The sequence below is a fragment of the Hyperoodon ampullatus genome, assembly GCF_949752795.1.
Source record: "Hyperoodon ampullatus genome assembly, chromosome: 14".
Taxonomy (NCBI): Eukaryota; Metazoa; Chordata; class Mammalia; order Artiodactyla; family Ziphiidae; genus Hyperoodon; species Hyperoodon ampullatus.
Window position 1 is genome coordinate 59924936 of NC_136927.1, and position 72089 is coordinate 59997024.

The 72089-nt window shown below is 41.7% G+C and overlaps 1 protein-coding gene across 1 annotated transcript; it reads right to left on the minus strand.

Annotated features, from left to right (window-relative positions):
• Positions 1 to 6104: 6104 nt before the first annotated feature.
• TGM6 (transglutaminase 6) lies at positions 6105 to 54155 on the minus strand (the record flags this gene model as incomplete). The annotated part of the gene is given in 14 exon segments (XM_079719074.1): positions 6105 to 6607; positions 26192 to 26440; positions 26519 to 26622; positions 30064 to 30217; positions 30759 to 30930; positions 32414 to 32500; positions 32504 to 32545; positions 33814 to 33837; positions 33841 to 33885; positions 33887 to 33956; positions 34746 to 34980; positions 35073 to 35176; positions 53581 to 53764; positions 54053 to 54155. Coding segments are annotated over 14 exon segments (2076 nt in total).
• Positions 54156 to 72089: the final 17934 nt, after the last annotated feature.

The window sequence follows — 72089 nt, forward strand, 5'->3', positions numbered from 1 at the left end:
ACAGTGCAAGAGGGTTCCCTTTCCTCCACACCCTTTCCAGCATTTGTTGTTTGTAGATTTTCTGATAATGCCCATTCTAACTGGTGTGAGGTGATACTTCATTGTAGTCTTGATTTGCATTTCTCTAATTATTAGTGATGTTGAGCAGCTTTTCATGTGCTCTTTGACCATCTGTATGTCTTCTTTGGAGAAATGTCTATTTAGGTCTTCTGCCCATTTTTGGATTGGGTTATTTGTTTTTCTAATATTGAGATGCATGAGCTGTTTATATATTTTGGAGATTAATCCTTTGTCCATTGATTCGTTTGCAAATATTTTCTCCCATTCTAAGGGTTGTCTTTTCGTCTCGTTTATGGTTTCCTTTGCTGTGCAAAAGTTTTGAACGTTCATTAGGTCCCATTTGTTTATTTTTGTTTTTATTTCCATTACCGTAGGAGGTGGATCAAAGAAGATCTTGCTGTGATTTATGTCAAAGAGTGTTCTTCCTATGTTTTCCTCTAAGAGTTTTATAGTGTCCGGTCTTACATTTAGGTCTCTAATCCATTTTGAGTTTATTTTTGTGTATGGTGTTAGGGAGTGTTCTAATTTCATTCTTTTACATGTAGCTTTCCAGTTTTCCCAGCACCACTTATTGAAGAGACTCTCTTTTCTCCATTGTATATCCTTGCCTCCTTTGCCATAGATTAGTTGACCATAGGTGTGTGGGTTTACCTCTGGGCTTTCTATCTTGTTCCATTGGTCTATGTTTCTGTTTTTGTGCCAGTACCATATTGTCTTGATTACTGTAGCTTTGTAGTATAGTCTGAAGTGAGGGAGTCTGATTCCTCCAGCTTCGTTTTTTTCCCTTAAGACTGCTTTGGCTATTTGGGGTCTTTTGTGTCTCCATACAAATTTTAAGATTTTTTGTTCTAGTTCTCTAAAACATGCCATTGGTAATTTGATAGGGCTTGCATTGACTCTGTAGATTGCTTTCGGTAGTATAGTCATTTTTCACAATATTGATTCTTCCAATCCAAGAACATGGTATGTCTCTCCATCTGTTGGCATCATCTTTAATTTCTTTCATCAGTGTCTTATAGTTTTCTGCATACAGGTTTTTGTCTCCTTAGGTAGGTTTATTCCTAGGTATTTTAGTCTTTTTGTTGCAATGATAAATGGGAGTGTTTCCTTAATTTCTCTTTCAGATATTTCATCATTAGTGTATAGGAATGCAAGAGATTTCTGTGCATTAATTTTGTATCCTGCAACTTTACCAAATTCATTGATTACCTCTAGTAGTTTTCTGGTGGGATCTTTAGGATTGTCTATGTATAGTATCATGTCATGTGCAAAGAGTGACAGTTTTACTTCTTCTTTTCCAATTTGTATTTCTTTTTCTTCTCTGATTGTCGTGGCCAGGACTTCCAAAATTATGTGGAATAATAGTGGTGAGAGTCGACATCCTTGTCTTGTTCCTGATCTTAGAGGAAATGCTTTCAGGTTTTCACCATTGATTAGATGTTTGCTGTGGGTTTGTCATATATGGGCTTTATTATGTTGAGGTAGGTTCCCTCTATGCCCACTTTCTGGAGAGTTTTTATCATAAGTCAGTGTTGAATTTTGTCAAAAGCTTTTTCTGCATCTATTGAGATGATCATATGGTTTTTATTCTTCAGTTTGTTAATATGGTGTATCACATTGATTCATTTGCATATATTGAAGAATCCTTGCATTCCTGGGATAAACCCCGCTTGATCATGGTGTATGATCCTTTTAATGTGTTGTTGGATGCTAGTATTTTGTTGAGGATTTTTGCATCTATATTCATCAGTGATATTAGTCTATAATTTTCTTTTTTTGTCGTATCTTTATCTGGTTTTGGTATCAGGGTGATGGTGGCCTCATAGAATGAGTTTGGGAGTGTTCCTCCTTCTGCAATTTTTTGGAAGAGTTTGGGAAGGGTGGGTGTTAGCTCTCTTCTAAATGTTTGATAGAATTCACCTGTGAAGCCATCTGGTCCTGGACTTTTGCTTGTTGGAAGATTTTTACTCAAAGTTTCAATTTCATTACTTGTGATTGGTCTGTTCATATTTCTATTTCTTCCTGGTTCAGTCTTGGAAGATTAAACCTTTCTAAGAATTTGTCCATTTCTTCCAGGTTGTCCATTTTATTGGTATAGAGCTGCTTGTAGTAGTCTCTTAGGATGTGTTGTATTTCTGAGGTGTGTTGTAACTTCTCCTTTTTCATTTGTAATTTTATTGATTTCAGTCCTCTCCCTCTTTTTCTTGATGAGTCTGGCTAATGGTTTATCAATTTTGTTTATCTTCTCAAAGAACCAGCTTTTAGTTTCATTGATCTTTGCTTTTGTTTCCTTTGTTTCTATTTCATTATTTCTGCTTTGATCTTTATGGTTTCTTTCCTTCTGCTCACTTTGGGTTTTGTTTGTTTTTCTTTCTCTAGTTCCTTTAGGTGTAAGGTTAGATTGTTTGTTTAAGGTTTTTCTTGTTTCTTGAGGTAGGCTTGTATAGCTATAAACTTCCCTCTTAGAACTGCTTTTGCTGCATCCCATAGGTTTTGGATCGTCATGTTTTAATTTGTCTCTAGGTATTTTTTGATTTCCTCTTTGATTTCTCAGTGACTTCTTGGTTCTTTAGTAACATATTGTTTAGCCTCCATGTGTTTGTGTTTTTTACTTTTTTCCCCTGTAGCTCATTTCTAATCTCATAGCGTTGTGGTCAGAAATGATGCTTGATACGATTTCAGTTTTCTTAAATTTACTGAGGCTTGATTTGTGACCCAAGATGTGATCTATCCTGGAGAATGTTCTGTGCACACTTGAGAAGTAAGTGTAATCTGCTGTTTTTGGATGGAATGTCCTTTAAATATCAATTAAATCTATCTGCTCTATTGTATCATTTAAAGCTTGTGTTTCCTTGTTTTCTGTTTGGATGATCTGTCCATTGGTGTAAGTGAGGTGTTAAAAGTCCCCCACTATTATTGTATAACTGTTGATTTCCTCTTTTATAGCTGTTAGCAGTTGCCTTATGTATTGAGGTGCTCCTATGTTCTGTGCATATATATTTATAGTTGTTATATATTCTTCTTGGATTGATCCATTGATCATTATGTAGTGTCCTTCCTTGCCTCTTGTCACATTCTTCATTTTAAAGTCTATTTTATCTGGTATGAGTATAGCTACTCCAGCTTTCTTTTGATTCCATTTGCATGGAATATCTTTTTCCATTCCCTCACTTTCAGTCTGTATATGTCCCTAGGTCTGAAGTGGGTCTCTTGTAGACAGCATATATATGGGTCTCGTTTTTGTAACCTTTCAGCGAGCCTGTGTCTTTTGGTTGGAGCATTTAATCCATTCACATTTAAGGTAATTATTGATATATATGTTTCTGTGACCATTTTCTTAATTGTTATGGGTTTGTTTTTGTAGGTCCTTTTCTTCTCTTGTGTTTCCCACTTAGAGATGTTCCTTTAGCATTTGTTGTAGAGCTGGTTTGGTGGTGCTGAACTCTCTTAGCTTTTGCTTGTCTGTAAAGCTTTTGATTTCTCTGTTGAATCTGAATGACATCCTTGCCGGGGAGAGTAATCTTCATTGTAGGTTCTTCCCTTTCATCACTTTAAATATATCATGCCACTCCCTTCTGGCTTGTAGAGTTTCTGCTGAGGAATCAGCTGTTCATCTCATGGGAGTTCCCTTGTATGTTACTTGTCATTTTTCCCTTGTTGCTTTCAATAATTTTTCTTTGTCTTTAACTTTTGCAGTTTGATTACTATGTGTCTTGGCGTGTTTCTCCTGGGTTTTTCCTGCCTGGGACTCTCTGTGCTTCCTGGACTTTGGTGGCTATTTCCTTTACCATTAGGGAAGTGTTTGACTATAATCTTTTCAAATATTTTCTTGGGTCCTTTCTCTCTCTTCTCCTTCTGGGACCCCTATAATGCAAATGTTGTTGCATTTAATGTTGTCCCAGAGGTCTCTTAGGCTGTCTTCATTTCTTTTCATTCTTTTTTCTTTATTCTGTTCCATGGCAGTGTACTCCACCATTCTGTCTTCCAGGTCACTTATCCGTTCTTCTGCCTCAGTTATTCTGCTATTGTTTCCTTGTAGTGTATTTTTCATTTCAGTTATTGTATCATTCATCTCTGTTTGTTTGTTCTTTAATTCTTCTATGTATTTGTTCTTTAATTCTTCTAGGTCTTTGTTAAACTTTTCTTACATCTTCTCGATCTCTGCCTCCATTCTTTTTCTGAGGTCCTGGATCATCTTCACTATCATTATTCTGAATTCTTTTTCTGGAAGGTTGGCTATCTCCATTTCATTCAGTTGTTTTTCTGGGGTTTTATCTTGTTCCTTCATCTGGTACATAGCCCTCTGTCTTTTCATCTTGTCTATCTTTCTGTGAATGTGGTTTTTGTTCCACAGTCTGAGGGATTGTAGTTCTTCCTGCTTCTGCTGTCTGCCTTCTGGTGGATGAGGCTATCTAAGAGGCTTGGGCAATTTTCCTGATGGGAGGGACTGGTGGTGGATAGAGCTGGGTATTGCTCTGGTAGGCAGAACTCAGTAAAACTTTCATCCTCTTGTCTGCTGATGGGTGGGGCTGGGTTCCTTCCCTTTTGGTTGTTTGGCCGGAGGCAACCCAACACAGGAGCCTACCCGGGCTCTTTGGTGGGGCTAATGGCGGACTCTGGGAGGGCTCACACCAAGGAGTACTTCCCAGATGTTCTTCTGCCAGTGTCCTTGTCCTCACAGTAAGCCACAGCCATCCTCTGCCTCTGCAGGAGACCCTCCAACACTAGCAGGTAGGTCTGGTTCAGTCTCCTATGGGGTCACTGCTCCTTCCCCTGCGTCCTGATGTGACCATTACTTTGTGTGTGCCCTCCAAGAGTGGAGTCTCTGTTTCCCCTAGTCCTGTCAAAGTCCTGCAATCAAATCTCGCTAGCCTTCAAAGTCTGATTCTCTAGGGTTTCCTCCTCCTGTTGCTAGACCCCCAGGTTGGGAAGCCTGATGTGGGGCTCAGAACCTTCACTTCAGTGGGTGGACTTCCCTGGTATAAGTGTTCTCCAGCTTGTGAGTCACCCACCCAGCAGTTACGGGATTTGATTTTATTGTGATTGCTCCCCTCCTACTGTCTCACTGTGGCTTCTCCTTTGTCTTTGGATGTGGGGTATGTTTTTTGGTGAGTGTCGGTGTCTTCCTGTCCATGACTGTTCAGCAGTTAGTTATGATTCACAAGAAGGAGTGAGCGCACGTCCATCTACTCTGCCATCTTGCTCCTGCTTTCCCCTACATAGCTGTATTACTTTTAATATGAAAAAAGCCAGGAGAAAGTGTATGTTAATTAGCATTTCCTTGTGAAGTGTTATTTTGTGAAAAATAAGTGACAGAAAAGCAAAAAATATGTGACACCTCCTTCACATATTTTTACATCCTGTCAAAACACACAAGGTTTCACTTAGCTGAAACTGGGTCAGAGGAACAGTGTCTTTGTTTAATTGAATCCTTCAGAATGTATGTGCTGGTGGGGCAGGGGAGAGAGAGAGAGAGGGACAGAGGAAGAATATGGGAGGAAAGGGGAGGGGAGAGGATTGAGGGTGGTTGTGGGTTGTAGCTGATGCCTGCAGAATGCTTGGGACAGGGCCTGGCACATGTAGGCACTTAATAAACATCTCTTACTCGTCCATTCCTCTCATACCAAACACCTGGAGCCAGATGAGCTCTGAAATTTGTTGGATTTTAGAAAGGTAACACAGGAGGTGCTTCCCTGGTGGCGCAGTGGTTGAGAGTCCGCCTGCCAATGTAGGGGACACGGGTTCGTACCCCGGTCCGGGAAGATCCCACATGCCGCAGAGCGGCTGGGCCTGTGAGCCATGGCCACTGAGCCTGCGCATCCGGAGCCTGTGCTCTGCAACGGGAGAGGCCACAACAGTGAGAGGCCCACGTACCACAAAAAAAAAAAAAAAAAAGAAAGGTAACACAAAGCATATTCCACATACTATGAAATGCTCCCAGCAGGTATTTATTCAGTGTGTAAATATTCATACTAAGTGGGATCACCTGACCATTATATGTTTGCCACTAGATGATTGTGTACTTTTATTACTATCTTCATTATTCAGCCCCTCTGAACCTCAGTTTTCTCATCTGCAAATGCCCAGAAATATCCCTTTCTTTCCTGGGAATGAATGTAGGATGCTGGGAAGTCTGCCCCCAACCCCAACCCTCCTGGAAAAGGAGCTGGGCCAACCAGGTCCCACCCAGCTGTGATGTTCTTATCTTCTTCTGGCCCCAGCTTCACTGCATGGGATTCGTGCAGGATCTCTGCCACTGGCTTGTGGGTGTAAAGTATGGTGGCACCACTCATGTTGACTTGGACCCACTGGACCTGGGATGTGAGGTTAGCCAAGCAAAGGACCAGCCTCAGGTCATGGCCCAGCACGAGCAGCTCCAGCACCTTGAACTTTCCAGTGATGCTGGGCTTAGTGGCAGGCTCCAAGAGGTCATCATGCCAGAGACCATGGCTGCCCACACTGTGGACCTGGGCCCTCCTTCCAGAGGCTTCCACTCTTAACAGCTTCTTCATGGTCTTGCTGTACACCTGTCTCTCCTTCTGGGATCCTGCAGGGCATCGGACATCATGAGGCAGGCATTCTCTCCTCTGCCACCTGTCCCAGGGCCAGCTCTTCTCATTTTCCGTTTTCTCTAGGTAAAACCACCCCTCATCCCCACTTTAATTTACCATGGCTGTCGGAGGTCTCAAATTGGAAACTCAAGAGCCATATGCAGACCTCATCCATATGCATTGTGTTTGATTCTGGACTATTTAAATAAAATTTTAATCAGTTGCCAACAACTTCAGGTTAGTAAATTTCACATAACATTATAGATTTGTAGCCCCTCTGACAGCTGTATCTGAAGTCTCATATGATAATGATAGCTGACACTTTTGTAGACTTGCTATATGCCAGGCACTGTAGTTCTAGGTGATACACACACATATGTATATATACACACACACACACACACACACACATATATATATTTTGCCTAGGAGGAAGGTACTATATTATCATCCCCATTTTACAGATAAGGAACCCAAGGCATAGAGAAGTAAAGCAACTTGTAAGGGAGCTGGAATTTGAACCCAGGCAGTCTGTCTCCAACTTCCATGTTCTTAATCATGCTCCCTTCCCACTCTCTCTACCTGGCAGTTATGGTCTAGAGCTGAGTAAGGGGTGCTCTCTCTGGAAGGGAGTGTACTTGCTGGTTCTCCATGATCTCCACCTGTAATTCTCCCACAGGCCTGCTGCACTCATGGCATGCCATCTGCAAGCTCCTGAAGACATGTGAGTTTAGGAACCCTGATCACCCACTTACCCTGTTGCTAGCACAGACCTCTCTCTCTCTTTTTTGATCTCCAGATCAATACACAACCTGACAGCCCCCACCTCACCCCCAGGATGTTCCACAGGTGCCTCCAGCCCAACCAGGCATGCCATCTTCTGCCTGGCAGCATTCCCCATTTCAGCAAACAGCTCCACCATTCACCCACCGTTCATCCAATGTACAAACTGGAAACTGGATGTGTCCTTGACTCTTCCCTCATCTTTACCACTCACAGCTGATCAGACAGCAAGTTCTGCCAAGCATTCTCATTGATCTCTGGAATCTGCCCCCTTCTCCCATCATTCTTTCCCCCTCAGACCACTGTACAAAACGTCTCACCATCAGATCAGTTTGCCATCAGGTGACTGTGGACTTTTTTTTTTTTTACTATTATCATTACCCAGTCCCTCCAAGTCTCAGCTTCCCACCTATGAAGTGAGGACAAGAGGTGCAAAGGCTAGGCCCCAAGCACAGTGCTCAAGAATGCCCCTCTCTTCCTGAGGACGTGGGCTGCATGCCCACTCTAGTCCTTTTTCCACACTGATCCTTCCAAGATCCAACTCTGATAGTTCTGATTCCCTCCTTGAACCCTGTGCTGTGCTCCTTCTCAAACGTTCTCCCAAGTACCTCTCTACTGTGTGACCTGGGCTTGAAGGGACACATGTGGACCTAAAGGTTCTTTAACATGTCATGTTTTATTATTAAAATGTATGTGAATTTTCATTCTATTCCATAATGTACTCATAATATTTTTTTTTTTTTTTTTTTTTTTTTTTTTTTTTTTTTTTTTTTGTTGCTGTACGTGGGCCTCTCACTGTTGTGGCGTCTCCCGTTGCGGAGCACAGGCTCCGGACGCGCAGGCTCAGCGGCCATGGCTTACGGGCCCAGCCGCTCCGCGGCATGTGGGATCTTCCCAGACCGGGGCACGAACGCACGTCCCCTGCATCGGCAGGCGGACTCTCAACCACTGCGCCACCAGGGAAGCCCCATAATATATTTTTACTAAGAAAATGTTTCATTTCCCTGCCAAAACTTCTAAAGTCAGTTTCTCAGGGAGGGCTTCTCTGGCCACCTGATTTTTAAAAACAGCTTTATTCAGATATACGTTAATTCCATAACAAGCAATCCACCGGTTTAAAGGTTACAAGCCAATGTCTTTTAGTACATTCACAGAGTCGTGCACTCATCACCACAATCTAATTTCAGAACAATTTCTGTCACCCCAAAGAAACTCTGTAACCATTAGCAGTCACTTCCTGTTCCTCCCTGCCCCACCCCTAGCCCTAGGCAACTGTTAGTTTAATTTCTAATTTGCCTATTCTGGGCATTTCATATAAAGAGAATCATACAATGTGTGGTCCTTTGCGACTGGCTTTTTTTTAATTTACATAATATTTTTAGGGTTCATCCATGTTGTAGCATACATCGGTACTTGATTCCTCTTTATTGCTGAATAATACTCCATTATATGGACAGACCACATTTTATTTATCCACTGACGGATGTTAGGGTTGCTTCCACTCTAGCTATTTTGAATAATGCTGCTATGAAGGTTCATGTACAAGTTTTTGGGTGGATGTTTGTTTTCATTTCTTTGGGGTGTATACCTAGAAGTGCATCTGCTAGGTTGTTATGTTAACTCTGTGTTTAACATTGTGAGAAAGTGTCAAACTGTTTTCCAAAGTGCTTGTACCATTTTACATTCCCACCAGCAATGTACAAGTGTTCCAATTGCTCCACAATCTCACCAACTCTTATGGTCTGTCTTTTTGATTATAGCAGTTCTAGTGGATATGAAGTTGTATGTTGTTGTGGTTTTGATTTGCATTTCCCTGATGATTAATGATGCTAAGCACCTTTTCATGTTTATTGGTCATTTGTATATTGTCCTTGGAGAAAGGTCTTTCAAATCCTTTGCCCATTTAAAAATTGGGTTATTTATCTATTTATTATTGAGCTATAAGAATTATTTATATATTATGGATACAAGTCCCTTATTAGATACATGATTTGCAAATATTTTCTGTTCTGTAGGCTTTTCTTCTTTCTTGATGGTATCATTTGTAGTACAAGATTTTAATTTTGATGAAGTCCGATTTATCAATTTTTTCTTCTGTCATTTATGCTCTTGATGTCATATCCAAAAAGCTTCTGTTTAACTCAAGCTCATGAAGATTAACTCCTGTTTTCTTCTAAAACTTGTAATTTTAGCTCTTCGATATAGGTCAATGAGCCATTTGAGTTAATTTTTGTGTACTGTGTGATATAGGAGGCCCATTTTATTCTGTGCATGTGGATAACTAGTGGTCCCAGCACCATCTGTTGAAAAGACTATTCTCATTCTTTCCCCACTGAATTGTCTTGGCACCCTTGTCAAAATCAATTAAACATAATTTTAAGAGTTTTTTTCTGGACTCCTGATTCTATTTCATTGATCTATATGTCTATTCTTATGCCAGTATCACACTATCTGGGTTATTGTATATTTATAGTAAGTTTTGAATTTGGGAAGTTTGAGCCCTCCAACTTTGTTCTTCTTTTGCAAGATTGTTTTGGCTATTCTGGGTCCCTCGAATTTCCAAGTGAATTTTAGGAACAGCTTTTCAATTTTGGAAAAAACTTAGCTGGAACTTTGATAGGGGTTTCATGGATTCTGTAGGTCAATTTTGGGGCATTGCCACCTTAAAAAAATAAAGTCTTTCAATCCATGAAAATGGGATGTCTGTCCATTTATTGAAGTCTTTAATTTCTTTCAACAATGTTTTGTAGTTTTCAGTGTACTAGTCTTGCTCTTCTTTTGTTAAATTTATTGTTAAGTATTTTATTATTTTTGATGCTATTGTAAATGAATTTGTTTTCTTAATTTCATTTTCAGATTATACATTGCTAGTGTCCTGAAATACAATTAATTTTTAAAAATTGATCTTGTGTTCTACAATTTTTCTGAACTCATTTATTGGCTCTAATAACTTTTAGTGGATTCCTTAGGATTTTATATATACAAGATCATATCATGTGCAAATAGAGATAGTTTTACCTCTTCCTTGCAAATCTGGAAATTCTTGTTTCTTTACTTTCCCTCGCCCCTCTCCCCTTCCTTCCTTTTCTTTCTTTTACTTTATTTTTTCTTCTTTCTGTTTTTTAAAACATTATGGTAGAGTAGACCCAGGCTTCCGGGTAAGATGGCGGAAGAGTAAGACGTGGAGATCACCTTCCTCCGCACGGATACACCAGAAATACAGCTACACGTGGAACAACTCCTACAGAACACCTACTGAACGCTGGCAGAAGACCCCAGACCTCCCAAAAGGCAAGAAACTCCCCACATACCTGGGTAGGGCAAAGCGGAGAGATTCCCGCACAGAGGATCGGTGCCGAGCGGCACTCACCAGCCCGAGAGGCTTGTCTGCTCGCCCGCCGGGGCAGGCAGCGCTGGAAGCTGAGGCTCGGGCTTCAGTCAGAGCGCAGGGAGAGGACTGGGGCTGGCGGCGAGAACTCAGCCTGAAGGGGGCTAATGTGCCACAGCTAGCCGGAAGGGAGTCCGGGAAAACTCTGGAGCTGCCGAAGAGGCAAGAGACTTTTTCTTCCCTCTTGGTTTCCTGGTGCGCGAGGAGAGGGGATTAAGAGCGCTGCTTAAAGGGGCTCCACAGACGGGCGCGAGTCACGACTGAAAGCGCGGAGCCCAGTGACGGGCGTGGGACGCTGGGGCTGCTGCTGCCGCCGCCAAGAAGCCTGTGTGCGAGCGCAGGTCACTGTCCGCACCGCCCTTCCGGGAGCCTGTGCAGCCCGCCACTGCCGGGGTCCCGGGATCCAGGGGCGGCTTCCCTGGGAGAACGCACGGCGCGCCTCGGGCTGGTGCAACGTCACGCCGACCTCTGCCGCTGCAGGCTCGCCCCGCACTCTGTGCCCCTCCCTCCCGCCCGGCCTGAGTGAGCCAGAGTCCCCGAAGAGGCTGCTCCTTTAACCCTGTCCTGTCTGAGCGAAGAACAGACGCCCTCCGGCGACCTACACGCAGAGGCGGGGCCAAATCCAAAGCTGAGACCCAGGAGCTGTGAGAACAAAGAAGAGAAAGGGAAACCTCTCCCAGCAGCCTCAGAAGCAGCGGATTAAACCTCCACAATCAACTTGATGTACCCTGCATCTGTGGAATACATGAATAGACAACAAATCATCCCAAATTGAGGAGCCAGGAGTCAGTGCTGTGCCTCTGAGGTGGGAGAGCCAACCTCAGGACACTGGTCCACAAGAGACCTCCCAGCTCCACATAATATCAAATGGCGAAAATCTTCCAGAGATCTCCATCTCAACACCAGCACCCAGCTTCACTCAACGACCAGCAAGCTACAGTGCTGGACATCCTATGCCAAACAACTAGCAAGACAGGAACACAACGCCACCCATTAGCAGAGAGGTGGCCTAAAATCATAAAAAGTCCGCAGACACCCCAAAACACACCACCAGACGTGGACCTGCCCACCAGAAAGACAAGATCCAGCCTCATCCACCAGAACGCAGGCACTAGTCCCCTCCACCAGGAAGCCTACACAACCCACTAAACCAACCTTAGCCACTGGGGACAGACACCAAAAACAACGGGAACTACAAACCTGCAGCCTGCAAAAAGGAGACCCCAAACACAGTAACATAAGCAAAATGAGAAGACAGAAAAACACACAGCAGGAGAAGGAGCAAGATAAAAACCCACCAGACCTAACAAATGAAGAGGTAATAGGCAGTTTACCTGAAAAAGAATTCAGAATAATGATGGTAAAGATGATCCAAGATTCTATTTCCCAGATCCCAAATCTTGGAAATAGAATAGACAAAATGCAAGAAACAGTTAACAAGGACCTAGAAGAACTAAAGATGAATCAAGCATCGATTAAAAACACAATAAATGAAATAAAAAATACTCTAGATGGGATCAATAGCAGAATAACTGAGGCAGAAGAACGGATAAGTGAGGTGGAAGATAAAATAATGGAAATAACTGCTGCAGAGCAAAATAAAGAAAAAAGAATGAAAAGAACAGAGGACAGTCTCAGAGACCTCTGGGACAACATTAAACGCACCAACATTCGAATTATAGGGGTTCCAGAAGAAGAAGAGAAAAAGAAAGGGACTGAGAAAATATTTGAAGAGATTATAGTTGAAAACTTCCCTAATATGGGAAAGGAAATAGTTAATCAAGTCCAGGAGGCACAGAGAGTCCCGTACAGAATAAATCCAAGGAGAAATACGCCAAGACACATATTAATCAAACTGTCAAAAATTAAACACAAAGAAATCATATTAAAAGCAGCAAGGGAAAAACAACAAATAACACACAAGGGAATCCCCATCAGGTTAACAGCTGATCTCTCAGCAGAAACTCTACAAGCCAGAAGGGAGTGGCAGGACATACTTAAAGTGAGGAAGGACAGAAACCTGCAACCAAGATTACTCTACCCAGCAAGGATCTCATTCAGATTTGATGGAGAAATTAAAACGTTTACAGACAAGCAAAAGCTGAGAGAGTTCAGCACCACCAAACCAGCTTTACAACAAATGCTAAAGGAACTTCTCTAGGCAAGAAACACAACAGAAGGAAAAGAGCTACAATAACGAACCCAAAACAATTAAGAAAATGGGAATAGGAACATACATATCGATAATTACCTTAAATGTAAATGGACTAAATGCTCCCACCAAAAGACACAGATTGGCTGAATGGATACAAAAACAAGACCCATATATATGCTGTCTACAAGAGACCCACTTCAGACCTAGAGACACATACAGACTGAAAGTAAGGGGATGGAAAAAGATATTCCATGCAAATGGAAACCAAAAGAAAGCTGGAGTAGCAATTCTCATATCAGACAAAATAGACTTTAAAATAAAGACTACTAGAAGAGACAAAGAAGGACACTACATAATGATCAAGGGGTCGATCCAAGAAGAAGATATAACAATTGTAAATATTTATGCACCAAACATAGGAACACCTCAATACATAAGGCAAATACTAACAGCCATAAAAGGAGAAATCGACAGTAACACAATCATAGTAGGGGACTTTAACACCCCACTTTCACCAATGGACAGATCATCCAAAATGAAAATAAATAAGGAAACACAAACTTTAAATGATACATTAAACAAGATGGACTTAATTGATATTTATAGGACATTCCATCCAAAAACAACAGAATACACATTTTCTCAAGTGCTCATGGAACATTCTCCAGGATAGATCATATCTTGGGTCACAAATCAAGCCTTGGTAAATTTAAGAAAATTGAAATTGTATCAAGTATCTTTTCCGACCACAGTGCTATGAGACTAGATATCAATTACAGGAAAAGAGCTGTAAAAAATACAAACACATGGAGGCTAAACAATACACTACTTAATAACGAAGTGATCACTGAAGAAATCAAAGAGGAAATTAAAAAATACCTAGAAACAAATGACAATGGAGACACGACGACCCAAAACCTATGGGATGCAGCAAAAGCAGTTCTAAGAGGGAAGTTTATAGCAATACAATCCCACCTTAAGAAACAGGAAACATCTCGAATAAACAACCTAACCTTGCACCTAAAGCAATTAGAGAAAGAAGAACAAAAACATCCCAAAGTTAGCAGAAGGAAAGAAATCATAAAAATCAGATCAGAAATAAATGAAAAAGAAATGAAGGAAACGATAGCAAAGATCAATAAAACTAAAAGCTGGTTCTTTGAGAAGATAAACAAAATTGATAAACCATTAGCCAGACTCATCAAGAAAAGAAGGGAGAAGACTCAAATCAATAGAATTAGAAATAAAAAAGGAGAAGTAACAACTGACACTGCAGAAATACAAAAGATCATGAGAGATTACTATAAGCAACTCTATGCCAATAAAATGGACAACCTGGAAGAAATGGACAAATTCTTAGAAATGCACAACCTGCCAAGACTGAATCAGGAAGAAATAGAAAATATGAACAGACCAATCACAAGCACTGAAATTGAAACTGTGATAAAAATTCTTCCAACAAACAAAAGCCCAGGACCAGATGGCTTCACAGGCGAATTCTATCAAGCATTTAGAGAAGAGCTAACACCTATCCTTCTCAAACTCTTCCAAAATATAGCAGAGGGAGGAACACTCCCAAACTCATTCTACGAGGCCACCATCACCTTGATACCAAAACCAGGCAAGGATGTCACAAAGAAAGAAAACTACAGGCCAATATCACTGATGAACATAGATGCAAAAATCCTCAACAAAATACTAGCAAACAGAATCCAACAGCACATTAAAAGGATCATACACCATGATCAAGTGGGGTTTATTCCAGGAATGCAAGGATTCTTCAATATACGCAAATCAATCAATGTGATACACCACATTAACAAATTGAAGGAGAAAAACCATATGATCATCTCAATAGATGCAGAGAAAGGTTTCGACAAAATTCAGCACCCATTTATGATAAAAACCCTGCAGAAAGTAGGCATAGAGGGAACTTTCCTCAACATAATAAAGGCCATATATGACAAACCCACAGCCAGCATCGTCCTCAATGGTGAAAAACTGAAACCATTTCCACTAAGATCAGGAACAAGACAAGGTTGCCCACTCTCACCACTCTTATTCAACATAGTTTTGGAAGTTTTAGCCACAGCAATCAGAGAAGAAAAGGAAATAAAAGGAATCCAAATCGGAAAAGAAGAAGTAAAGCTGTCACTGTTTGCAGATGACATGATGCTATACATAGAGAATCCTAAAGATGCTACCAGAAAACTACTAGAGCTAATCAATGAATTTGGTAAAGTTTCAGGATACAAAATTAATGCACAGAAATCTGTGGCATTCCTATATACTAATGATGAAAAATCTGAAAGTGAAATCAAGGAAACACTCCCATTTACCATTGCAACAAAAAGAATAAACTATCTAGGAATAAACCTACCTAAGGAGACAAAAGACCTGTATGCAGAAAATTATAAGACACTGATGAAAGAAATTAAAGATGATACAAATAGATGGAGAGATGTACCATGTTCTTGGATTGGAAGAATCAACATTGTGAAAATGACTCTAGTACCCAAAGCAATCTACAGATTCAATGCAATCCCTATCAAACTACCACTGGCATTTTTCACAGAACTAGAGCAAAAAATTTCAAAATTTGTATGGAAACACAAAAGACCCCGAATAGCAAAAGCAATCTTGAGAACGAAAAATGGAGCTGGAGGAATCAGGCTCCCTGGCTTCAGACTATACTACAAAGCTACAGTAATCAAGACAGTGTGGTACTGGCACAAAAACAGAAAGATAGATCAATGGAACAGGATAGAAAGCCCAGAGATAAACCCACGGACATATGGTCACCTTATCTTTGATAAAGGAGGCAGGAATGTACAGTGGAGAAAGGACAGTCTCTTCAATAAGTGGTGCTGTGAAAACTGGATAGGGACATGTAAAAGTATGAGATTAGATCACTCCCTAACACCATACACAAAAATAAGCTCAAAATGGATTAAAGACTTAAATGTAAGGCCAGACACTATCAAACTCTTAGAGGAAAACGTAGGCAGAACACTCTATGACATAAATCACAGCAAGATCCTTTTTGACCCACCTCCTAGAGAAATGGAAATAAAGACAAAAATAAACACATGGGACCTAATGAAACTTCAAAGCTTTTGCACAGCAAAGGAAACCATAAACAAGACCAAAAGACAACCCTCAGAATGGGAGAAAATATTTGCAAATGAAGCAACTGACAAAGGATTAATCTCCAAAATTTATAAGCAGCTCATGCAGCTCAATAACAAAAAAACAAACAGCCCAATCCAAAAATGGGCAGAAGACCTAAATAGACATTTCTCCACATAAGATATACAGACTGCCAACAAACACATGAAAGGATGCTCAACATCTTTACTCATTAGAGAAATGCAAATCAAAACTACAATGAGATATCATCTCACACCAGTCAGAATGGCCATCATCAAGAAATCTAGAAACAATAAATGCTGGAGAGGGTGTGGAAAAAAGGGAACACTCTTGCACTGCTGGTGGGAATGTGAATTGGTACAGCCACTATGGAGAACGGTATGGAGGTTCCTTAAAAAACTACAAATAGAACTACCATATGACCCAGCAATCCCACTACTGGGCATATACCCTGAGAAAACCATAATTCAAAAAGAGACATGTACCAAAATGTTCATAGCAGCCCTATTTACAATAGCCCAGAGATGGAAACAACCTAAGTGTCCATCATCAGATGAATGGGTAAAGAAGATGTGGCACATATATACAATGGAATATTACTCAGCCATAAAATGAAATGAAATTGAGCTATTTGTAATGAGGTGGATGGACCTAGAGTCTGTCATACAGAGTGAAGTAAGTCAGAAAGAGAAAGACAAATACTGTATGCTGACACATATGTATGGAATTTAAGAAAAAAAAATGTCATGAAGAACATAGGGGTAAGACAGGAATAAAGACACAGACCTACTAGAGAATGGACTTGAGGATATGGGGAGGGGGAAGGGTAAGCTGTGACAAAGTGAAAGAGCGGCATGGACATATATACACTACCAAATGTAAGGTAGATAGCTAGTGGGAAGCAGCCGCATAGCACAGGGAGATCAGCTCGGTGCTTTGTGACCGCCTGGAGGGGTGGGATAGGGAGGGTGGGAGGGAGACGCAAAAGGGAGGGGATATGGGAACATATGTATATGTATAACTGATTAAATTTGTTATAAAGCAAAATAAATAAATAAATAAATAAATAAATAAATAAAAACATTATGGTAAAATATACATAATATAAAATTTACTATCTTAACCATTTTTAAGTGTGCACTTCAGTGGCATTAGGTACATTCCTATTTTTGTGCTATCTTCACCATCATCCATTTCCAGAACTCTTTTCATGTTGCAACACTGAAACTGCATGTTCATTAAACAATAACTTCCCATCCTTCCTCTCCTAGCCACTGGCATCCACCATTCTACTTCTTGTCTTTAAGAATTTCACTACTCTAGATACCTCATACAAGTGGAATTGTATGGCATTTGTTCATGTGGGACTGGCTTTCATTAGCATCATGCCTTCAAAGCTTCATCCATTTGTAGCATGTGTCAGAATTTCCTTCCTTTTTAAGGTTGAATAATATTCCATTGTATGTATATACCGTATTTTGTTTATCCATTCATCTCTTGATGGACACTTGGGTTGCTTCCGTGTTTTTTTAGCTATTGTGAATAATGCTGTTATGAACATGGGTGTAATATCTCTTCAAGTCCCTGTTTTCAGGTCTTTTGGGTATATATTCAGAAGTGGAATTGCTAGATTATCTGATAATTATATTTTTAATATTATGAAGAACTTCAATACTGTTTTCCACAGTGGCTGCACCATTTAAAAATCCCAGCAACAGTGCACTTGTTCTAATTTCTCCACATCCTTATCAACACTTGTGCTTTTCTTACTTTCTTCTTCCCTATCCTCCTCCATCCCTTTCTTCCTTTCCTCTTTCCTTCCTTCCTGACTTCTTTCCTTCTGTGATAGTAGTCACCCTAATAGGTATGAGGTGGTATCTCATTGTGGTTTTCATTTTCATTTCCATAATGATCAGTGATGTGAGCATCTTTTCATGTGCTTATTGGCCATTTGTATACCCTCTTTGGAGAAATGTCTATTCAATCCTTTGCCCATTTCTTTGGGTTTTTTTTGCTGTCGAGTGTTTAGAGTTGTCTGTATATTCTGGATATTAACCTCTTTTCAGATATGTGATTTGAAAATAATTCCTCCTATTCTACAGGTTTCCTCTGTTGATAATGTCACAAAAGTTTGATGAGGTCCGATTTGTCTTTCTTTTTTTACCTTTGCCTTTGGTGTCATATCCAAGAAATCACTGCCAAATTCAATGTCATGAAGCTTTTCTCCTATGTTTCCTGTTAAGAGTTTTAGAGTTTTAGGTCTTACATTTAGGTCTTTGATCCACTTTGAGTTAATTTTTGTGTATGGTGTAAGGTAAGGGTCCAACTTCATTCTTTTACATGTTGATATCCAGTTTTCCCAACACTGTTGAAAAGATCTCTATTTTTTTCTTGACTAATTTCCTTGGCTAATACTTCCATCACAATGTTGAACAAAATAGCAATGGTGTACAACATTGTCTTTTCCTCATCTTAGGGGGAAAGCATTCAATCTTTTACCATTAAATATGATGTTAACCTGTAGAAGACTTTTATCAGGCTAAGTTCACTTCTATCCTTAATTTGTTGAGCATTTTTATCATGAAGGTGTGCTGGATTTTGTTAAATAATTTTCTGCATCTATTGAGACGATCACGTGGTTTTTGTCCAGTTTTTCTATTGATGTGGTGTATTACATTAATTAGCTTTCAATGTTCAACCCATCTTGCATTCCTGTAATAAACCCTTGGTCATGGCATATAATCCTTTTTATGTGTTGCTGGATTCACTTTGCTAGTATTTTTGTTGACAATTTTTGCTTCTATGTTCATAAGGGATATTGATCTCTAGTTTTCCTTTCTTGTGATGTCATTATCTGGTTTTGCTATCAGGATAATACTAACCTCATAGAAAGAATTGGGAAATGTTCCCTCCTATTTTTTTGGGAGGAGTTTGTGAAGAATTGGTATTAATTCTTCTTTTAATGTTTGGTAGAATTCACCAGTGACATCATATGGGCCTGGTCTTTTCTTTGTGGGAAGTTTTAAATTACTACTTCAATCTCTTTACTTATTATAAATCTATTCAGATTTTCTAATTCTTCCTGAGGCAGTTTTGGTAATTCTTAGAGGAATTTGTCCATTTTATCTAAAGTTACCTAATATGTTGGTAAATAGTTGTTCATTCTGTCTCCTAATGAACTGTTTTATTCACAACTCTTCTGACACCAAATGTGTGGGAGTTTTCCACACCAACCAACTCTCCAACTCTCTGGTCACCACCTGGCTGTCCTGCATTTGAATTCAATCCAGACACTAACTACCTAGAGTTAGTGTCAGATTCCACAGATTTAAAGGCTCAGTCCAAGACTGCCCGCAATTCAGACACCAGTCACAAGTACTGGGTGCCGAAGTTACCTACACTTCTGTTTGACTTGGTTACAAATTGGGGGTTACCATGACTGTCCCAGCCCCAGGTTCAGTAATTTGCTAGAGCAGTTCACAGAACAGAAAAACAGTTTAGTTACTATCACCAATTTATATTAAAGGATATAACTTAGGAATAGCCAAATAGAAGAGATAAACAGAAGAAACATAGGGCAAGGTAGAGGGAGGGGGGAGGTAGCATGGAGCTTCCATGCCCTTTTTGGGAGGGTAACCCTCTTAGCTCCTGGATGTGTTCACCAACCTGGTAGCTCTCTGCACCCTGTGTTTAGGGGTTTTTATGGCAGTTTAATTACATAGGCATGATTGATTAAATTATTGGCCATTGGCATTTAACTCAATCTCCTGTCCCTTTCCCATCCCCAGAGGTTGAGGTGAAGTATAAAGTTCTAATCTTCTAAGCATGGTTTTGGCCTTTTTGGTAATCAGCCCCATCCTGAGCTACCTGGGGACCCCCAGCCACCTGTCATCTCATTTCCATACCAAAGACACTCTTATCACTCCAGAGATTCCAAGGGTTTTTAGGAGCCATGTCCAGGAACTGGGGACAAAGACCAATTAGTTATTTTTTTGTCACACCCCTTATAATTTTTTTGTAAGGTTGGTAGTGATGTCCTCTCTGACCTTAGTAATATGAGTCTTCTTTCTGTCTACCTAAAGATTTGTCAGTTTTGTTGATCTTGTAAAAAAACCAACTTTTGGTTTTATTGATTTTCTTCATTTTAAAAAATTTATTTCCACTCTAATCTTTCTTATTTCCTCCTTCTGCTTTCTTTCTTTTTTTTTGCAGTACGTGTGCCTCTCACTGTTGTGGCTTCTCCCATTGTGGAGCACAGGCTCTGGATGTGCAGGCTCAGCGGCCATGGCTCACGGGCCCAGCCGCTCCGCGGCATGTGGGATCTTCCCAGACCGGGGCACGAACCCGTGTCCCCTGCATTGGCAGGCGGACTCTCAACCACTGCGCCACCAGGGAAGCCCATCTGCTTTCTTTGGGTTTTATTTGCTCTACTTTTTCTAGTTTCTTAAGGTGGAAGGTTAGGTTATTTACTTGAGATCGCTCTTCTTTAATATAGGTATTTACAGCTATAAAGTTCCCTCTAGGTACTGCTTTACCTCGCCTCATAAATTTTGGCATGTTGTGTTTTCATTTACTTTCATCTCAAAATATTTTCTAATTTCACTTGTGATTTCTTCTTTGACCCACTGATTGTTTAGGTGTATGTATTGCTTAATTTCCACATATTTGTGCATTCCCCAAATTCCTTTCTGATTTTGATTTCTAATCTTATTCCATTGTGATCAGAGAATATACTTTGTATGATTTCAATCCTTTAAAATTTCTGAGGTTTGTTTTATGGATGAGCATATGGTCAATTCTGGATTATGTTCTATTTGGACTTTCCAAGAATGTGTATTCTGCTGCTATTGGGTGGGTCTTCTATAGATATCTGTTAGTGATCACCTGATTTTAATGACAAATGTTCACTTCCTCCCAATCTGTTCCTAAACTTCTCTGCTTTATTTTCCCCCAGAATACTTATCAACATCTGAGATACTATTTTTTTTTTTTTTTTTTTTTTTTTTGCGGTACACGGGCCTCTCACTGTTGTGGCCTCTCCCGTTGCGGAGCACAGGCTCCGGACGCGCAGGCTCAGCAGCCATGACTCACGGGCCCAGCCGCTCCACAGCACGCGAGATCCTCCCGGACCGGGGCACGAACCCATGTCCCCTGCATCGGCAGGCGGACTCCCAACCACTGCGCCACCAGGGAAGCCCCTGAGATACTATTTATTTTACTTTTTCTTAACTTCTAACTGCCCCACTAGAATGTTAGCCCCTTTAAGGCAAGGGTCATACATGTTTTGCTCTCTGGGTACCTGGCACACAGCAGATGTTCAATAAATATATATCGATACAGAGAAATGTGAAAATGTGCCTCATGTATCTCATAACATAAGCCAGTCTTACAATCAATAAAGCAAGGCCCTCCGACATATGGATCAAAGGCCTTAGGCATTCAAAGCCCATTATGTGCTATCAGCCTGCATTCATTCATGCATACGAATCCGTATTGAGCATCACTATGTGGTAGATGCTGAAACAGGAGCTGGAGATATAGCAGAAGACAAAATAGTCAGGTTTCCAGCCATACCAAACAGTCTAGTTTGTTAGGAAAGAATAAAGATTCAAGCAAATATCAGATTGTGATATGTACTTAGAAGGAAGGAAGCCAGTAGGGCCCTGAGACCCCTGGTCAGGCAGACTTGGGATGAAGTCAGCAGGACCTTCCCAGGCAGAGAAAGCATCCTGTTCAAAGTCCTTTAGGTATAAAAGAGCCTCCAATGACCCTTTCACACTTGCTGTTGCCTGAACAAGCTGCGCCTTCCCCCATGCTGTTCCCTTGGCCATTTTGTACTTTGGCAGGCAGACAGCAACACGCTGTGCTGGGACTGTCTGCTTTCTTGCTCATCGTGTCCACTCTCCTACCTGGCACTTGGGGGGACCCACTAAATGCAAGAAGGAAGAGAGGGAGAAGGGCACAGCAGAGAAGTGTAGAAAGAGACAGACAGCAGGGTAACAGAGAGGGAGAGAGAGGGTGGAAGGGGAGTTCCCTGGGGTCTGGTCACTGGGTCTCTGTGGATCAGCCTCTCAGCTCCAGCCCCACAGCCACTGGATGTGCTGTCCTCTGCCTGGCTGGCTGGCCAGGCCCTGATCAGCAGGTGCTTGGTCTTCCCCGCTCACAGGCTGTAGTGGGCAGAATAGTGTCCCCTTAAATGGTATGTCCAAGTCCTAACCCCTGGTACCTGTGAATATAACCTTATTTGGAAATAGGGCCTTTGTACATTAATTATCCTGGGATAAGACCTCCCTGGATTTATGGTGGGACCTAAAGTCAATGATTGATGTCATTGTAAGAGAAAGGAAATGGAGATTTGAGACACATAGGAGGAAAGAAGGCCGTGTGGAGGCAGAAATTGGAGTGATGCAGCCACAAGCCAAAGAATGCAGGGGCCATCAGCAGCTGGGAGAATCAAGGAAGGATTCTTCCCTAGAGCCTTTGGAAGGGAGTATGGCCCTGCTAAATCTTGATTTTTAACTTCTGGCCTCTAGAACTGCGAGAGAATAACTTTCTGATGGTTTAAGCTGCTACATTTCTGGTAATTTGTTATGGAAGCCCTAAGAAGCTAACAGGCAGGCCCAGAGGCAGATGGCTGAACTGCCAACCTGGCTCCCCTGCAAACCCCTGGCACCAGCCTCTATCTTTCCTCTGTGTTTAGTGCCTCTGCCTGAAGGTTAGCGGGGGAAGCTGCCTTCCTCCACTCTACTCTGAAGCCTGTTGCAGAAAGCCCACCTGAATCTGAGGACGGCCAGTGCATTTTTTTTACACAGTTTCCTTTGCTTGGAAGGCTGGTTCCTCTTTGTTCAGCATCCAGGCTGACTCAGGGGTAGGGGCAAAGCACATTGTCCCCAAGGGCTCTGAATCTGCTCTATCATGTATCCTCCTTCAGTGGATGGAGCAAGCAGACAGGCCCTGCCATTTCATCCACAGAATGGGATGCCCGTGGCTTGGATGACCAGCACTGCTTATAGTGAATCTGGAATCAAGATGCATAGGGTCCTCTCCTGGAATGCCTTCCCAGCCCTTCATCTCCTGCTAAATCTACTCCCTTCAGGATCCCTTCCCAGGGGATGTTCTTCTTGCCCTCTCCTCCCTGGCTGGTTAACAACCTGTCCTCTGTGCTTCCTCAGCCTTCTGGCCTCCCCAACACAGTGCAGCTGATCACCCTGTACCTTCCTGATGCTGTCCACTCACCAGATGGTGAATCCTCTGGGCACTTCTCTTTCTCCCCTGCCTCTAAATCATGCCTGACACTTAGGGCCGCTTTATTTCTTGAGCACATAAAAGAACCTGGCACGGTACATGGCACATTGTGGGCACTCATGGAAGAGAGAAGCAGTCTAGCAGAGTGGAGAGGCAGAGGCTCTGAGATTACACAGAGGCTCTGGTTAGCATTCCAGCTCTTCTAGGTTTTGGAAACTTGGGGAAGTTACTTAACCTTCCTATGCTTCAACTTGCTTATGTAAGATGGGGTTTTTATGAATATTAAATGAAATAATGTGCAGACATTGCTTATCACCATGCTTAACAATATTTAGATGCTATTATTATTATTAACCTAGATGTAAAATCACTTGCCCCACAGTGGGCAATCAACTGTAGATAATATTATAATTAGATAGTGCAGCCAAGAGTAAAGGAAGAGCATGGGCTCCGGAGCCAGACTCGCTACTCACTGGTTGTGTCCCTTCACTGAGTCCACTTCCCTCTGTGCACCTCTACTTTTTCCTCTGTCAAATAAGTGTTATACCAGCGTCTACCTTACAAGCTTATGGGAACTGCTTTGTAAGCATTTGTTAAATAATAGAATTAAATAACATGTGAACACGGCCAGCCCACAGTGGGACTCAGCAGTGGTGACTACTGTTATTGGCATCTTGTAACAGGATGTTGATTTCTCATGTGGCCATGGCTAAAGCTTAGGATAAGAGACCCCAAAGACCCCGTATTCTAAGTTTTAGAAACTCCCAGCAGATGGGACCAGGCATCAACCTGAAGGACTTATGAGAGAAGTAGCAGTTTGGAAGAGGCCTTACCACCTACCACCCCTCACTGCCCACCCTGAGACAGTGAAGAAGAGAAGGTCATCAACATCAAGGGCCATGTTCCTAGAGAAGGGACTGGGGGACCGTGTGTGTGTGTGTGTGTGTGTGTGTGTGTGTGTGTGTGTGTGTTGGGGGGTGTTTAAAAGAATCAATGTTAAAGTTTAGGGGTGCCTGCAGGAAGGAGCTGGCCGGTAAAGACTGGCAGAGTGCCTACAGGAAGGGGAAGCTGGCATTTCATCCTTGTGGGAGGTCTGCTTATTGAGCCGTGTGTTCCCTGAGCACAGAGGGGAGAACTGAAGGGAGATGGCAGGTGGGTAACAGCCCATCAAGAACTCTCCCCACCAGCTTTGGAGGGGGCCACAGCATCTAGATGAGCGTGGGGGCCACAACCTTGCAAACCCCCTCCAGAATCTGGGGACAAAAACTTCCATGCATCAGAGGGAAGCTGTGTGACTGGCAGTAGGGTGGGAGGGGCTCCACTGCAAGGGGGGGGCAATGTCTCAAGAAATCAGCAGTGCCTGGGGAGAGCACAGGAGTGAGTCCCAAGGTAGCAGGCTGTAACGGAGCCACCACCTGTCCTCCCTGAGCTATGGAGTAACCAGGGCAGCAGGACCCGCCTGCCTTAGGGCACTGAATCCTCGCCCCCTGAAGTCAAAGGCATTTCCACTCTTCTGTCTTCTTCCTTCTTGGCCTAACACACCAGAAGACTTAGACCGGCATTCTCAACATTGGCTGCGCATTGGAATCGCCTGGGGAGCTTTTAAAAGTCCTGATGGCTGGGCCACACCCTCTAGAGACTGCAATTCACTGAGTCAGGGTGCAGTCAGGGCTGCTGTGGTAGATTAAAGGGGCCATAATACTCTCTTTGCAACTCTTCCTACTAAGATGTAGAGTGTACTTCCTGCCCCTTCAGTCTGGGGTGGTGTTTGTTGCTTGACCAACAGAATGTGGCAAAGGTGACATAGTAAGCTCTGAGTGAGGCCTTGAGAGACCTTGCAGCTTTCATTCTGACCTGCTGAGCACGTTGCTGCCACGTGGACAAGCCGGGGCTGGCTACTGGAGTGTGAGAGGCTCCAGTAGCCAGCCCAGCAGTCCCATCTGAGGCCCCAGATAAATCTGAGATCTCAGCAGACACCAGGTGCAGCAGACGAGCCATCGCAGCTGAGCACAGCCCACATAGCTGACCCACAGAATCCTGAGCAAAAAGTAATTGTTGTTCAATCTGTGCCCCAGGTGACTCCAGTGCGTTGCAAACCACCACCTTAGAGGGTAAACTGCAGGGGCTGGAGGCAGCCAGAGCTGGTGCCCCTCCATTACAGCAAACTTCTGGGGTCACTGCTCCAGTTCGTGTTCAGAGGAGGGGAGGAGACTAGCTCTGATTCAAGTTTGAACTTGAAGTCTTGATTACACAAATAACATTCCTTTAACAAGCAGGAATATCTGAAAGTGTGTGATCAGCTCACAGCATTGCTAAGGGGCCTGTTATTTAGGGGGAAAGGGTGACTTTTTATAGCTAGAGGCAGTGACCAGAAAAACACATGTTTTGTTTTTGTACCCCCAACAAGTACAGGAGCTTCAGTAAACCAGTGACCATTAATTAGTGACCATGGCTTAGGCCTTGGCAGATGATAAGCAGGAGCTGCTATTATTATTATTATTTTGCGTGGGGCCTACTGCTATGTATCCTAGGTGTTCAATAAATAATACCTGCTACTAACATCACTATTATTAGTAATTATTGTTATCACATGTGAGCATACCTGATACAGTACCTGGAACATATATGTTAAAGGAAATGTAGCTATTGATATTGTTAGATGTGGGAAATCTACTTGCAAACAGAGGAAGCTGTTCATATAAGCTAAAAGCACTTGGCTCAGTCTCAGAGACAGTATTGAACGAGGCTATCACCACCACATCACATGGGAAAGGGCCTGGTCCCAGGGTGGCCCGCGGTTGTCCCTCTGCAGCAGCCGGGTCACAGGGGAGGCTGATGGAGGCCGCTATACGCCCTTACCTTCCGGATACTTGTAGAGGCTGGCGATGTCCATGCGGGAGTCGCTGCCCACTGCCTTGGTGCTGAGGCACCTCCCGATCTTCTTAGTACCTAGTGTCTGAGGACACACGCTCCCGGCTTCATCCTCATTCCAGAGCCAGGTGATGTAGTCCACGTTGACCTCCGCAAACACAGAAGGACTGTCGTGGGCCAGGTGCACGTCGCCCCCGCGGATGGCAGTGATCGAGGCCAGGCCACACTGGAACACGCCTGAGCAGGATGGGTGGGCGTGAGCAGCTCCAGGGGAGCAAAAGCGGGGGTCTGGGACCCGTCCCCCTAAGCCCGTACTTTCGCTCTCCTCCCTGGGGGTGGCATCCAGAACCTGCCAACCGTTGTAAGAGGGGCCCAGGTCCTGCCGGACAAACCAGCTCTCATTCCAGACATGGAAATTCCTGCCACAGAGAGAGGATGGGGCAGGGTGGCCTCCGGTGAGCAGAGAGGCGCTCCCGGAGAGGGAAAGTTCCTGCTGCCAGCCAGGCCCTGGGCCCTGCTCTGTGGCTGAATTTTGTGAACCGTTCATCAACTGTATTGATAGAGCACCTAGCATTCATATACGTACAGGCAGACCTTTTTAAATTGCACTTCACTTATTCCACTTTGTAGATATTGCGTTTTTTACAAATTGAGAGTTTATGGCAACCCTTCCTTAAGTAAGTCTATCTGCCCTGTTTTCCCAGTAGCATTTGCTCACTTCATATCTCTCTGTGTCACATTTGGTAACTCTTGCAATATTTCAAACGTTTTCATTATTATTGTATTTGTTATAGTGATCTGTGATGAGTGACCTTTGATGTTAATAGTACAACACACTGAAGGCTCAAATGGTAGTTACCATTTAGCAATGAAGTATTTAAAAATTAAGGTATGTACATAGTTTTTTAGACATAATACTATTGCACACTTAATAGACTATAGTATAATGTAAACATAACTTTTATATGCTCTTTTGGATTAAAAATTCATGTGACTCACTTTACTGTGATATTTGCTTTATTGAAGTGGTCTGGAACTGAACCAGCACTATCTCCAAAGTCTGCCTGTATGTATAAATATACGTGTGTATGTATATATATCTATATATCTATATCTATATATATCTAGAACCTGTTGTTCAAGGTCTAGAAATACAACAGCAAATAAGACGGAAGATCCTTGTTCTCGTGCAGCTTACATTCTAACAAAGGAGACAGATAGGGAGACAGGCAAAATTAAGTAAGCAGATAAATAAAACAATAAAGTAACAATAAATAATAATAAATAAACAAATAAATAAAACAATAAAGTAATAATAAATACTGTGAAGAAAGAGAGGAGCTTGAGTTAGGGAATAACTGCTGGAGACCTACTCTAGGTAAATGACATCTAAGATGAGACTTAAAGTGGAAAGAATTAGCCATAGGAAGAGTGAAGGGAATGGTGTTCCAGACAGAAGGAGCAGCATGTGCAAAGGCTCTTGAGACAAGAAAAAACTTAGTGTGTTCAAGGAACAGAAAGTATATCTCTGGGCTACGGCAAGCACGGGGGTAGGTAGGTTTCGTATTATGCAGAGTTCTGTAGGCCTTGGTTTAGGCTTTAAGTCTCTTATGTTAAAGATGAGAATATGAAATTAGGAAAAATGACATCATTTGCACAAGGTCACACAGTAAGGAAGCAACAGAGAGAAATGCTTCTTGGCCTGGGTTGGCGTCTTTACTCTGGCCTCCAAATTCTTCTTTGGGAAAATATTGTGAAAAGCATTGGGGATGAAAGGGAGAATATGGTTAACCTGTATGGTGACAGAGATCCCCCAAACAAAAAGAAGGGTCTGTCCGTTCTGCATAAAGAGAAGAATGCAATTTGTTTTTGGAGCCCCTGTATCCACAAGGCTTCCATGAATAACCTTGTCTGAATGTCTTTTCATATATGTGCAAGTTGCCAAGAAAAGCCGACTTTCTAAAGAGCAGGGGAATAGTGAAGAGCACGTAGTACAGAAGGAAACACAGCCGGCCTCAGCAGCCCTCTTCTTAAGAATGTCCTTCAGCCACGCCCAGGGGAACGTGCCCAGGATCCCTTCCCCCCAAGCTGGTGTCCAGCCTCAGACCATCTCTCTGCCTCTCTTCTCCCCTTTCCTTCTCCTCTTTTTGGTTTTCTAAAAGCCTTGTTTGTAAAGGCAAATATTTGGTCCAGCCATGTGAGGTGGTTAGATAAACACTGGTTTTGCTGTACAATTGAAAGGCAGGACAGGTTTGTAACTTCTCTTCCACTCACCAGCTGTGTGGCCTTAGACAAGTTACTTAACCTCTCTGTGCCTTGGTTTCCTCATCTGCAAAATAGAGATAATAATACTAGCTTGCTTACAAGGTTGTTTGGAGGAATGAATTAGTACACAGGTACACCTTGGAGATATTGTGGATTAGGTTCCAGACCACTACATGTGGATAAAATGTGGATACAGCAATAAAGCAAGTCACACAAACTTTTTTGGTTTCCCAGTGCATATAAAAGTTAGGCTAACAGTATGCTGTAATCTATTAAGTGTGCAATAGCATTACGTCTAAAAAAACAATGTACATACTTTAATGAAGCTGTTGGAAAAATGATGCCAATAGACTTGCTTGCCACAAGATTGCCACAAACCTTCAATTTGTAAAAAAAAATGCAATGTCTGTGAAGCACAATAAAAAGGAGAGTAATAAAATGAGGTCAGCCTGCATGTGCAGCACAACTGGGCCTGGCATACATGAGGTGCTCACTGGGCACGGTGTTACTACTTTTTAAACACTATAGAAAATAAGGGGACTTCCCTGGTGGTGCATTGATTAAGAATCCACCTGCCAATGCAGGGGACACAGGTTCGAGCCCTGGTGGAGGAAGATCCCATATGACGCGGAGCAACTAAGCCTGTGCACCACGACTTCTGAGCCTGTGCTCTAGAGCCCGTGAGCCACAATTACTGAGCCTGTGCGCCACAACTACTGAAGCCCGTGTGTCTAGAGCCTGTGCTCTGCAAAAAGAGAAGCCACCTCAATGAGAAGCCCGCGCACTGCAACGGAGTAGCCCCCGCTTGCCACAACTAGAGAAAGGCCACGTGCAGCAACGAAGACCCAATGCAACCAAAAAATAATTAATTAATTAATTAATTAATTAAGAAAAAAAAAAGAAAGGAAACCTTGTATGTACCGATATGGAATTGTTTCATGTAGAGCAAAATGAACAGTTTACATTATGCTGCCGATATTGAGGGGAAGTGGGGGTGTGTGAGGATTGTGCATACGTGTGCTCCTGTAGCTGCAGGGCTTCTCTCTGGTGTTGTGTCCAGAAGGAGGATGGGGATGCTGGCAATGGAGAGAGGGAGACTCACACTGTAGCCCATTCTGTACCTTTTGAATATTAAAGCACGTGAATGTATCTCCTACTTTAAAAAATAAAATCAAAATGGATTTTGTAAAGCTTTGTGCAGAGTTTTGTTTGAGCTGAGAAAGGAACTTGTTTCCCACCTGAGACACAGCTCAGTGCACAGGCAGCTGACAGACAACAGGAGCGGGACACAGAGGTAACTCTGCAGGGGCGGGTCTTGACCCCACCTGCAAGTCACAGGTGTCTAGGGGAGGGCTCATAGCCCTGCAGAGCGGAGAGCCGGGGGTACAAGGCTGTCAAATCCTGAGACCCCCTCTTGGCTTCTGAGTCATGTGTCCAAAGACCCCTGTATCTCAGAAGAGGTGTCACCCTGCCCAGGACCAACCCCTCTGCTGGGCACCTGTCACCCCTTCCAGAACTGGCTCACATTCAGTGGAGCTGAGCTCCATCTGGGAGGGCCTCAGGGCGCCCCTGGGAGCCGGCGGCTGAGGACCCACCACATGCTGTCCTCCATCAAGTCCTCCAGCATCCGCCCGAAGGGGTCCACATATTTGTCCACACTCAGGTTCCTGCCCCTGTCATGTGCCAAGTTAAATTTGGACACAACCCGTGTCGCTATCCCCAAGCACCCAAGGAGTGAAGAGCAGGATGCTTGAAAGACTCCAGGACAGGTGGGGACCCCAGACTCAGGGAGGGGTGGTGTGGCCTCCCCTAGCAGGCCGCCTGCCTCAGATCTAGCCACAGCCCCCTCCCTGTCTTTGGCAGGGCCGACTCTCATCTCCACTCTGAGAAACACCTCCATCTCCTGTACATTCTCTCAGGGGACTTCTAGAGTCACTGCCACCACCCCCATTTGAATAGATGGGCGCTGAGGCTGGCAGGACCTTGGAAGCCATATAATAACCCTATAATAGCCATAATAGCCTGTAGGGACTGAGGACCCAGGACCACAAGGCTCACTCAAGGGCACTCAATGGGCTTGAGAGGTGGGACTCCTGTAAAATAAAAGACCAAAAGTCACATAAATGAGGGATCTGGTTTCTCTTTTCATTACCCAGACTTCTATTTCCCCCATCACTAATAAAGAAAGATGTTTTTGTGGGGGGTGAGGGATGCCTATGCAAATATATGGAAACAAATGCAAACTGAGCTGACTAGGGGTTGGGGAACTTCTTTCCCAGGGTATCTGTACACATGACACCAGCGAAGACCCAGCACTGGCCATATCTGACTGGCTTGAACCTGCCCTTGAACGACTTGTGCAGAATGGCCACACTGCCACGCCAGTGCCGTGGGCTGGTGCTGCCACCATACTTGTCCTGCCACTGGCCTTGTAGCACGCCCTGGTCGTTGTTGCTGTTCACCTGGGCAGAGGAGGCCAAAAGTCCACCACCAGGCAGGGCTTCCCTCTTCAGGAACATTGCCATCGTAAAATCATCTCCAACTTTGGGCCACCCATTTATTTGGGGCCACCCCTTGTTTTTAAATTGTCTGAAAATTGGGGCCATCTGCTGTCTTAAAATACCTACTTTTTGGTACCATTTATCATTTTCAGTTACCTTCCATTGGGATGCTCTATCGCTGAAAATCATATTCAGTTTTAGAGCATTTCCTGTTTTAAGTAATCTGTTTTTTGGGACTGTTGGTGGTAATGATAGTTGTAGAGACGCTTAACATTCATTAAATGTTTACTGTGTGCCAGACACTATTCTAAGGGCTTAGCACACATTATATTAATCTATATTAATCTATATTAGTCTATGATGTAGGTTCTATTATTTCCTTTTTTTTCCAGATGAGGAAACTGAGATTCATAGAGGTTAGGGAACTTGCTCAAATCGCACAGCAAGTTAGCAAAAGGGGTTCAGGAGTTCAGGACTTTGACTTGGGAGCCTGTACCACTATCCCACAGGGTTGTACCACTCTACTGTTTGGGACTGGTCACTGCTTTTGATTCTCTGTGCTCCAACATCTCTCTGAAGTCTTGAGGAATTGAAAGTATCAAATATGAGAAAAACAGCTTTGCCCATTTTTGGAATCACAGTTACCCACCCACTGATCTTAACACCTACTTGCTATAGAGAGAGCTAGTAGGCCCTCTGGCTACCTTCTGAGGAGGAAGCACTGACATGTAATAGATTAAAGATGGCACTCCTCTCATAGCGAGGTGGTTCTGTGTACCCTCTCCCTGAATCTCGGTTGGCCTGTGACTGCTTTGATTAATGACCATGGTGGAAGTGATGCTGTGCCTGTTTCCAGGCCCAGGCTTTATGAGACGGGCAGCTTCCACTTAATTTTAGAATAATCGCTTGGGGAGAAACCAGTTGCCTTATCTGATTACCCTGAGACTGCCATGCTGTGAGGAAGCCCAACTTAGCCATGTGGAAAGGCTGCATGGAGACACAGAGTGATGACTGGCCAGACCCAGCTCTTCCAACCACCCCAGCCCAGGGGCCAGACATGAGAGTGAGCAAGCCACCTGGGCATTCCACTTCCAGCAGACAAAGCATGGAAGAGAACCAAGGAAACATTGACTGCTGGAACCAATGCCCTAGATATATGGTCCCGTCAAATCATCCCAGACATCTGCAGCCATTCAGACACACCCAGCTGAAGCAGCTTGGAACAGAGGTGTTCTGTCCTCACGTTGCCCTGACCAACTCCGTGATTTGCAAAGTTGTCAGCACAGTAAATGGCCGTTTTATACCACTGAGTTTTGGGGTGATTTGTTATGCGGCAATAGAGAATTAAAACAAGAGGTGATGGGAAAAATCTTAGGGTGTGGCCCTGGAGTTGGCCTGGGGACCCACGAGGGAGTGTGCATGCAGGGATAGCAGGGCTCCTTACCATGGCGCTGATGGCTCCAGTGACGTAGATGGGTTCGTAGTGGTGGGACACTTTGGTGGTGGCTGGGTCATCTTGGTGATGAGGGCTTCAGTCCAGGATGCAGAAGCAGATGTTCAGGATGTCCTCCTCAAACTGTCCCCAGAGAAGCTGCTCTTAGAGACCAGAGCCACACCTACACTTCAGACCCTCTCACGACCCTCCCATAGTCAGTCACTGTATTGTGCAGGGAGTTTGCCTACCCCCCTGCCCACCCCTCCACCCCCCTCCAGGGACACAATAGAGCACACCCAAGTCTCAAAAACCTTCTTTCAAAGAGTCACTGGGAACCAGAAGCTCAGCCTTAATCACCTCCCTCCCCTGTTCAGTAGGCCCATGGCTCCCCATGAACCACAGTAAAGTTCATGATAAACTGACACTCTGGAGCCACATCGATCCCACTTGTTTACATAATGTTTTCAAATGACTTAGTTGACAACATTTAAAAACTGGGGGATTTTCACATACAAATTAAGATTTCTGGTCTTTGAAAATTGGGAAGGTCTGAGAACCCTGGGCTCACTTTCCTATGTGGCAATAAGAAGTGGGTGCTGAGATGGGGTTACCCTTAGATGGACCTTAAACTCTCTAGTATATCATCCCTGCCCAGCCCCTGAGCCCCAGATGCTTTCAACGCCCAGCTCCTCAGCCTGACAGTCAAGGCTCTCGACTTGCCCGGAGCCCGGGCAGACAGAGCTCCTCTACAGACCCTCCGCTACTCTCTGGTTCCCCTCCTCCACTGCTCTGTCTGCTCTTCCCTCTGCCTGTCCAGATCCTGCCTGACTTTGGGGGCTCCACCCCAATATCATGAAGGCTTCTGCAATCCCTGAGGTGGAGTTTCCCTTCATGCCCTTCTGAACTCCCTCTGCTCCCATCTCTACCTTTCCGAACGCCTCCGCCCCCTCCCACAACATCGCACCCTGTATTGTAGCTACTTATCTAAGCCAGTGACTCTCAAAATGTGGTTCCAGGCCAGCGACGGCAGCAGCACCTGGTAACTTGTTAGAAATATGGACTCTCAGGCCCCACCTCAGACCTAGTGAATCAGCAACTTGGGGAGTTGGGGCCCAGCCATTTGTGTGTTTTAATGAGCCCTTGGTGGCCTTCTGGTGCACACTCAAGATTGAAAGCCCCTGATCTAAGCTATTTATTTGTACCCAATGTACCACCCCTTCCCAAGGACCCAGAACAACTAGTAGTAGAGACTGGAGAAGTGGACTTGGTCTAAGAGTCAGCCCATCTTGTCCCTCCTGGGAAGAAGAGGGCAGACAGAAAGGCTCCTGCGCTGACTTTTCTCATCTCCCCAGCCCCCCTTCTGTCTCTTATGCCTCTCAGTCCCCCTCCTGGCCTGGGCCCCTGGAGACCTGCCCGAAGTTCCAGCCTTGGGCTCAGATGTGCTTCTCCACTCCTCGGAAGATGATCCCGCTGTCGTTGAGCATGTATGTACTCCTGTCTCTCTTCCTCTGTGGCCAGAAACACATCATCCTCAGAAAGGCAGTGGTTGGGCCTGGCGTGGGCAGGGACTCTGGCCTCACTGGCCTGGGGAAAGGGCTACACCAGGGCTCAGCTGCAGGATGCCGCCTAGAGGCTGCTGGAGCAGGAGAGGTCAAGAGGGGTTTGCCGGCTCCCAGGCTGCCTCCCGGCCAAGCCCTACTTCACCTGGACAGTCTTTCCCCAGGAAGGGACCACCCCCAACCCAGCCCCAGACGGAGGGAATTTAGAAGTCCTGATGCTTTTGAGTGACCTGACTTAATGACAATGGAAGGCTCATATTTCTTAAACATTAATAAGAATACTGATCCAGGCTACTGCTTACTGACTTACCCCTTAGTAAGAATACTGACCTCAGTACTCCTTAAGATGTGCCTTGCATATTACAAACATTAGCTCTATAGTTTCTCACCATAACACTAAGAGGTAGGCACTGTTATTCCCATATTACAGGTGAGGAACTAAGACTCAGAGGGAAGCAACTTAGCAAAGCTGGGACTAAACCAAGGCTGTCTGGCCGCTGAAACCTGGCTCTTACCCAATCCTAGGCCTTTCCTGCCATTAGGCTCCCTCCTTGCCCACTGGCCTCCATACATCAGAACCCACTAATACCTATCCCTCTGTCACGGCAGGTTTGGAACATCTGCTACCAGCTTCCTCTGTCCCATGCCTGTCTCCTCCTGGGCCTGCTCTTGCCAAGCTCTTGGCATTCATCTCCCTGTCCCTAACTTGCCTCCCAGGCCTTCCTGAAGGACAGCTTCCAGGAAAACCTCAGCCTTGGACTCAGGAGCTCCTATCTGGGCACCATGGGTTGAAAAGCAGAACAAACTCACCCAGCTTCCGGTTACTGTGTTTGCGGTGAGAGGAAACCTTGGTGCTCAGCTGGTAGCAGCCAATGACAGCATCGGGAGGGTTGGTGAGGCTGATGGTCATGGTGTTCTCCATCTGAGCCTCCTTCACTGCCATCCAGGCATTGCTCTCCTCCAGCTCCGATGTCTGGAACACAGCTTTGGTGCGGAGGGCCTCGGAAGCCTGGGGTCCTGGCAGAGAGGAGAGGGAATCAGGAGACCCAGCCACCCCCAGGAAGCTCAGCTCTGGAGAAAGGGAAAAGCTACAGACCTGGTAGACCAACCCTGAGCTGCTGGGACCCTGCTGTGGGGAAGGACCTGACCAAGATGCAAGAGGGCCAGCAGTAGAGAGGGGTCCACTTCAGCTGTCCTGACTTCCACCCACTTTCTGGATCAAGGAGGAAGTGAAAGCACTCTTTGAAACCAAAGTGTGCCTTCTGTCTGATCAGCAAATGAAAGCATGGGCTCCAAAAGTGCCTGATGAATTTCCATACCCATCCAGAGCCCTGGATTTCTTGGTGTGCCTAGGATTCCAGAGTTGTCATCTCATCTGTCCCACTGCCTGCTGGCAGCACCTTCCAACCATCCCCAGAAAGCTGTCATCAAAAGCCTCCAGGAGCCTGAACAAAGATGGTGGAGTAGGAGGACGTGCTCTCACTCCTTCTAGCGAGAACACCAGAATCAAAACTAGGGGCTGGACAATCACTGACAGGAAGACACTGGAAATCACCAAAAAAGATACCCCACAACCAAAGACATATGAGAAGCCATAATGAGACGGTAGGAGAGGTGCAATCACAACAAAATCTAATCCCATAACTGCTGGGTGGTTGATTCACAGACTGGAGAACACTTATACCACAGAAGTACACCCACTGGAGTGAAGGTTCTGAGCCCCATGTCAGACTTCCCAACCTGGGGGTCCGGCAACAGGAAGAGGAATTCCTAGAGAATCAGACTTTGAAAGCTAGCGGGATTTGACTGCAGGACATCGACAGGACTGGGTGAAACAGAGACTCCACTCTTGGAGGGCAGACACAAAATAGCGTGTACATCAGGACCCAGGGGAACGCCAGTGACCCCAGGAGAGACCGAACCAGACCTACCTGATAGTGTTAGAGGGTCTCCTGCAGAGGCGGGGGTGGCTGTGGCTCACCGTGGGGACAAGGACACTGGCAGCAGAAGTTCTGGGAAGTACTCCTTGGCGTGAGCCCTCCCAGAGTCCGCCATTGGCCCCACCAAAGACCCCAGGTAGGGTCCAGTGTTGGGTTCCCTCAGGCCCAACAACCAACAACAGGGAACCCATCCCACTCATCAGCAGTCAAGTGGATTAAAGTTTTACTGAGCTCTGCCCACCAGCGCAGCAGTCAGCTCCACCCACCACCAGTCCCTCCCATAAGGAGACCTGCACAAGCCCCTTAGATAGCCTCATCCACCAGAGGACAGACAGCAAAAGCAAGAAGAACCACAATGCTGCAGCCTGTGGAACAAAAACCACATTCACAGAAAGACAGACAAGATGAAAAGGCAGAGGGTTATGTACCAGATGAAGGAACAAGATAAAACCCCAGAAAAACAACTCAATGAGGTAGAGATAAGCAACCTTCCAGAAAAAGAATTCAGAATAATGATAGTGAAGATGAAACAGGACCTTGGAAAAACAATGGAGGCAAAGATGGAGAAGATGCAAGAACTGTTTAACAAAGACCTAGAAGAATTAAAGAACAAACAAACAGAGATGAACAATACAATAACTGAAATGAAAACTACACAAGAAGGAATCAATAGCAGAACAACTGAGGCAGAAGAACGGAAAAGTGACCTGGAAGACAGAATGGAGGAATTCACTGCTGCAGAACAGAATAAATAAAAAAGAATGAAAAGAAATGAAGACAGCCTAAGAGACCTCTGGGAAAACATTAAACACAACAACGTTCACGTTATAGGGGTCCCAGAAGGAGAAGAGAGAGAGAAATGAACCGAGAAAATATTTGAAGAGATTATAGTCGAAAATTTCCCTAACACAGGAAAGGAAATAGCCACCCAAGTCCAGGAAGCGCAGTGAGTCACATACAGGATAAACCCAAGGATAACACACCGAGACACATAGTAATCAAATTGGCAAAAATTAAAGACAAAGAAAAATTATTGAAAGCAGCAAGGGATAAATGACAAATAACATACAAGGGAACTCCCATAAGGTTAACAGCTGATTTCTCAGCAGAAACTCTACAAGCCAGAAGGGAGTGGCATGATATACTTAAAGTGATGAAAGGGAAGAACCTACAACCAAGATTACTCTACCTGGCAAGGATCTCGTTCAGATTCAATGGAGAAATCAAAAGCTTTACAGGCAAGCAAAAGTTAAGAGAATTCAGCACCACCAAACCATCTCTACAACAAATGCTAAAGGACCTTCTCTAAGTGGGAAATACAAGAGAAGAAAAGGACCTACAGAAACAAACCCAAAACAATTAAGAAAATGGTCATAGGAACATACATATCGATGGATTAAATGCTCCAACCAAAACACAGTCTTGCTGAATGGATACAAAAACAAGACCCATATATATGCTGTCTACAAGAGACCCACTTCAGACCTAGGGACACATACAGACTGGAAGTGAGGGAATGGAAAAAGACATTCCATGCAAATGGAAATCAAAAGAAAGCCGTAGTAGCAATACCCATATTAGATAAAATAGACGTTAAAATAAAAAATGTTACAAGAGGCAAGGAAGGACACTACATAATGATCAAGGGATCAATCCAAGAAGAAGATATAACAATTATAAATATATATGCACCCAAAATAGGAGCACATCAATATATAAGGCAACTGCTAACAGCTATAAAAGAGGAAGTTGAGAGTAACCCAATAATAGTGGGGGACATTAACACCTCACTTACTCCAAAAGACAGATTATCCAAAATAAAAATAAATAAGGAAACAGAAGCTTTAAATGACACAATAGACCAGATAGATTTAATTGATATTTATAGGGCATTCCATCCAGAAACAGCAGATTACACTTTCTTCTCAAGTGTGCATGGAACATTCTCCAGGATAGATCACATCTTGGGTCACAAATCAAGCCTCAGTAAATTTAGGAAAATTGAAATCATATCAAGCATCTTTTCAGAAAACAACGCTATGAGATTACAAATGAATTACAGGGAAAAAAACGTAAAAAACACTAACACATGGAGGCTAAACACTACGTTACTAAAGAACCAAGAAATCACTGAAGAAATCAAAGAGGAAATCAAAAAATACCTAGAGACAAATGACAGTGAACATACGACGATCCGAAACCTATGGGATGCAGCAAAAGCAGTTCTAAGAGGGAAGTTTATAGCTATACAAGCCTACCTCAAGAAACAAGAAAAATCTCAAATAAACAATCTAACTTTACACTTAAAAGAACTAGAGAAAGAAGAACAAACAAAACCCAAAGTGAGCAGAAGGAAAGAAAACATAAAGATCAGAGCAGAAATAAATGAAATAGAAACAAAGAAAACAACAGCAAAGATAAATAAAACTAAAAGCTGGTTCTTTGAGAAGATAAACAAAATTGATAAACCATTAGCCAGACTCCTCAAGAAAAAGAGGGAGAGGACTCAAATCAATAAAATTACAAATGAAAAAGGAGAAGTTACAACAGACACCACAGAAATACAGAGCATCCTAAGAGAGTACTACAAGTAACTGTATGCCAATAAAATGGACAACCTGGAAGAAATGGAAAAATTCTTAGAAAGGTATAACCTTCCAAGACTGAACCAGGAAGAAACAGAAAATATGAATAGACCAATCACAAGTAATGAAATTGAAACTGTGATTAAAAATCTTCCAATAAGCAGAAGTCCAGAACCAGAAGGCTTCACAGGTGAATTCTATCAAACATTTAGAGATGACTTAACACCCATCTTTCTCAAACTCTTCCAAAATATTGCAGAGGAAGGAACACTCCCAAACTCATTGTATGAGACCACCATCACCCTGACACCCAAAGCAGAAAAAGATACTACAAAAAAAGAAAATGAAACTGTGATTAAAAATCTTCCAATAAGCAGAAGTCCAGAACCAGAAGGCTTCACAGGTGAATTCTATCAAACATTTAGAGATGACTTAACACCCATCTTTCTCAAACTCTTCCAAAATATTGCAGAGGAAGGAACACTCCCAAACTCATTGTATGAGACCACCATCACCCTGACACCCAAAGCAGAAAAAGATACTACAAAAAAAGAAAATTACAGACCAATATCACTGATGAATATAGATGCAAAAATCCTCAACAAAATACTAGAAAACAGAATCCAACAACACATTAAAAGGATTATACACCATGATCAAGTGGGATTTATCCCAGGGATGCAAGGATTCTTCAATATATGCAAATGAATCAATGTGATACACCATATTAACAAATTGAAGAATAAAAACCATATGATCATATCAATAGATGCAGAAAAAGCTTTTGACAAAAGTCAACACCAATTTATGATAAAAACTCTCCAGAAGTGGGCATAGAGAGAACCCACCTCAACATAACAAAGGGCATATATGACAAACCCACAGCAAACATCATTCTCAATGTTGAAAAACTGAAAGCATTTCCTCTAAGATCACGAACAAGACAAGGATATCCTCTCTCACCACTATTTTTCAACATAGTTTTGGAAGTCCTAGCCATGGCAGTCAGAGAAGAAAAAGAAATAAAAGGAATACAAATTGGAAAAGAAGAAGTAAAACTGTCACTCTTTGCACATGACATGATACTATACATAGACAATCCTAAAGATCCCACCAGAAAACTACTAGAGCTAACCAATGAATTTGGTAAAGTTGCAGGATACAAAATTAATGCGCAGAAATCTCTTGCATTCCTATACACTAATGATGAAATATCTGAAAGAGAAATTAAGGAAACACTCCCATTTACCATTGCAGCAAAAAGAATAAAATACCTAGGCATAAATCGGCCTAGGTAGACAAAAGAGCCATATGCAGAAAACTGTAAGACACTGATGAAAGAAATTAAAGATGATACCAACAGATGGAGAGATATACCATGTTCTTGATTGGAAGAATCAATATTGTGAAAAGGACTACACTACCCAAAGCAATCTACAGATTCAATGTAATCCCTATCAAATTATCAGTAGCATATTTTACAGAACTAGAACAAAAAATCTTAAAATTTGTATGGAGACACAAAAGACCCCGCATAGTCAAAGCAATCTTGAGGAGAAAAAAGTGGAACTGGAGGAATCAGACTCCCTCACTTCAGACTATACTACAAAGCTACAGTAATGAAGACAATATGATACTGGCACAAAAACAGAAACACAGATCAATGGAACAAGATAGAAAGCCCAGAGGTAAACCCACACACCTATGGTCAACTAATCTATGACAAAGGAGACAAAGATATACAATGGAGAAAAGAGAGTCTCTTCAATAAGTGGTGCTGGGAAAACTGGAAAGCTACATGTAAAAGAATGAAATTAGAACACTCCCTAACACCATACACAAAAATAAACTCAAAATGGATTAGAGACCTAAATGTAAGACCGGACACTATAAAACTCTTAGAGGAAAACATAGGAAGAACACTCTTTGACATAAATCACAGCAAGATCTTCTTTGATCCACCTCCTACGGTAATGGAAATAAAAACAAAAATAAACAAATGGGACCTAATGAACGTTCAAAACTTTTGCACAGCAAAGGAAACCATAAACGAGACGAAAAGACAACCCTTAGAATGGGAGAAAATATTTGCAAACGAATCAATGGACAAAGGATTAATCTCCAAAATATATAAAGTGCTCACGCAGCTCAATATTAAAAAAACAAACATCCCAATCCAAAAATGGGCAGAAGACCTAAATAAACATTTCTCCAAAAAAGACATACAGATGGCCAAGAAGCACATGAAAAGCTGCTCAACATCACTAATTATTAGAGAAATGCAAATCAAAACTACAATGAGGTACCACATCACACCAGTTAGAATGGGCTTTATCTGAAAATGTACAAACAACAAATGCTGGAGAGGGTGTGGAGGAAAGGGAATCCTCTTGAACTGTTGGTAGGAATGTAAACTGATATAGCCACTATGGAGAGCATTATGGAGGTTCCTTAAAAAAATAAATATAGAATGACCATATGATACAGCAATCCCATTACTGGGCATATACCCAGAGAAAACCGCAATTCAAAAAGACACATGTACCGCAACATTCATTGCAGCACTATTTACAATAGCCAGGTCATGGAAGCAACATAAATGCCGATCAACAGATGAATGGATAAAGAAGATGTGGTAAGTATTTACAATGGAATATTACTCAGCCATAAAATGAATGAAATTGGTCTTTTGTTGAGACGTGGATGGATCTAAAGACTGTCATACAGAGTGAAGTAAGTCAGAAAGAGAAAAACAAATATCATATATTAATGCTTATATATGGAACCTAGAAAAATGGTATAGATGAACCAGTTTGCAGGGCAGAAATTGAGACACAGATGTAGAGAACAAACGTGTGGACACCAAGGGGGGAAAGCCACGGGGGGTAGAGGTGGTGGTGTGATGAATTAGGAGATTGGGATTGACAGGTATACACTGATGTGTATAAAATTGATGACTAATAAGAACCTGCTGTATAGAAAAAAAAAAAAATGTGGCTTGTACCAGAATGATTACTGTGTGTTGCAGAGAGAGGGGGCTACTTCATAATTTTATATTGTTTTCCATAATTCCTTGGAATTTTTTTTCTAAAATAGATGAATTTCTTTTAGGAATTCCAGAAAGCCTTTAGAGAAATATTCTTAAAATTGTTTGCTTTACAAATGTATGTTATTATTTTATTGAGAAATAAGATTAAAGTCATCTTTCTGATTTTAAGATAAAAAATAAAAATCATGAAAAAAAATGAATATATGTGTATGTATAACTGATTCACTTTGCTGCACAGCTGAAAGTCACACATTTACATAGTTATAAATCAGCTATACCCCAATATAAAATAAAAATTAAATTTAGAAAAAAAAAGGACAGAATAGTGGAAATAACTGCCACAGAGCAGACTAAAGGAAAAAGAATTAAAAGAATTGAGGACAGTCTCAGAGACCTCTGGGACAACATTAAACACACTGACGTTCGAATTATAGGGGTCCAAGGAGAAGAAGAGAAAAAGAAAGGGACTGAGAAAATATTTGAAGAGATTATAGTCAAAAACTTCCCTAACATGGGAAAGGAAATAGTCCAGGCCAAGAAGCACAGAGAGTTCCATACAGGAGAAATCCAGGAAGAAACACTCCAAGACACATATTAATCAAACTATCAAAAATCAAATACAAAGAAAAAATATTAAAAGCAGCAAGGGAAAATCACCAAATAACATACGAGGGAATCCCCATATGGTTAACAGCTGATCTTTCAGCAGAAACTCTGCAGGCCAGAGGGGAGTGGCAGGACATATTTAAAGTGATGAAAGGGAAGAACCTCCAACCAAGATTACTGTACCCAGTAAGGATCTCATTCAGATTTGATGGAGAAATTAAAACCTTTACAGACAAGCAAGAGTTAAGAGAATTCAGCACCACTAAACCAGCTTTACAACAAATGCTAAAGGAACTTCTCTAGATGGGAAACACAAAAGGAGAAAAAAACCTACCAAAACAAACCGAAAACTATTAAAAATGGTAATAGGAACATACATATCAATAATTATCTTAAACGTAAATGGATTAAATGCTCCAACCAAAAGACACAGACAGGCTGAATGGTTACAAAAACAAGACCCATATATATGTGCTGTCTACATGAGACCCACTTCAGAGCTAGGAACACATACAAACTGAAAGTGAGGGGATGGAAAAAGATATTCCATGCAAACGGATATCAAAAGAAAGCTGGAGTAGAAATTTTCATATCACACAAAATAGACTTTAAAATACAGACTATTACAAGAGACAAAGAAGGACACTACATAATGATGAAGGGATCAATCCAAGAAGAAGATATAACAATTGTAAATATTTATGCACCCAACATAGGAGCACCTCAATACGTAAGGCAAATGCTAATAGCCATAAAAGGGGAAATTGACAGTAACACAATAATGGTAGGGGACTTTAACTCCCCACTTTCACCAATGGACAGATCATCCAAAATGAAAATAAATAAGGAAACACAAGCTTTAAAGGACACATTAGACAAGATGGACTTAACTGATATTTAGAGGACATTCCATCCAAAAACAACAGAATACACTTTCTTCTCAAGTGTACATGGAACATTCTCCAGGATAGATCATATCTTAGGTCACCAATCAAGCCTCAGTAAATTTAAGAGAATTGAAATTGTATCAGGTATCTTTTCCTACCACAATGTTATGAGACTGGATATCAATTACAGGAAAAAAACTGTAAAAAATACAAACACACGGAGGGTAAACAATATGCTACTAAGTAACCAAGAGTTATCAATGAAGAAATCAAAGGGGAAATCAGAAAACACCTAGAAACAAATGACAAGAAAAAGTTGAGGACTCAAAACATATGTGATGCAGCAAGAGCAGTTCTAAGAGGAAAGTTTATAGCAATAAAATCCTACCTCAAGAAATAAGAAAAATCTCAAATAAACAACCTAACCTTACACCTAAAACAATTAGAGAAAGAAGAAGAACAACAACACCAAACACCCCCCAAATTAGCAGAAGGAAAGAAATCATAAAGATCAGATCAGAAATAAATGAAAAAGAAATGAAGAAAACAGTAGCAAAGATCAAAAAAACTAAAAGCTAGGGCTTCCCTGGTGGCACAGTGGTTGAGAGTCCACCTGCTGATGCAGGGGACACGGGTTCGTGCCCTGGTATGGGAGGATCCCACATGACGCGGAGCGGCTGGGCCCGTGAGCCATGGCCGCTGAGCCTGCGTGTCCGGAGCCTGTGCTCCACAACGGGAGAGGCTACAAGAGTGAGAGGCCCGCGTACGGCAAAAAAACAAACAAACAAAAGAAACAAAAAAAACCTAAAAGTTGTTTCTTTGAGGAGATAAACAAAGTTGATAAACGATTAGCCAGACTCATCAAGAAAACAAGGGCAAAGACTCAAATCAACAGAATTAGAAATGAAAAAGAAGTAACAACTGACACTGCCGAAATACAAAGGATCATGAGAGACTACTACAAACAACTATATGCCAATAAAATGGACAATCTGGAAGAAATGGAGAAATTCTTAGAAAAGCACAACCTTCCAATACTGAACCAGGAAGAAATAGAAAATATGAACAGACCAATCACAAGCACTGATATTGAAACAGTGATTAAAAATCTTTCAGCAAACAGAAGTCCAGGACCAGATGGCTTCACAGGTGAATTCTATTAAACATTTAGAGAAGAGCTAACACCCATCCTTCTCAAACTCTTCCAAAATATAGCAGAGGGAAGAACAATCCCAAACTCATTATACGAGGCCACCACCACCCTGATACCAAAAGCAGACAAAGATGTCACAAAAAAAGAATCACTGATGAACATAGATGCAAAAATCCTCAACAAGGGCTTCCCTGGTGGCGCAGTGGTTGAGAGTCCGCCTGCCGATGCAGGGGACATGGGTTCGTGCCCCGGTCCGGGAGGATCCCACATGCCGCAGAGCGGCTGGGCCCGTGAGCCATGGCCGCTGAGCCTGAGCGTCCGGAGCCTGTGCTCTGCAACGGGAGAGGCCACAGCAGTGAGAGGCCCGCGTACCGCAAAAAAAAAAAAAAAAATCCTCAACAAAATACAACCAAACAGAATCCAACAGCACATTAAAAGGATCATACACCATGATCAAGTAGGGTTTATCCCAGGAAAGCAAGGAATCTTTAATATATGCAAATCAATCAATGTGATACACCATATTAATAAATCGAAGGATAAAAACCATATGATAATAGATGCAGAAAAAGCTTTTGACAAAATTCAACACCCATTTATTTTATTTCATTATTATTTTTAACTTCTTTATTGGAATGTAACTGCTTTATAATGGTGTGTTAATTTCTGCTTTATAACAAAGTGAATCAGCTATACATATACATATATCCCCATATCTCCTCCCTCTTGCCTCTCCCTCTTACCCTCCCTATCTGACCCCTCTATGTGGTCACAAAGCACTAAGCTGATCTCCTTGTGCTATGTGGCTGTTTCCCACTAGCTATCTATTTTACATGTGGTAGTGTATATATGTTCATGGCACTCTCTCACTTCGTCCCAGCTTACCCTCCCTCCAGCCATGTTCTCAAGTCAACTCTCTATATCTGCGTCTTTATTACTGTCCTGCCCCTAGGTTCTTCAGAACCTTTTTTTTTTTTCTTTTTAGATTCCATATATATGTGTTAGCATATGGTATTTGTTTTTCTCTTTCTGACTTACTTCACTCTGTATGACAGACTCTAGGCCCATCCACCTCACTACAAATAATGCAATTTCATTTCTTTTTATGGCTGAGTAATATTCCATTGTATATATGTGCCACATCTTCTTTATCCATTCATCTATCGATGGACACATAGGTTGCTTCCATGTCCTGGCTATTGTAAATAGAGCTGCAATGAACATTGTCAACACCAGTTTATGATAAAAATTCTCCAGAAAGTCGGCATAGACTGAACCTGAATCAACATAATAAAGGCCATATATGACAAATCCAGAGCCAACGTCATTCTCAATGGTGAAAAACTGAAACCATTTCCTCTAAGATCAGGAACAAGACAAGGGTGCCCACTCTCACCATTACTATTCAAAATGGTTTTGGAAGTTTTAGCCATGGCAATCAGACAAGAAAAGGAAATAAAAGGAAACCAAATCGGAAAAGAAGTAAAACTGTCACTGTTTGCAGATGACATGATACTATACATAGAGAATCCTAAAGATGTTATCAGAAAACTACTAGAGGTAATCAATGGATTTGGTAAAGTAGCAGGATACAAAATTAATACAGAGAAATCTCTTGTATTCCTATACACTAACAATGAAAGATCTGAAAGAGAAATTAAGGAAACATTCCCATTTACCACTGCAACAGAAAGAATAAAATACCTAGGAATAAACCTACCTAAGGAGACAAAAGACCCATATGCAGAAAACTGTAAGACTCTGATGAAAGAAATCAAAGATGATACAAACAGATGGAGAGATATACCATGTTCTTGGATTGGAATATCAATATTGTGAAAATGACTGTACTACCCAAAGCAATCTACAGATTCAATGCAATCCCTATCAAACTACCAATGGCATTTTTCACAGAACCAGAACAAAAAATTTTACAATTTGTAGGGAAACACAAAAGGCCCTGAATAGCCAAAACAATCTTGAGAAAGAAAAAAGGAGCTGGAGGAATCAGGCTCCCTGACTTCAGTCTATAGTACAAAGCTACAGTGATCAAGACAGTATGGTACTGGCACAAAAACAGAAATATAGATTGATGGTACAGGATAGAAAGCCCAGAGATAAACACACCCACATATGGTCACCTAATTTATGGCAAAGGAGGTAAGAACATACAATGGAGAAAAGAGAGCCTCTTCAATAAGTGGTGCTGGGAAAACTGGACAGGTACATGTAAAAGAATGAAATTAGAACACTCCCTAACACCATACACAAAAATAAACTCAAAATGGATTAAAGACCTAAATGTAAGGCCAGACACTACAAAACTCTTAGAGGGAAACATAGGCAGAACACTCTATGACATAAATCACAGCAAGATCCTTTTGGACCCACCTCCCAGAGAAAGGGAAATAAAAATAAAAATAAACAAAAGGGACATAATGAAACTTAAAAGCTTTTGCACAGCAAAGGAAACCATAAACAAGATGAAAAGACAACCCTCAGAATTGGAGAAAATATTTGTAAATGAAGCAATGGACAAAGGATTAATCTCCAAAATATACAGGCAGCTCATGCAGCTCAATGTCAAAAAAACAAACAACCCAATTAAAAAGTGAGCAGAAGACCTAAATCGACATTTCACCAAAGAAGACATACAGATAGCCAAGAGGCACATGAAAAGATGCTCAACATCACTAACTATTAGAGAAATGCAAATCAAAACTACAATGAGGTATCACCTCACACCGGTCAGAATGGCTATCATCAAAAAATCTACAAACAATATATGCTGTAGAGGGTGTGGAGAAAAGGGAACCTTCTTGCACTGTTGGTAGGAATGTAAATTGTTACAACCACTATGGAGAACAGTATGGAGGTTCCTTAAAAAGCTAAAAATAGAACTACCATATGACCCAGCAATACCACTAGTGGGCATACACCCTGAGAAAACCATAATTCAAAAAGAGACATGTACCACAATGTTCATTGCAGCACTATTTACAATAGCCAGGACACGGAAGCAACATAAATGCCCATCAACAGACGAATGGATAAAGAAGATGTGGCACATATATACAATGGAATATTACCCAGCCATAAAAAGAAATGAAATTGAGTTATTTGTAGGGAGGTGGATGGACCTAGAGTCTGTCATACAGAGTGAAGTAAGTCAGAAAGAGAAAAACAAATACCGTATGCTAACACATATATATGGAATCTGAAAAAAAAAGTTCTGAAGAACCTAGGGGCAGGAGAGGAATAAAGATGCAGACGTAGAGAATGGACTTCCAGACACGGGGAGGGGGAAGGGTAAGCTGGGACGAAGTGAGAGAGTGGCATTGACATATATACACTACCAAATGTAAAATAGATAGCTAGTGGGAAGCAGCCACACAGCACAGGGAGATCAGCTGGGTGCTTTTTGACCACCTAGATGGGAGGGATAGTGAGGGTGGGAGGGAGGCACAAGAGGGAGGGGATATGGGGAGATATTTATACATATAGCTGATTCACTTTGTTATGTAGCAGAAACTAACACAGCATTGTAAAGCAATTATACTCCAATAAAGATGAAAAAAAATTGTGAAACCAGGAACTGGACACAGCATTCTTAAAGTGAGACAGTCTTATAAAGCCACTGATACCCTGTGAAGATGATGACATCTGCTCTCTAAGAAGGCAGTTTTTTTCCCCCATTTGGTCCGACCTTGTTGACCCAAGGAGGACTAAATGAGTGTAAATGTATGAACAGTACCTGAACACAGTAAGTATTCAGTACTCCAAAGAATAAAGGAAAGTCTTCAACAACAACAACAGCAACAACAACAGAAGTCATGCTCATGCTCATAGAAGCAGAAAGTAGAAAAGTGGTTGCCAGGGGCTGGGGCTGGGGGTAATAGAAAGAGGTCGGTAAAAGGTACAAAGTTTCAGCTACAAGATGAATAAGGTCTGAGGATCTAATATAAAACATGGTGGCTATAGTTGATAACACTGAATTGTATCAATATAATTGAAATTTGCTAAGAAAGTAGAACTTAAATGTTCTCACCAGAAAAAAAAAAAAAGAGAGAGAGAGAGAAAGAGGATAAACATGTGAGGTGATGGATGTGTTAACCAGATTGCCGGGGGGATCCTTTTACAGTGTATGTGTTTATCAAATCACCATGATGTACATTTAAAAAATCTTACACTACTACTTGTAATAATAACGCTAAATTATTTATAATGATAAAGTACATATAAATACAAATACAAAATCCAAGAAATAAATACAAATAATACTTGCAATAATAAAGCTGAAAAAAGTGTATAAAATTGAAGTTCCTTTATTTCACTACCACTAAAAATCCACCTTTCAGAAACCATGGTTAAGTTTTAAAACAGCGATTTTAGGCTTCTTTTCTGTTCTAGACATTTACCTTGAGGGATCTCATCCATGCTCATGACTTTTAATACCATCTCTAGTTTGCTGTCTTTCAAATCTCTATCTCCTGAAACTGGTAACCATAGTCTCCTGGAAACTCCACCAGGTTACCTCTCAGGCACCAAAAGCACATGTCCAAGACCAATCTTTTTATCTCCCCCCCAATCTGCTCCTATGGCATCCCTTCCCATCCTCTAACTCCATCCGGAAGCTGAGGCTCTCTCTCCTCTACTTCTTCTATTGCTCACTTCCCACTTCTAGTCACCATGGCCTTTGAATCGTGTTCCTAACTTTATTTAAAGAATTGTACATGTTGTATGAAGTCAATAGCATTGATCTTTTCCTTTGGGCTACTTTTTTCTGATTCCAGATGGTTTCTTTGATGTGAAGGGGGCTCCTGGCCATGGAAGCCTTTCTGTCCCCCATTTCTTGTTTGTAGGCAAGACTAGCCTCCACGATCTTCCCTGAGTTCCAAAGGGAAGATTCAAACAGTTTGTAATCAAGGGAGGAGCAGCCAAGAAACCACCTGAGGCAAGATTAAAGGGACCAGAGAAGCTCATCAAGATTAGAAGACTACCTGAGATGAGATTAAAGGAATACAGACCCTGCACACACCCTAATCTTGTCAGCAACCCCACCCTTGAACTATTGCTATAAAACTCCTCATCAAATCCTCCCGGGTTGGGATACATAGTTTTTTGGGGCAGGAGCCTGCTGTGACCCACTTTTCCTGGCAAAGCAATAAAGCTATTCTTTTTTACTTCACCCAAAACTTTGTCTCCAAGATTCAATTTGGCACCAGTGTACAGAGGCTGAGTTTTCGGCATTAGCCACGGTAGTCGAGAAGCCCAGGGTCTAGAGGTGCTTAGGGCAGTGGCTATCACCCACATGGAGGAGCCCTGGCAAGTGTCTGGGGAGGCATGTTGGGGGCAGTGGTGAGGGATGTCTTAGTTTGAATTCCTGTGAAAGCAGAACCTAAGGGAAAGGCTTGTGTGCCTACAGTTGATTTGGGGGGTGATCCAAGGAGCTAGAAGTGAAGAAGCATTAAAAGTGACACAGAAATGAAGGAATGTCAGTAAAGAGTGTGTTAATAAATGGATTACTGTTATGAATGTTTGTGTCCCACCCCAAATTCATATGTTGAAATCCCAGTGAAGATATTAGGAGGTGGCGCCTCTGGGCTTTTGGGCAGGCTCTGATGTCATGAATGGGATTAGTGCCCTTTTTTATAAGACTCTAGAGAGTTCCCTCACACTTTATGCCATGTGAGGATACAATGAGAAGACACTACTAGTCTGCAGCCAGAGAGGGTCCTTACCAGAACCTCATCATGATCTCAGACTTCAGCCTCCAGACCCATGAGAAATGAATTTCTGTTGTTTATAAGCCATCCAGTCTATGTTTTTTTGTTATAGCAGCCTGAACAGATAAAACAATTATGATGAACAACTGGGGCTTAATCCTGCTGGTCATTCTCTGAAGAACTGTATGGAACACACCTTAGGCCTGTCCCTCCAAAAGGATGATAGAGCCAAGTCCAGTCTCCGCTGGTAGTGGGTCACCTCCAGAGGTGTCAACTCCTCACACTTCTGGAATGTGCCTGCACAGGGCTGAGCAGGCTTCTGAAGCTTATCTAAAAGCAGAGCAGAGACTTGACCATGGAACCCACTTGTGAGACCCTGGCAATGGTGCACGGGACTCTACCCCAGCTGTGTCGAGAGGAAGGCTTGGTCTGTCATGAGTGTGTACTACAAGGGGGGAGTGAGTGAACCCAGCTCCTGGCCCCCACTCCCACCGAATCATGGAAGTTCTCTGAATACTTTATATACACTTATGTTCCATTAGTTGTTTCGTTTGAAGAAAGGGTTTTGCAGCTGAAATCACTTAAAAGACACTTCTGTCTCTCTCTCTCTCTTTTTTTTTTTTTTGCAGTACAGGCCTCTCACTGTTGTTGCCTCTCCCGTTGCAGAGCACAGGCTCTGGATGCACAGGCTCAGCAGTCATGGCTCACGGGCCTAGCCGCTCCGCAGCATGTGGGATCCTCCCGGACCAGGGCACGAACCTGCGTCCCCTGCATCGGCAGGCGGACTCTCAACCACTGCGCCACCAGGGAAGCCCCAAAAGACACTTCTTTTTATAGTCTGATTTCAATTTCAACACTAGTAGGAAGATTCACTAGGTGTGCCCTCCTCAATTCTCTGTCAAGTGTCTGAAATTCCTGGTTTAGAATCTCAGTCACTCATTTGGCTCACCCTAGATGTCTGTTAAGATGTAAGTGCCCCTGACCGTACCCTCCCTGATTTGCTGTCATCCATTCAACTCTCAGTGGTACTGTGACTGCTGGAGTCTCCTAAAATGGTTTTGATGGGGGAGAAAGAACTGGCAGACCCAGGCAACAGGTGAAGGATGAGCCCACATCAGCTCACCCTGGAGGGTAAGAGTTCAAAGGCAACATTTCTGCTTTTTTATGGTAGTGCTATGTGCTATGTTAGTGCTATGGAGGGGATAGTGACTAGCAGCAGCAGAACTGCTCCTGCATGAGCCTCTCTGTGTGACCCTTGGCCAGGCTCTTGCCTTGTTAGGTCTGTTTCCCCATCCATGAAAAGAGAGTGGATGGTAAGGGTGGAGGGGAATGTTGGCCTGGCCAAGCTCCAAGTTTCTTCTAGGTGGGAACTATGGGGAATTGGGCAACAGACTTATTGAAAAAGGAAGCTAGTATCAGCTGGAGATAACTTTTTTTTTTTAAGATTTTTTTGATGTGGACCATTTTTTAAAGTCTTTATTGAATTTGTTACAATATTGCTTCTATTGTGTATGTTTCTTTTTTCTTTTTTTTTTTTTTGGTCAGGAGGCATGTGGAATCTTAGCTCCCTGACCAGGGATTGAACCCGCACCTGCTGCATTGGAAGTCTTAACCACTGGACCACCAGGGAAGTCCCCGGAGCCAACATTTATTAAGTAGAAAAGCAAACCCAGTGTGGCCAGGCTTTTAGAGAAGGAGCAAGTTTGAATGTTATGTTAGTCTCATGGTTTTAAAATGTCAGCAATAGATTTAAACACTTTAAAAACAAAGTATAGGCCAATTTAAATCCTCCATGGGCCTACTACATTCACCAATGGTTCTTAAACATTAGTGTTCAGGAGAACCTTCTGGAGTGAAGGTAAGTATATGTATTTCCTGGCTTGGTCTACAAAGATCTTGTACCAGGAACATGCATTATTTCGTGTCTAGTAAGAATTTTTGTCTTCAAGTATATTTTGTCTAATATTAGTATAGCCACTCTTTTCTCTTTTGGTTACTGTTTGCATGGTATATATTTTTCCATCCTTTTACTTTCAACATGTTTGTGTCTTCGAATAGACAGCATATAGCTTGGTCATTAAAAAAAAAAATTCCATCTGCCAACTTCTGCCTTTTAATTGGAGAGTTTAACCCATTTACATTTGCTGTAACTACCATTAAGATAGGATTTATATCGTAATTTTGCTATTTGTTTTTTGTCTTATGTCTTTGTTCCTCTATTACTGACTTCTTTTGTGTTAAATAGATATTTTCTAGTATACCATTTAAATTTCCTTGTTGTTTCTTTCACTATAATTTTGAAGTTATTTTCTTAGTGATTTCCTTGGGGTTACAATTAGCATCTTAACTTAAAAAATCTAATTTGAATTAACTTTAACTTAATGTGAATTGCATATAGGAAATTTACTCCAATATAGCTCCATTTCCTCCTTAATACTTCTGTAATTATTATATAAATTAATCTTTATACATTATAAACATATTGACATCATTTTATAATTATTGTTTTATGATTTTTTAAAAAAATATTTATTTTTAAAAATTGTGATAAAATATACATACAAGTTACCATTTTAACTATTTTTAAGGGTACAGTTCAGTGGATACTGAGCTGGGTCCTTAGCATCAGAAGGAAAGTCATGGGCAGGGGAAGAGGGTCTAAACTGGAGGTACAAGAGAAAGTATTGTCAGACACCAGAATCAGTTCCTACAGTAGTGACTGGGACAAGTGAGGCCAAGAGAACTTGGAGTGTCTGATATACATCTGTTCTACCCCACTCCCTGTCCCCCTCCCATGCTGGATTAATACATACAGTTACAGCAAGTTCCCCACTCTTTAGGGTGCTAGTTCTCAATCTTGACTGCACATTGAAGTCATCTAATTTCTTGAGTCTGGCATTTGCTAGTTACTAAATACTAGAAGCTGGTTCTGGTTTAGGTCTCCCTCTGTTGGTTATCTTTAAGATTGCAGTGGGTTTGCCTCAGCTGTCAGCATCCTTGGATCTTTCCTTAATATCCAGGCTGCTGCTCAGTGCCTATCCCTGTGATCCTCCAGAGAAGGAAGTCTCTGCTCTACTCTGGGCAAACCCTCAGAGCTCTGAGTTGAGCCTCAGTGTAGGTCTCTGGTGTCACAGACTCAGCCCTGATTAGACCACTTCTGACCAAAGGAGAAATCAAATCTCACCTTCTTCAAAGGTCCTCCCAGTGACCTCCAGGCAGAAAGATTGTGTCCTTCCTGGTACTCCCAAACCCTGGTGCTGTGGGGTAGGAGTAGGGGTGGGAAACCTCTTTGACTAAGACGAATGAATGCCTGACCCTGGCAATAATAATTAAAGCTGACCTTTACTGAAACTTAACTCTCTGCCAACTGCTATTCTAAGTGCTCAACATATTTAACTCACTGATCATCACAACTATATGAGGTGAGTTCATTATTATCTGCATTGTATAAATGAAGAAACTGAGGCACAGAGAGTTTAAATAATTTTCCCAAAGTCATACAGTCAGTTGAGCCAGGATCCCCAGGCAGTCTGATACTATAAATAATATTATTTATATTGTTTTCTGTGTCCAGGTACTGTTAGCTACTTGACATTCACTATCACATTTAGTTTTGCAGATGAGAACCTGGGACTCAGAGAGGAGGAATAAGAAAATAGACTTAGGTTTGCCTGTCCTGGTGCTTTTCTAAATCAGAGTGCCTCTGTTGGCAGAATTCATCATCTATGTTCAGTGGACTGACTGTGTCAGATGCATCTGGATGCCATAATAATGCGTATGCCTGACGATTCTGAGCCAGCAATTTTGGAGGTTGGGCTGTGAAAATCTGCATTTTAGCAATCACTCCAGTTGATCCTGATTTACACAGAAGTTTGAAAAACTTTACTCTCTGCCCCCTCCACCCATTAGAGCACACCTACCAGCCACCTTAGATAAAAATTACTTGAGTATGTATCTCTTTCCCTCTATAATGGTTAAAAATTTTTTACTGCAAGCAATAAAATCTCTGACAATAGTGGCTGAAATTCTAAAGAACTTTATTGTTTATTTAATAAAATATCCAGAATTAGACAGTCTTAAGACTGGTATAGCAGCTCAGCAGTGCCATCAAGGACCTAGTTCTTTCACTTTCTGTTATGCTACCTTTGGCTACCTTCTTCATGCTTGTTTCTTCATTGTTACAGATGGCTGCTGCAGATCCAGTCGTCTTGTCCAAACTTCCCAGACTTCGTTTCAGCAAGAGCATAGTCACATAACTTAGGCATAGCCAAGAACAAATTATCACCTGGAATTTTTAATTGGGAGCTGGTGGCAAGAAGAAGCAGGGACAATAGGGATTCCATTCTGGGGGACAATGGTGATGATTCTGTTGGCCAGAATGGATTCTAGTGCCATGTTATTCTTAGGTCAAGCAATGATGTCCTCACTCGATGGGTTTGTGATGCAATTTTTTATTGAGGTAAAATTTGTGTATAACATTATATGTTTCAAGTGTACAACATTATGACCATCCGTCACCATATACTTGACCCCCTTCACCCATTTTACCCATTCCCCAACCTGTTCTCTGTGTCTATGAGTTGTTTCATTTCATTTGTTCATTTTTGTTTTGTTTTTTAGATTTTACATATGAGTGAAATCATTCGATTTTCGTCTTTCACATTCTGACTAACATAATTCCCTCAGGGTCCATCCAAGATGTTGCAAGTGGCAACATTTCATTCTTTTTTTTATGGCTGATTAGTATTCCACTGTGTATGATACCTTTATCCATTCATCCTCCAGTGGACACTTAGGGTTGTTTCCATATCTTGGCTACTGTAAATGATGCTGCTATAAAATCAGGGCACATATATATTTTCAAATTAATGTTTTCATATTCTTTGGATAAATACCCAGAAGTGGAATGGCTGAATTGTATGGTAGTTCTATTCTTTACTTTTTGAAGAACTTCCATACTATTTTCCATAGTGGCTGAATCAATTTACATTCTTACGAACTGTGTAAAAAGATTCCCTTTTCTCCACATTCTTTCCAACACTTGTTACTTCTTGTCTTTTTGGTGATAGCCATTCTAAGTATGAGGTGGTATCTTATTGTGGCTGTGATTTGCATTCCCCTAATAATTAGTGATTTTCATGTGTCAGTTGGCTACCTGTATGTCTTCTTTGGAGAAATGTCTACTCAGATCCTCTGCCCATTTTTTAATCTGGTGGGGTTTTGTTGTTGTTGTTAAGTTGTATGAATTCTTTACAATTTTTGGATATTAACCCCTTGTCAGATGTGTAAATATCTTCTCTCATTCAGTAGTTTGCCTTTTCATTTGATGATTGTTTTCTTCACTGTGCAAAAGCTTTTTAGCTTGATGAAGTCTCATTTGTTTATTTTTGGCTTTATTTCCCTTGCCTTTGGAGTCAGATCCACAAAAACATAGCTAAGATTGTTGTCAAGGAAGTTACCATCTATTTTTTCTCCTAGGAATTTCATGGTTTCAGGTCTTACGTTCAAGTCTTTAATCTATTTTGAGTTAATTTTTGTGTATGGTGTAAGATAGTGGTCTAGTTTTATTCTTTTGCATGTGGCTGCCCAGTTTTTCCAACACCATTTTTTGAAGAGACTGTCCTTTCTCCACTGTATATTTTTTTCTCCTTTGTTGTAAATTAGTTGTCTCTATATTTGTGGTTTTATTTCTGGGCTCTCAATGCTGTTCCATTGACATGTTGCATCTGTTATTATGCCAATGCCATACTGTTTTGACTACTATAGCTTTGTAGTATGGTTTGAAATCAGGCAGCATGATACCTCCAGCTTTGTCCTTCCTTCTCAAGATTGCTTTGGCTATTAAGGGTCTTTTGTGGTTCCATACAATTTTACATACATTTTACATACATTTTACTCCTTCTTTTCTAATTTGGTTATTTATTTTTCTTGCCTAATCACTGTGGTTAGGACTTTCAATACAATGTTGAATAAAAGTGGTGAGAGTAGGCATTCCTGTCTTGTTACTGATCTTGGAGGAAAAGGTTTCAGCTTTTCACCATTAAGTAAATGTTACCTGTGGGTTTGTCATATATAGCCTTTATTACATTGAAGTATGCTCCCTCTACACCAACTTTGTTGAAAGTTTTTATTATAAATGGATGTTGAATTTTGTTAGGTGCTTTTTCTGCATCTGTTGAGATGATCATAAGATTTTCATCCTTTATTTTGTTAATGTAGTATATTATGTTGATTGATTTGTGGCTGTTGAACCAGCCTTGCATCCCTGCAATAAATCCCACTTGATCATGGTGTATGATGCTTTTAACGTATTGTTGAATTTGGTTTGCTAATATTTTGTTGAGGACTCTTGCATCTATCTTCAATAAGGATATTGACCTGTAATTTGTGTGTGTGTGTGTGTGTGTGTGTGTGCATGTGTAATGTCCTTGTCTGGTTTTAGTATCAGGATAATGCTGGCTTCATAAAATGAGTGTGGAAGTGTTCCCTGCACTTCAATCTTTTGGACAAATTTGAGAAGGATAGGTATTAAATCTTGTTTTGAATGTTTGGTAGAATTCACCAGTGAAACCATCTTGGCCTGGACTTTTGTTTTTTGGGAGATTTTTGATTACTGATTCAATCTCCATGATAGTAATTGCTCTATTCAGATTTTCTATTTCCTCATGACTCAGTCTTGGAAGACTAAATGATTCTATGAATTTATCCATTTCTTTTAGGGTGTCCAACTTGTTAGCATAAAATTGTGCTAGTCTTTTATAACCGTTTGTATTTCTGTGCTGTACTGAAATATTTCTAAGCTCTCCTCTTTCATTTCTTATTTTGTTTATTTAAGCCCTCTATTTTTTCTTGGTTAGTCTAGGTAAATATTTGCTAATTTTGCTTATCTTTTAAAAGAAACAGCTCTTAGTTTCATTGATCTTTTTTGTTTATTATCTATTTCATTTACTTCTGCTCTTATCTTTATTATTTCCTTCCTTCTCCTAAAGTTGAACTTCATTTGTTCTTCTTTTTTCTAGCTCCTTTAGGTGTAAAGTTAGATTGTTTATTTGAGATTCTTCTTATTTTTTGAGGTAGGCCTGTATTGCTATGAACTTCTCTCTTAGAACTGCTTTTGCTCTACCCCATAAATTTTGGTATGTCATATTTGTTTTCCTTTGTCTCTATGTATTTCTTTATTTCTTCTTTGATTTCTTTGTTGCCCCATTGGTTGTTTAGGAGCATGTTATTTAACTCTACATTTCTGGGATTTTTCCCATTAAACTTATTTATTTATTTATTTGAGTATAGTTGCTTTACATTGTTGTGTTAATTTCTGCTGTACAACGAAGTGAATCAGCTATATGTATACATGTATCTCCTCCCTCTTGGACCTCCATCACAACCCCTCCCCATCCCACCCATCTAGGTCATCACAGAGCACTGAGCTGAGCTCCCTGTGCTATACAGCAGGTTCCCACTAGCTATCAATTTTACACATGGTAGTGTGTATATGTCAATCCTAATCTCTCAATTTGTCCCCACCCTTTGCTCCCTGTGTGCACACATCTATTTTCTACATCTGTGTCTCTATTCCTGACCTGAAAATAGATTCATCTGTACAATTTTTTAATGCATATAGATTCCACATACGTGCGTTAATATACAATATTTGTTTTTTTCTTTCTGACTTACTTCACTCTGTATGACAGATTCTAGGTACATCCACATCTCTGCAAATGACCCAATTTCGTTCATTTTTATGGCTGAGTAATATTCCATTGTATATATGTACCACATCTTCTTTATCCATTCATCTGTCGATAGACATGTAGGTAGCTTTCATGTCCTGGCTATTGTAAAAAGTGCTGCAATGAACATTGGGGCACAAGTGTCTTGTTGAATTATGGTTTTATCAGGGTATATGCCCAGTAGTGGGGCTGCTGAGTCATATGGTAGTTCTTTTTTTTTTTTTAATGCATCTTTATTGGGGTATAATTGCTTCACAGTGCTGTGTTAGTTTGTTGTACAAGAAAGTGAACCAGCCATGTGCATACATATATTTCCATATCCCCTCCCTCCTGAGCCTCCCTCCCACCCTCCCTACTCCACCTCTCTATGTCATCACAAAGCACTGAGCTGATCTCCCTGTGCTATGCTGCTGCTTCCCACTAGCTATATATTTTACATTTGGTAGTGTATGTATGTCGATGATACTCTCACTTTGCCCCAGCTTCCCCTCCCCATCTGTGTCTTCAAGTCCATTCTCTATGTCTACGTCTTTATTCTTGCCCTGCCATTAGGTTCATCAGTACCATTTTTTTTTTTTAGATTCCATATATATACGTTAGCATACGGTATTTGTTTTTCTCTTACTGACTTACTTCACTCTGTATGACAGACTCTAGGTCCATCCACATCTCTACAAATGACCCAATTTCATTCCTTTTTATGGCTGAGTAATATTCCATTGTATATATGTGCCACATCTTCTTTATCCATTCATCTGTTGATGGACATTTAGGCGACTTCCTTATCCTGGCTATTGTAAATAGTGCTGCAATGAATATTGTGGTACATGTCTCTTTTTGAATTATGGTTTGCTCAGGGTATATGCCCAGTAGTGGGATTGCTGGGTCATATGGTAGTTCTATTTTTAGCTTTTTAAGGAACCTCCATACTGTTCTCCATAGTGATTGTATCAATTTATATTCCCACCAACAGTGCAGGAGGGTTCCCTTTTCTCCACACTCTCTCCAGCATTTATTGTTTGTAGATTTTTTGATGATGGCCATTCTGACCAGTGTGAGGTGATATTTCATTGTAGTTTTGATTTGCATTTCTCTAATAGTTAGTGATGTTGAGCATCTTTTCATGTGCTTCTTGGCCATCTGTATGTCTTCTTTGGTGAAATGTCTATTTAGGTTTTCTGCCCATTTTTTAATTGAGTTGTTTGTTTTTTTTGACATTGAACTGCATGAACTGCTTGTATATTTTGGAGATTAATCCTTTTTCATTTGCTGTGCAAAAGCTTTTAAGTTTCATTAAGTCCCCTTTGTTTATTTTTCTTTTTATTCCCATTTCTCTAGGAGGTGGGCCAAAAAGTATCTTGCTGTGATTTATGTCATGGAGTGTTCTTCCTATGCTTTCCTCTAAGAGTTTTATAGTGTCTGGCCTTACATTTAGGTCTTTAATCCATTTTCAGTTTATTTTTGTGTACGGTGTTAGGGAATGTTCTAATTTCATTCTTTTACATGTAGCTGTCCAGTTTTCCCAGCACCACTTATTGAAAAGACTGTCTCTTCTCCATTGTATATTCTTGCCTCCTTTGTCATAGATTAGGTGACCATATGTCCGTGTGTTTATCTCTGGGCTTTCTATCCTATTCCATTGATCTATATTTATTTTTTTGTGCCAGTACCATACTGTTATGATTACTGTAGCTTTGTAGTATAGTCTGAAGTCAGGGAGCCTGATTCCTCCAGCTCAATTTTTCGTTCTCAAGACTGCTTTGGCTAATCAGGGTCTTTTGTGTCTCCATACAAATTTTAAGATTTTTTGTTCTAATTTTGTGAAGAATGCCATTGGTAATTTGACAGGGATTGCACTGAATCTGTAGATTGCTTTAGGTGGTATAGTCATTTCCACAATATTGTTTCTTCCAATCCAAGAACATGGTATATCTCTCCATCTGTTTGTATCATCTTTACTTTCTTTCATCAGTGTCTTATAGTTTTCTGCATACAGGTCTTTTGTCTCCCTAGGTAGGTTTATTTCTAGGTATTTTATTCTTTTTGTTGCAATGGTAAATGGGAGTGTTTCCTTAATTTCTCTTTCAGATTTTTCATCATGAACTGCAAGAGATTTCTGTGCATTAATTTTGTATCCTGCAACTTTACCAAATTCGTTGATTAGCTCTAGTAGTTTTCTGGTGGCATCTTTAGGATTCTCTGTATGCTATCATGTCATCTGCAAACCGTGACAGTTTTACTTCTTTTCCAATGTGTATTCTTTTATTTCTTTTTCTTCTCTGGTTGCCATGGCTAGGACTTCCAAAACTATGTTGAATAATAGTGGCAAGAACGGGCATCCTTTTCTTGTTCGTGATCTTAGAGGAAATGCTTTCAGTTTTTCAACATTGAGAATGATGTTTGCTGTGGGTTGGTCTTATATGACCTTTGTTATGTTGAGGTAGGTTCACTTTGTGCCCACTTTCTGGAGATTTTTTTTTTATCATGAATTGGTTTTGAATTTTGTTAAAAGCTTTTTCTGCCTCTATTGAGATGATCATATAGTTTTTTATTCTTCAATTTGTTAATATTGTGTATCACTGATTGATTTGTATATATTAAAAATCCTTACATCCCTGGGATAAATCCCACTTGATAGTGGTGTATGATCCTTTAATGTATTGTTGGATTCTGTTTGCTAGTACGTTGTCGAGGATTTTTGCATCTCTATTCGTCAGTGATATTGGTCTGTAATTTTCTTTTTCTTTTTTTTTTTTTTTTTTGCAATATGCATGCCTCTCACTGTTGTGGCCTCTCCCATTGTGGAGCACAGGCTCCGGATGCACAGGCTCAGCAGCCATGGCTCACGGGCCCAGCCACTCCGCGGCATGTGGGATCTTCCCAGACTGGGGCATGAACCCGTGTCCCCTGCATTGGCAGGTGGACTCTCAACCACTGCGACACCAGGAAAGGCCCTGTAATTTTCTTTTTGTAGTATCTTTGTCTGGTTTTGGTATCAGGATGATGGTGGCCTCATAGAATGAGTTTGGGAGTGTTCCTTCCTTGCAATATTTTGGAAGAGTTTGAGAAAGATGGGTGTTAAGTCATCTCTAAATGTTTGATAGAATTCACCTGTGAAGCCATCTGGTTGTGGACTTCTGCTTGATGGAAGATTTTTAATCACAGTTTCAATTTCATTACTTGTGATCTGTCTGTTCATATTTTCTATTTGTTCCTGATTCAGTCCTGGAAGTTTATACCTTGCTAAGAATTTGTCCATTTCTTCCAGGTTGTCCATTTTATTGGCATAGAGTTGCTTGTAGTAGTCTCTTCAGATGCTTTGTATTTCTGCAGTGTCTGTTTTAACTTCTCCTTTTTCATTTCTAATTTTATTGATTTCAGTGCTCTCCCTCTTTTTCTTGATGAGTCTGGCTAATGGTTTATCACTTTTGTTTATCTTCTCAAAGAACCAGCTTTTAGTTTTATTGATCTTTGCTACTGTTTTCTTTGTTTTTATTTCATGTGTTTCTACTCTGATCTTTATGATTCCTTTTCTTCCGCTAACTTTGGGTTTTGTTTGTTCTTCTTTCTTTAGTTCCTTTAGGCGTAAGGTTAGATTGATACTTGAGATTTTTCTTGTTTCTTGAGGTAGGCTTGTATTCTTATAAACTTCACTCTTAGAACTGCTTTTGCTACATCTCATAGGTCTTTGATCATCGTGTTTTCATTGTTATTTGTCTCTAAGTATTTTTTGATTTCCTCTTTCATTTCTTCAGTGATCTCTTTGTTATTTAGTAACATATTGTTTAGCCTCCATGTGTTTGTGTTTTTTACATTTTTTTCCCCTGTAATTGATTTCTAATCTCATAGCATTGTGGTCAGATAAGATGCTTGATATGATTTCAATTTTCTTAAATTTACTGAGGCTTGATTTGTGACCGAAGATGTGATCTATCCTGGAGAATTTTCCACGTGCACTTGAGAAGAAAGTGTAATCTGCTGTTTTTGGATGGAATGTCCTATGTATATCAATTAAATCTATCTGGTCTATTGTGTCATTTAAAGCTTCTGTCTCCTTATTTATTTTCATTTTGGATGATCTGTCAATTGGTGTAAGTGAGGTGTTAAATCCCCCACTATTATTGTGTTACTGTCGGTTTCCTCTTTTATAGCTGTTAGCAGTTGCCTTATGTATTGAGGTGCTCCTATGTTGGGTGTATATATATTTGTAATTGTTTTATCTTCTTCCTGGGTTGATCTCTTGATCATTACATAGTGTCCTTCCTTTTCTCTTGTGTCATTTTTTATTTTAAAGTCTATTTTATCTGATATGTGTATAGCTACTCCAGCTTTCTTTTGATTTCCATTTGCATGGAATATCTTTTTCTGTCCCCTCACTTTCAGTATATATGTGTCCCTAGGTCTGAAGTGGGTCTCTTGTACACAGCATATATATGGGTCTTGTTTTTGTATCCCTTCAGTGAGCCTGTGTCTTTTGTTTGGAGCATTTAATCCATTAACATTTAAGGTACTTATCAATATGTATGTTCCTATGACCATTTTCTTAATTGTTTTGGATTTGTTTTGTAGGTCATTTTCTTCTCTTGTGTTTCCCACTTAGAGAAGTTCCTTTAGCATTTGCTGTAGTGCTGGTTTGGTGATGCTGAATTCTCTTAGCTTTTGCATATCTGTAAAGCTTTTGATTTCTCTGTGGTATCTGAATGAGATCCTTGCCAGGTAGAGTAATCTAGGTTGTAGGTTCTTCAGTTTCATCACTTTAAGTATATCATGCCACTCCCTTCTGGCTTGTAGAGTTTCTGCTGAGAAATCAGCTGTTAACCTTATGGGAGTTCACTTGTATTTTATTTGGTATTTTTCCCTTGTTGCTTTCAATAATTTTTGTTTGTCTTTAATTTTTGTCTATTTGATTACTATGTGTCTTGGCATGTTTCTCCTTTGGTTTATCCTGCCTGGGGCTCCCTGTGCTTCCTGGACTTGTGTGACTATTTCTTTTCCCATGTTAAGGACGTTTTCAACTATAATCTCTTCAAATATTTTCTCAGATCCTTTCTCTTTCTCTTCTCCTTCTCCTTCTTCTCCTTCTGGGACCCCTATAATGTGAATGTTGTTGTGTTTAATGTTGTCCCAGATGTCTCTTAGGCTGTCTTCATTTCTTTTCATTCTTTTTTCTTTATTCTTTTCCCTGGCAGTGTACTCCACCATTCTGTCTTCCAGGTCACTTATCTGTTCTTCTTCCTCGGTTGTTCTGCTATTGATTCCTTCTAGTGTAGTTTTCATTTCAGTTATTGTATTGTTCATCTCTGCTTGTTTGTTCTTTAATTCTTCTAGGACTTTTTAAAGCATTTCTTGCATCTTCCAGATCTTTGCCTTCATTTTTTTTTCTGAGGTCCTGGTTCATCTTCACAATCATTATTCTGGAAGGTTGGCCAGTTTTCTGGAAGGTTGGCCATCTCCGTTTCATTTAGTTGTTTTTCTGGGGTTTTATCTTGTTCTATCATCTGGTACATAGCCCTCTGCCTTTTCATCTTGTTTATCTTTCTGTGAATGTGGCTTTTGTTCCACAGGCTGCAGGATTGTAGTTCTTCTTGCTTCTGCTGTCTGCCCTCTGGTGGATGAAGCTATGTAAGAGGCTTCTGGAAGTTTCCTGATGGGCGGGCCTGGTGGTGGTAGAGCTGGGTGTTGCTCTGGTGGGCAGAGCTCAGTAAAACTTTAATCCACTTGTCTGCTGATGGGTGGAGCTGGGTTCCCTCCCTACTGGTTATTTGGCCTGAGGCAACCCAATACTGATGCCTACCTGGCTCTTTGGTGGGGCTAATGGCAGACTCTGGGTGGGCACACGCCAAGGAGCACTTCCCAGAACTTTTCCTCCCAGTGTCCATGTCCCCATGGTGAGCCATAGCCACTCCCTGCCTCTGTAGGATACCCTCCAACCCAAGCAGGTAGGCCTGGTTCAGTGTCCTATGGGGTCACTGCTTCTTCCCCCTGGGTCCCGATGTGCACACTACTTTGTGTGTGCCCTCCAAGAGTGGAGTCTCTGTTTCCCCAAGTCCTGTCAAAGTCCTACAATCAAATCCCACTAGCCTGCAAAGTCTGATTCTCTAGGAATTCCTCCTCCCATTGCTGGACCCCTAGGTTGGGAAGCCTGACGTGGGGCTCAGAATGTTCACTCCAGTGGGTGGACTTCTGTGGTACAAGTGTTCTGCAGTTTGTGAGTCACCCACCCAGCAGTTATGGGATTTGATTTTATTGTGATTGCACCCCTCTTACCATCTTATTGTGGTTTCTCCTTTGTCTTTGGATGTGGGGTATCTTTTTTGGTGAGCTCTGGTGTCTTCCTGTCAATGATTGTTCAGCAGTTAGTTGTGATTCTGGTGTTCTCGCAAGAGGGAGTGAGCGCATGTTCTTCTACTCTGCCATCTTGAACCAATCTCAGTGTTTCCTTATTCATTTTCTGCCTGATCAACCTGTTGATGTAAGTGAAGTGTTAAAGTCCCTTACTATTATTGTATCGATTTCTCCCTTTAGGTCTGGTACTATTTGCTTTATAAATTTTTTGCTCCTATGTGGGGTGCATGTATATTTATAAATGTTATATGTTCTTGCTGGATTGACCCTTTATAATTATGTGATGCCCATTTTGTATTTTACTACAGTCTTTGTTTTAAAGTCTGTTTTGTCTGATATGAGTATAGCTACAGCAGTTTTCCTTTCATTTCTGTTTGCATGGAATTTCTTTCTCCATCCCTTCACTTATAGTCTGTGTGTGTCCTTAGTTCTGAAGTTAGTATCTGTGGGAAACATATAATTGTGTCTGTTTTTTAATCCACTCACCCACTCTATGTCTTTTTTTTTTTTTTTTTTTTTTTTTTGCGGTACGCGGGCCTCTCACTGTTGTGGCCTCTCCCGTTGTGGAGCACAGGCTCCGGACGCGCAGGCTCAGTGGCCATGGCTCACGGGTGTAGCCGCTCCGCGGCATGTGGGATCTTCCCGGACTGAGGCACGAACCCGTGTCCCCTGCATCGGCAGGCGGACCCTCAACCACTGCGCCACCAGGGAAGCCCACTCTATGTCTTTTGATTGGAGAGTTTAGTCCATTTACATTTGAAATAATTGTTGATAGGTAGGCGCTTATTGACATTTTGTTAATTGTTTTCTGTGTTTTTTTCATGGTTCCTCTCTGTTCCTTTCTTCTTCTTGTTCTCTTCCTTTGTGGTTTGATGACTTACTTTAGTGTTAAGTTTAGATTTCTTTCTCTTTTTCTTTTGTGTATTTACTATGAGTTTTCACTTGGTAGTTTTTGTGAGATTCATATATAAAACCCTATATGTATATAATAGTTTGTTTTAAGTTGATAGCAACTTCAATTTAAACACATTCCAAATCACATTTTTCTCCCTTTCCCATTTTTTTGTATCTTTGATGTCTCATTTTACATCTTTTTATTTTGTGTGTCCTTGAACTAATTATTGTAATTTTAGTTAATTTTTACTATTTTCATCTTTCAACCTTCACACTTGCTTTATAACTAATTGATTCACTACCTTTATTATATACTTACCTTTTCCAGTGAGATTTTTACTTTCATATGTTTTCTTGTTATTAATTAGTGCCATTTCTTTTAAGCTCAGAGAAGTCCCTTTAACATTTCTTGTAAGGTTGATTTACTGGTGATGAACTTCAACTTTTCTTACCTGGAAAACTCTTGATCTCTCCTTTAATTCTGAATGATAAACTTGTGGGCACAGAATTCTTGGTTGAAAGTTTTTTCTTTTCAGCACTTTGAATATGTTTTGCCACCCTCTCCTGGCTTGCAAATTTTCTGTTGAAAAACCTGCTGATAGCCTTATGGGGTTTCTCTTATATGTAAGAAGTCGTTTTTCTCTTGTTGCTCTTAAAATCCTCTCTTTAACTTTTACCACTTTACTATATCATGTATTGGTGTGGATCTCTTTGGGTTCATTTTATTTGGAACTCTCTTTCCTTCCCCAGATTAGGTAAGTTTTCAGCCATTATTTCTTCAAATACATTTTCTGGTCCCTTCTCTCTCTCTTCCTTTTCTGGGACCCTTTAATGTAAATGTTATTCTGCTTGGTGTTGTCCCAGAGGTCCCTTAAGAAATCTTCTTTTTTTTTTTTTTTTTTTTTTTTTTTTTTTTTTTTTCTGCTCTATCTGGGGATTTCCATTGTTTTTCATCTCACTGATTCATTCTTCTGCTTCATCCAGTCTGCTGTTGTATTTTTTAGTTCATTTATCTAGTGTATTTTTCAGTTTGGTTATTGAATTCTTCAGCTCTGTAGCTTGTTTGGAACTTTCTTATATTTTCTAACTCTTTGTTGAAGATCTCACTGTGTTCAGCTATTCTTCTCCTGAGTCTGGTGAGCATCTTTATTATCATTACTTTGAACTCTGTATCAGGTAGATTGCTTATCTCTGTTTCATTACTGTCTTTTTTTCTGAGGTTTTGTCTTGCTCTTTTCTTTGGAATATATTCCTCTGTCTCCTCATTTTGCCTGACTCTTTGTGTTTATTTCTATGTATTAGGCAAAACAGCTCTCTCTCCCGGTTCTTGAAGGAGTGGTCACTGGAAGACTGGGGGTATGTTTTGTTCTGTTGTCTGTGCAGTACTCTGAGGGTGCTAGCCTGCCAAGATCTGTCTCTCTGCTTGTTTCAGTCCCATGGGACCCAGAAACACAAGCCCTCCTGGCCACCAGCACCAGGTGCTCAAGTGTCATCCCCTGTGTGGGGTGCATGCACCTTCTCAATCTAGTGGGGCGGGGCAGCTGTGGATGAAAGCTAGGATGGGGCAAGCCCATCTGCTGGATCTGACAGTGTAGGGGCTGTGCTGGATGAGTGCTAGACTGGGGTGAGGTCACACTCTGGGCCTGGTGAGGTGAGGGCTGTTGTGGGTGAGCAGCAGGCTGGGTGAGATGTGCTAGTGAGTGAGATTGAGAGTGCCAAAAATGTTGCCTGCTAGCTCCAGGCTAATGAGGCAGAAGGAGAGTAAGAAAAATGGCACCTGCCAGCATCTCTGTCCCTGGAGAGGTCTCCAAAAGACCCTTACTCTCCGTATACATCCTAAGACTAGTCAGCAAATCTCCCTCCTCAAGTGCTTCTCAAGCTATGGCTTCTGAGTTGGGACTTGGAGCCAGTGAGTCTGTGTGTAAGCCCTGCAAGAGTGGAGTTTCAGTTTTCTACAGCCCTTCAGCTCTCCCAGAATAAGCCCTGCTGGATTTCAAAGCCAGTCATTCCAGGGGTTCACCTTTCTGGTACAGGTTTCACAGGCTGGAGTGTCAAATGCGGGGCTGAACCTCTTGCTTCTGAGGTAAGAGCTCTGTGTTTGTGACATCCCTCCTGCTTGTTGGTCACCTCTCTTATCCATCTTGATGTGCCTCCCCCGCCCTTTGTCTTTTGTTGTGGAAAAGCTGTTCTGCCAGTCTTCTGGTCTTTTTTGAGAGAACTGTTCTATATGTAGTTGTAACATTGGTGTGTCCATGGAAGGAGTTGACCACAGGATCTTCTTATGTCACCATCTTGAACCCTTTTCCTGTGGTTCAGTTTTGACTGTGATGCCAATCGTATGGCCATCCTTTGCTCCTGCTCATTTTCTAAACCTGGTCCTCCATCTTCTCTCCTTAGTGTGAGTTCCTTGTGTCCTTTCAATATTTTCTCCTCTCCTTGATCCAGCCAGAGTCAGTTTCCTTTGCTTGCAGACAGGTCTGTCATGCTTGGTTTCTTCAGGTCTCAGCTGAAACAGCTCCTCAGAGAGACCTCCTCCAGCCACAGGGGAAGTAGCCTGTTATTCCCCAGGACAACACCTGTGTTTTTCCTTCATTACACTTATAACAAACTGTCAGTATTTTATTTGCTGGTTTACCTGCTTCTGTCTGATTCTCCATTAGGATGTAAACTTCATGAGTTGGGGCCTTCCCTGGTGGCACAGTGGTTAAGAATCCGCCTGCCAATGCAGGGGACACGGGTTCGAGCCCTGGTCCAGGGGGATCCCATATGCCACGGAGCAACTAAACCCATGCGCCACAACTACTGAGCCTGCACTCTAGAGCCTGTGAATCACAACTACTGAGCCCATGTGCCACAAGTACTGAAGCCCGCGCCTAGAGCCCATGCTCTGTAACAAGTGAAGCCACCAAGATGAGAAGCCCGTGCACGGCAATGAAGAGTAGCTCCCGTTCACCGCAACTAGAGAAAGCCCGCACATAGCAACAAAGACCAACACAGCCAAAAATAAATAAATAATAAAATAAATTAAAAAAAAACTTCATGAGTTCATGGACCACTGTATTCTCATGTGTGCGGTGCCTGACACATAGTAAGTATTTAAGATGGTTGTGATTGAGTAGATGCATAGATGACTGATGGATGCATGGATGGTTAAAGAGGCTTGTTTTCAGACAGGGCTGACCTGGGAGGCATCAGCTGGGCAGAGAAGCCCTTTACCTTAGGTCACATTCCTTACTCCAGAGTCACTTCGAGTCTCCCGGTTCTCTTCATCCATGATGAGCAGGCACATCATTTTTACAAGACAGAATCATGAAGAGAGAACCCGATTCTTAAACAGAACCACAAGGGTTGCTCCTGTCCTGGGTGGGGAGTGTTCCTGCCTCCCCAACAAACAGGCACCAGCCAAGCACAAAGTGGAACAATAATAAGATAATATTTAGATAAAATGCTTTAATCTCTGTGCATAATGCCTACTTAGACACTGATAACCCTGGAAATAATAGGGACACATTAATGACACTGGGAAATTATTCAAGAGGCTGACATGCACTGAAGCTTGTGTCAATTAACTGATGCATAACAAACTACCCCCAAACTTCGTGGTGTAAAACATTTATTTATTGTTCTCATGAGTGAGGATTTCAGACATGGCATGGTGAGGATGGCTTGCCTGTGCTCCATGAAGTTCAGAGCCTTGGCTTGAAGACTTGAGGGCTGAGTGTAACTCAATGTCTGGGCCTGAAGCTACTGAAGTTTTGTTTACTCACACGGTTGGCAGTTGATTCTGGCTGGTGGTGGGAACCTTAGCTGGATTTTCGGCTGGCATACCTACATGAAGCCTCTCCAAGTGCTGTGGTGTTCCTCACAACATAGAGGCTGGGTTCCAAATGTGAGGGCTGAGAGAGAGAGAGTGAGAGTGAGAGCAAGCCAGGAAGAAGCCATGTTGTCTTTTATGATTTATCAGAAGTCCCATAGCATCACTTCTGCTGCATTGTTCATCAAGGCAGTTTCAAAGGACAACCTTTGAGAAGGGGGGAGATTAGACTTTACCTTTTGATTGAGTCTGGAAGAGTATATGGAACTAGGATTGTGACCATGTTTGGAAAATATAATCTGCCATACAGCCCCTCCCCCACTCTGCCCCACCAAGTTGAAATGAACTCTGGTCAGTCAGGGTCAGGCTTTTCCCAGTCCTCAACCACTTGCCTATCCAGCCTCACATTCCTCATGTTTAGCAACAGATCTTCCCTTCTCATACAACACCCTCACCAGGGTCCAATGTCCCCTGCCTGAATATGAAAATGTCCTAACATCTTTCAAGGCCAACTCATCTGAGAAGTCCTCCTTGATTGCCCCAGCCTCCCAGCTGGACCTCAAGTCTTCTTTCCCCTCTGAAACCTGCTCCTCCTTCCAAGACTGGTGTGGAGCTCTGAACACCTGGGACGTTGACCAAAGAAGATGCTTCCTGGGCCTAGGCCAGGCCTCTAACAGGGGTTAGAGAGTTAGACACAGAGAGGTGGCCAATGGGGGGCCAGAATGAGTCTGGAGGGAGAGGTAAAGAGGTTCCATTCTGTAGTCCCCCAGGGCTCACCTAGTGGAGGAAGAGCAAAAGAGCGGTGCTCCATCAGACCTGGAATCACTGTATTGCTCACACTAGTAGATGTTGGTGTCAGTTACACGCCTCCTTTCTTCACATCCCACATCTAATCCCTTGGGATGTCTAGTGGGTTCTGCCTTCTCCACCACTTCTTCATCCAGCCATTGCTACCCATGCTGGTCTGAGCTACCATCACCTCTTACCTGGATGTTCACTGTAGCCTCCTCACTGGACTCCCTGCATCAGCCAGAGGGCTTCTTTTAAAACACAAGTGAGATCCTGTCACTTCTCTGCTCAAAACCCTCCTGGATGCCCCATCTCATTCAGGATAGAAGCCAAAGTCCTTACAGTGGTCTCCAAGACCCTATGGGATCTGTGCACCCGACCCCACCCCTCTGCTTTCATTCTGATTACTCTCACCCTCACTTCTCCTCTACAAGAGCATTGCTTCCTTATGTTCTGATTACACACCAGGGATACTCCCACCTCAGGGCTTTGCTTTGCTGTTCCTGGAACTCGCTCCTTTAGATCTTCACATGGCTTTCATTCATAGTTCATTTTCTGTTTCTAGTAAATATCACCTGTCAGAGGGCTGCCCTGCCCAGTCCCTCCTCAACACATATCCCCATCCTGACTTTTATTCATCAGTGTAAAATAATTACTTGAAGATGTATTTGGTATTTATTTGATTACTCATTTTATTCTCTATCTTCCCACATCCACTTCTATACCTCTGTCTCCCCATGCCAGAAAACTTCTAGAAAACACAGATTATCTGTGCTGAATCCCTACAACCTGGTCACAGTAGGGGTTCATGAATCATCTGTGATTCAAGAAATCTTGGAATTTAATGGCTTGGTGACCCTAGGAGGTCGCTCACATCAGGTGAGTTGGATTGTCAATGTCATATACAAAAACACCAAAATCTTCCTGTAGAGTTATGCCTCCAGTCTCCACAGGGATATCAAGTTTAAACAGAAGGCTGGACCTTCAGTCTGAAGCACTGACCATCAGATGATTTTACAAAAGCCTGTTATTCTCAGCATGGAACAGTAGGAGACCACCATCTCTCCTCTCTCAAGGGCCCAGAAGTTGGAAAGGGCACACTCCAAATTGACAACTTGTGTGTTCTCTGGAAAAAAGAGTAGAATAGGGGTGGGAAAGAGAAGTGTCTGTTTTTCAGTCTCTCTTTTGCTCATGTATTTAAGGGATTTTTATACTGTAACTATATTTGTATAAAATATTTTAATAAATATATCTGTATATGTTAAATATTTTTATTTTACAAAAGAGAAAGCTAATTTACTACGGGTTGGCCATTAATAAGGTGATATCAATAACTCATTTTATGCACATTTGCCTATGTTTCTACCTTGTATATTGGCAACCATTGACAGATAAACAAATGATTGCAATAAAGATGATCATAAAGGTATGTGAAGGTTAGTATGAGAGCAAAGAATGGAGAGAACTTGCTCTAAGCTTCTGTTTTCCCATTGGTACAAGGGGAGTAAATAATGTCTGCCTTTGAAGGTTGCAGGGAGGGGAAATGACACATGGCAGGAAGACCCCCTACTATGCAGCAGGCTCCAGGAGATGCTGGTTGAATTCAGCTGTTTGAGGTTGGCTTCTAAGGCAGGTGTGATTAAGATTGGGAGGAGGTGTGGCCTAGAGCCAAAGGTAGGGTGGGTAAGGAGGCTGTTTCTGGGAAGAGGGACTCATAGCTCCCCTATTGATGGCACTTAGTGTGGGAAGGAGAGAGCCAATAACCAAGTAGTTGCAGGAAAGTAGGCTGGGAGGAGGCATCCAAGAATGCCTCTCTAGGGCAGGGTGCCATGGCAGAGCCACACTTCCTTGAGTTTCTGCATCATTTACTTCCTTGTTTCTTTGTAAACCTGTGATGGCATTTATCACTGGATAACTTTTCAGAATTTGTGTAGTTAGTACAACATAATATAGAGGTTAGGCACTATAGCCAGTCTACCCAGGTACCACCACTGCCACTTACTAACTCTCCTGTGACCCAATTAATTCTTGAAGTCTCAGTTCCCTTATCTGTAAGGGGAAGATAATGTTAGTCCTTTCCTCAAAGTTTTGTTGGAAAGCTTAAATGAACAAGTACCTATAAAATGCTTAGAACAGACTTCTGGCTTCCCAGTCTGACATGTAAGAAGCTTGGAAGTCGCCACTCTGTACTAACAACAAGTAAAAATCTGAACAAACTGAAAAATCAACAACTCTTCTTAGATCCATAAGAGAAGTGAGGTCCCAAGGCAAACTGTTGTCCCCCAAACTGGAGAGACTTGTGAATACAGAGAAACCCATGAGCAGCAACCTCTGTGGGAACCAGTGTTGGGGTAGGAAAACCTGAACTGAAGTGACTTTTCTGTTTTGTTTTTTACTTTGTTAAGATTTTTTAAATAACTCATCTTAAACAAGGTCAGTTTTTATAGGATTACTCTAAAGAAAGTGGTGATTGATGGAGGCTCATTGTGGACAAGTCTGAGAGTTAAAAACTCCAGGGGGACCCAGTCATAGAGGGTCCCCAACATCTCTGTGGGTTTTCCCTCCAGAAGCCTTACCAGGTTTTCTTGGTGACAATCAGAGAAAATTC